The sequence below is a fragment of the Nicotiana tabacum genome, chromosome 10 (genome assembly GCF_000715075.1).
Source record: "Nicotiana tabacum cultivar K326 chromosome 10, ASM71507v2, whole genome shotgun sequence".
NCBI classification, from domain to species: domain Eukaryota; kingdom Viridiplantae; phylum Streptophyta; class Magnoliopsida; order Solanales; family Solanaceae; genus Nicotiana; species Nicotiana tabacum.
This window is the reverse complement of record NC_134089.1, coordinates 173,314,237-173,386,325: the sequence shown is the minus strand read 5'-3', so window position 1 is coordinate 173,386,325 and position 72,089 is coordinate 173,314,237. Positions and strand designations below refer to the sequence as shown.

General features: G+C 38.8%; 1 protein-coding gene, 1 long non-coding RNA gene and 1 pseudogene across 2 annotated transcripts; 2 read left to right on the top strand and 1 right to left on the bottom strand.

Annotated features, from left to right (window-relative positions):
* Positions 1-702: 702 nt before the first annotated feature.
* LOC142164820 (uncharacterized) lies at positions 703-7,019 on the bottom strand. The gene is made up of 2 exons (XR_012695907.1): positions 6,621-7,019; positions 703-958 (listed from the first exon to the last, which is right to left on the bottom strand). It is a non-coding gene; the product is annotated as an uncharacterized LOC142164820 (long non-coding RNA).
* A 20,590-nt stretch (positions 7,020-27,609) lies between these two features.
* LOC107760013 (ATP-dependent Clp protease ATP-binding subunit ClpA homolog CD4B, chloroplastic-like) lies at positions 27,610-36,071 on the top strand (annotated as a pseudogene).
* Positions 36,072-55,291: 19,220 nt separating this feature from the next.
* On the top strand, positions 55,292-57,357 carry LOC107813184 (uncharacterized). The gene has a single exon (XM_070206599.2). The coding sequence runs from the start codon at positions 55,327-55,329 to the stop codon at positions 57,028-57,030; it is 1,704 nt and encodes a 567-aa protein (XP_070062700.1). The 5' UTR covers positions 55,292-55,326; the 3' UTR covers positions 57,031-57,357.
* The last annotated feature ends 14,732 nt before the right edge of the window (positions 57,358-72,089 follow it).

The following is a 72,089-nucleotide window of genomic DNA, read 5'->3' as shown; positions in this document are numbered from 1 at the left end:
TATCTGGAAGGGGTGCGTCCAATTGTATATACCTCTGTTACTATTGAATATAACTCAAAAAACTTATGTTCCTCTGCCTCAATTATAACTGCTGTTAACCTTCATTAACTGGGTACTTCGTACCCTTTTTCACCTTGCTCCTTTTACTTGCTGAAACTTGTACTTATCTTCTTAATCTCTCATTATCCTTCACCATAAAGATGGATAGGCATTCTTACCTTACGACTTCTTATCAGGAAGCTTACACCTTTCAGTACACCCACGATCGGCTAAAGACCTCATATTTACTTATCGTAGGCATCATACAAAAATCCAATTCCTCTTACTCAGCTCTTCCACAACTATCTCTCTTTCCAACCTTCTTTCTGGATGTAGGCATCGTGTTATTATGAATAACATAGAATTTTGGATCTTGAATTCTTATAAGTGAGCTCTACCACACGATCTAGAGTAAGAAGAAAAAGTGTCAATCCTAAATGCCTTGTAGCCTCTTGCTTATAAGTGTGGTGCACGACACACCCATAAATAAGACTCTACTAGACACGGCTTGTAGACTCCCTAGGACAGGACTGCTCTGATACCACTTTTGTCACGACCCAAACCGATGGGCCGCGACGGGCACACGGTACCTTACTCAACCGAGTACCAACGTAGCATATCTTTCTTATTACATTATCATATACACATCACATACGGGCCTAATAGGGCAACATGATCTTTTATAAACTCAAAACATAGGCCGACAAGGCCGTACAATCTTTCACATACACGACATATGTCTACAAGCCTCTAAGAATACATAAATATCATAATGGTCGGGATAGAGTCCCGCCATACCAAACAATACACGTCTAAATCATACTAACCAAACAAGCAACTCCGAAGCAAATGGAGCGCACCAACATCTTCTGCTGAGCTGATAGCCTACTTGGAGGGCTCTCGACCTGTCTATCGGGACCTGCGGGCATGAAACGCAGCGTCCTCAGGCAAAAAGGACGTCAGTACAAATAATGTACCGAGTATGTAAGGCATATAAATAAGTACATAAGAGACATGGAAGAAATATAGAGTACATGACTCATCCTGTAAGTCTGAATAACTTTGTAAATCATAAATTACTTTTAGCGTCATGCATATGCATATGAATGTCATGTCATGCATAGGTACACATTTCATAACATCATCAGCCTCTAAGGGCATCCCATCATATAATATCGGCCACTGTGGGCAAAGTAATAATCGTATACCAGCTGATCAGGTGATGGTGCGTATATAATGCCATAACTATTCCCATATCCCATATACATATATATACATACATATATACGCGTATATAATGCCGTTTGAATACATACATACATATGCGTATATAACGCCATTTGAATACATACCCATATATGCGTATATAACGTCGTTTGAATCATATTTCAGCCACTGTGGGCAACATCATCACCATATACCAGCTGATCAGGTGGTGGTGTGTATATAACGCCATAACCTTTTCCCATATCCCGTATACATATATACGCGTATATAATGCAATCTGGTCATGGGTCAATGCACATGAATACAATGCATAAACAGTACGTCAATAAAATCATTCGGAATGTCATAAGACCATCTTGACTTTGAGTAATATCATAAAGTAAACTCTTTTCAACTTTCGTATTTTTCTGAGACCCATGAACAAATGATAAGATATTATAACACATGAAAATTCAAGAACACAGATGTCTCGAATACTTCTATGAATAGAGTCATTCATGGAATTAGTGCATTTGCACGTTGCCAAAAGAAAGAAGGAATAGTCTTAACATACCTGGCCACAAACTGATTGGCTTTCTATTTGAAGAACCTACATCAATGCATATATAGCTATTCAAAGGGTAACATAAATGCGCACTGTAAGTTTGCAATAGGTCAAGCGTTCTTTCATACAGTAGGTTTCTACCGTTGGTCTCTTTCAGGTAACCCCTTTTCACACAATTTTTGTAAGTGAACCTTCGGCAATTTAAGCTTTTACCTTCATCATAAGAAAACTTCTAATAGGTTAATGAAAGAAGGTTGATGTTGGCAGCAAGGTGGCGTTGCCTGCCAATTTGAAAGTCCATGAAAATCATATTCACTACACATCTGCCAAAATAAAAGAGCTAGCAAGCATGGACACCATATCTATTTCTTGTTTGGGATATTTTTAAGTATTAAAGTAGTCCTACTATCTTTTTCCAAGACTCGTTTATTCTTGACACCTATTTAACTAGATTTATTAGTCATCTAGTTAGTGTTATATGGCTGCCACGTTGTTGGCTTTAAGATTATCAATAACTTAATTAACTTTGTTAACCCCCCACTAATCCAATATTTACTTAATTACCCGACAATTTTCCACATTGTGCCCCAGAGCATTGGAGTGGTATTCACACCTTTTAGATGAGTCAAAGCTTCTCGCACGTCGGTCCACCTGATTTGGAGGAATGGGTGCAATCATGTCATGTTGTTTTAACTTCTCAAATAAGCTTGCATAGGACTCTCCTATTGGTGTAAAACTATCTTTCAACTTTTGTTCCCTTCTATACCCCTGGCTTGGATGTGGGTTACAAGGTAATTGAAAATTTCGCGGAGGCTGGTGGAGATTTTGTGATACTCGTGCTCGCTTTCTTGGGTGATTTGGTGGCGAGTATGGGGGGTTCAGAGGTGGATAGTAATGCTTAGGGGGGTCATGGAAAACCTGATGAGGCTGCACATACCTTCGAGATGTTCTCCTAGGACCTCTTCTCGACCCTGATATCACCATGATTTCTTCATCCCTCTCATTCGTGTTACCAGATTCAATTTGGACAGCTTGAGCTGCAGCTTTGAGAGCTGTTTGACTTATAATTCTGCCTGTCTTAAGACCGTTCTCCACCATTTCTCCCATTTTGACTGCTTCCGGGAAGGATTTACCCACTGCGGACGTCATGTATTGAAAATAATTTGGCTCTTGAGCCTGTAGAAAGACAGTGATTAACTCGTGGTCATCCATGGGTGGCTTAGCTCTAGCTGTCTGCTCTCTCCATTTGATGGCATATTCCCTGAAACTTTCAGTTGGTTTCTTTTTTAGGTTAGAAAGGGAAATGCGGTCTGGGGCGATGTCAATGTTGTATTGAAACTGTTTGACAAAGGCCCGTGCCATGTCATCCCAAACGTACAAGCAAGATGTATCTTGATCCAAAAACCATTCATATGCTACTCCCGAGAGGCTTTCCCCAAAATAAGTTATAAGTAATTCTTCATTTCTTCCCACACCTCTCAATTGGTTGCAATACCTTTTCAGGTGGGCTATGGGGTCTCCATGTCCATTGTACTTTCCCAATTTGGGAACCTTGAAACCAGGCGGCAAGTGGACATCGGGGAACATGCATAGATCTCTGAAGGTAACGCTCTTTTGACCTGCCATTGCTTGCGTGTTTTTCAACCGTTATTCTAACCTTTTCACTCTTTGGGTTATTTCTTCCTGTACTCTCTTTCGGCCAGGATTCTCGATGTTTACAGGAAGCTCAAACGAGTATGAGTGGTACTCGGGATAGTGGTACTGTTCTTGCTGTGTAGCAAATTGTGACTCGTGACAAGGCTGTCCTTGGCCATTGGCCCAGGCTTGGCGCATTTTGGTCATTCGTGGTTTCAGTGTTCTATTTTCCTCAACCACAGTAGACCCTTGTTGAACCCTCTGACCCTGAGTCTCTTGAGCACTCGTAACAGCTTCGATGTCAGTTATCATTTTTCCTCAGATCTTGTGTTTCCAGCTTACCACAACCGACCACCTCAACTTTATTCACAATTCAAAACAAAACATGTTAGAATGGATTGGGTCGGTCCTCATTATTCACAACATCTTTTCCCATTTTTTTTCAATTCTTCTTTTCCATTTTTCATTTTTCATTTTTTTTGGTTGCGGTCGAATCTTATGGAGATTGCCTACGAATCATGACCCCGCATGAATCAGACCGTGCGTAGTTCTTGCAAATAAAAGGTAAACGACAATAATTTTTTTTTTTTTTTGGAATTTTCCATTTTCATAATAACGACAAAACTGACCAACTTAACGATGCAATACAGACTCGAAAATCAAACGACCCATATACTCTAATTAAAAGAAATACAAACCCAAAAACAAAATGACAGATTCCTTCCCATATATGCCAACTTTGACCCAAAAATCCGAACGGTATTCACTTGACCACCGACTCTTTTCTTGTTTTTTTCAAAATTAAAATAAATGACCCGGTATTGCAAACACGGCCTTCCTGCGCCTCGGGGCGAAGATTTTAAGGCTGTGAGGGTCAAAAGTCAAAATACGACTAAAGGTGTTTATGCAAAGTCAGCCTTTCGGTGCCCCGTTTGGAACATTTGGCTATTTTTGACAAAAACGGCATCACCTGGTTTATTTATGACAAAAATTAAAATTTTGATATTTTTTGGTTATTTTTGCAAAGGGGAGGTTGGACCCGATGAGGGTTGCCTACGTATCTCATGCCCTGTGAGAATCAAACCATGCGTAGTTCGGGCGAATTAACCGAACTATTTTAAACATGACTCTTTTCCACTTTTATTTTTGGCATTTCATAAGCAAATAAAAACTATTTTTAGAAACAAGACTCTCTTTTTCTTTTTCTTTTCAACAAATAAAACAGCCTATTTTTCCAAGCTAAAAATAACACTCTTTTTTTTCTTTTTCATTTTCCACAGACAATAAAACAACCTATTTTTCCAAACTAAAAATAAAAGACTCTTTTTCCTTTCCCTTTTCAACAAATAATGAAACAACTTATGTTTTTCAAACTAAAACAAAAACTCTTTTTATCCTTTTCTTTTTCAACAACCAACTTTCCAAAATTAAAAGGCTGTTTTTTTTTCTATTTTTCTTTGCTTTTTTTTAGTAACAAAATAAAATATTTTCCTTTTTTTTTATTTCCTCAATATTTCGGCAGAGTTTCGCCAGTAATTGGTCATTGATTTTTATTTCTAAAATAATCAATTAACTCCCTAACTGATATTTCTCTTCTTTTTTTTTCACCTTTTCTCTTTTTTTCTCAATTTTCCAACATTCCCGAGATCCAGAAACCGGTCAACATGCAGGTTCACAACAAATATATGTACAGAGCAAGTAGGATGCATCAGGATGGTCTTTTCATTTCAGGTTGCTAGTCCTAGACGGACCCAACCCCTGTGTTGAGTCCCCTAAGTCAAATGCAACATGATGCAAATAACCGTTCCTACTAGGGATCCGGCATGAAGTCATGTTATTCTATGTTCAAATCCTGAGTCGGTGTTCTAGACTGTGTACCCGAGCGGACAACTCAAGTCGAGGAGGGGGCAACTTACCGGGAACCAAAAGGCCACCCGGCTTCGTAACTTGTCCGGCCTCTTTCTTATTTCAAGGTATGACACTAACAAAATAGGGAGTCTCAACCCGTAAGCACATCCCCGGAGGTGAAGAGAGAAGGGTGTCGGCACAGTTTATATACAGTTCAAATAATATCAAAGCGGTAACATTTAACATATTCAGCACGAAACATGTAGGAAAATCAGATACAATCAAATACAACAATTTATCTAAGCTCGAATTCTGAACCCTGAACCAGAGATTCTGGGTTCGATCCCCAGGAGAGTCGCTAGAGCTGTCACACCTCCTTTTTTACCTACACCCCGCAAAGGGCATGAAGGAGTTTTTCCATTTAAGGGACAATCGGAACGGGATTTAATTATTAATTATTCAGAGTCGCCACTTGGGAGGTTAATGGTGTCCCAAGTCACCGGTTGAATCCCGAACCGAGGAAATTTATGACTCTGTTAACAGTCCGCGAAGCAGAAATTCGAGTAAGGAATTCTGTTAATCCGGGAGAAGGTGTTAGGCATTTCCGAGCTCCGTGGTTCTAGAACGGCCGCTTAACTATTGTATTTAATTTTATTTGATTTTAATACATGCTAGCTTACGTGCCTTTTCTTTAATTTTGAACCGCTTTTATTATAATTATTTTTAAAAGAATTGCAACGTCGTGAAAATGTGTCTCGAATCATGTCGCAATCAATGCACCCATGGTTGTCAACGCACTTCAACTCCGTTGAGATTTGGATTTGGGTCGTATCAATGCGCACCCTAGTTCAGGAGAGTAGATTATTAAAACAACGCGTCTAAAGCAAGCTACGATGCCCATTAATTATTTTTCTAAAGCTAATTTGAAATTCTTGGGAAGGGTATTAATTATGGATAAGCATTGTAGGAAAGCATGTTTCAGCTACTTGGTATACTCAAGCACAATGAAAGAAAAAAAAGTTGCTGAATTTGTTCAAACTTGGTATGATTCTAAGCCCAAATCACCGTAACTTTTCTTTTCTTTTCTTTCTATTTGTTTGATTAAGGAAATCCACGCCCAATTACTTTCCATTACCATAATTGACATCTTCATACTTATTCAATTAAAACTTAGTTAAGCTAGCTGTAAATGAAATAAACAAGTTAAAATGGAATATTAAATAATTATAGTAAACCATCAAAAGAAAACAAAACAGCTTATGAATAAGGATCAACTTCATTCATTCATGCTTCAATAGTGTAACAGAATGAGGAAAAGAATTAGAACCTGGAATAACAAAGCTCCTTCGATATAAAATAATCCAGTGAGCAAAACTCAGAAATTGGTACGGAGCTTGACGAACCTTGTATATACTCAACTGGGTCTGGACATTTTAATGGCTGAGATTTGACTGTTTCGAATTATATTCAGCTCAGTTTTTAAGTTCTTTCTTCTTCTTTTTTTTGAGTGTTTTCTATGGAAGTTGTGGCTGCAATTTTGGTTAAAAAAGGAAAACTCCCCCGATTGTGTGATGGGTGTATGCTTCTTTTCAGTTGAAAATCCTAAGAAGCTCGAATTAGAGGGTGGTGAGGGAGGTTATGATAGGAAATGACTGAAGCTTTTTGGAAAGATGTCGCGAGGAAGAAGAAGCCAAGGCTGGGGGGGGGGGGGGCTCCGAAGAAAAGCTACGCAACCTTTTAGCTTTTCTTCATCCGTTCTTAATTCTTTAGTCTTAGCTCTCTTTTTATAGTGTAGAGTCTAGATTGTAGGGTTTTAGGTTAAGGGGTATGGGCCTAGGAATTATGGGCTTGACAATTGTGGGCTAGGTCCAAAATTAGGCCTAAAGATGGGTTGCTCGAGCCCAAGCTCTATTCTTTTGCTGCGAATGAGATTAAAAATATGCGCCCATTTGTTAATTATTCCTACTATTCAAATGATTATTAAAATAAAACTAACCATTAAAATAAATCTATTTTTGGTATTTTCAAAATATCATATTAAAATAAAATAGGATAATATTGTTATATATATTTTTAAGATTTTTTTTTAATTAAAAATGACTACAAAACATAAATGAACCTATTTTTGTGATTTTGTTTTCTTGTAATAAAATAGAGTAAAAGAGTCAAAATTACTTAAAATATCTATATTATGCCTACATTAAATATTTTATGCTAATATATAAAAGATCTTGGGGAGGGTCAAAAATCACATGTCTACACGTAGTTCACTTGATTCCTTTGTTTTTCTTGTGACTTTTCTCTTGTTTTATCATTTTTTTTTCATTTTCATTAATGACTCCAAAAGAGGGGTATGAAAGAATAAATAAGGCTCAAAGGGGGAAGCAAAGGTTAAAAGTGTTTGGATAGAAGAAAGAATTGCCTCCGTCATTTCATTATCCAATAGGTACCAAGTACAAACAAACGAACAAATAACTATCATAATCAAAGAAATTACGCATAATATCTCTTGACTGCATCAGAATTGATAGCCATGTCGACGCATCTTCCTTCAACATCTGTCAGACAAAAAGCGCCGTTGGATAATACTCTGGTCACAATATAAGGCCCTTGCCAATTTGGGGCGAACTTGCCTTTTGCTTCGACCTGATGTGGGAGGATCCGTTTCAATACTTGCTGCCTTACTTCGAAATTTCTGAGGCGCACCTTCTTATTGTATGCTCTTGCCATTCTCTTCTAATACAACTGGCCATGACACAGTGCTGCCAATCTTTTTTCATCTATTAAGTTCAACTGTTCCAGTCGAGCTTTGACCCATTCATCATCGTCAATCCCGGCTTCAGCGACAATCCGGAGGGACGGAATTTCGACCTCTGCTGGTATCACTGCTTCAGTTCCATATACCAATAAATAAGGAGTTCCACCTACTGAAGTCCGAACTATAGTGCGATAACCCATCAATGCAAATAGTAATTTCTCATGCCATTGTCTAGACCCTTCTACCATCTTCCTCAGTATCTTCTTGATGTTCTTGTTGGCTGCTTCAACTGCTCCATTTGCCTTGGGACGATATGGGGTGGAATTGCGGTGTGCAATCTTAAACTGTTGACATACCTCTCTCATCAAATTGTTGTTAAGATTTGCACCGTTATCCGTGATGATCACTTTTGGGACCCCAAATCTACAGATGATATAGGAGTGAACAAAATCCACCACTGCCTTCTTGGTTACCGACTTGAAAGTTTTAGCTTCAACCCACTTAGTGAAGTAGTCGATGGTCACCAGAATGAACCTATGGCCGTTGGTCGCCGTCGGCTCAATGGGCCCAATGACATCCATGCCCCATGCAACAAATGGCCATGGCGCTGACATTGTATGCAATTCTGTTGGCAGAGAATGAATCAAATCTCTGTGTATCTGACATCGATGGCATTTCCACACGAAATTGATACAATCACGCTCCATAGTGAGCCAATAATACCCTGCTCGAAGAATCTTCTTCGCCAATACATATCCGCTCATATGTGGCCCACAAACTCCAGCATGCACCTCTGCCATAACTGTCATGGCTTGACCGGCGTCTATACATCTCAGCAATCCCAAATCTGGGTTTCTTTTGTACAACACTCCTCCACTAAGGAAGAATCCATTTGACAATCGCCGAATGGCTCTTTTTTGGTCTCCGGTGGCCTGCTCCGGGTATATCCACATCCTGAGGTACTCCTTTACGTCATAAAACCATGGCTCATCATCCACTTCTTCCTCTACCATGTTGCAATAGGCATGCTGATCACGAACCTAAATGTGCAATGGGTCAACATGAATTTTATCTGGGTGGTGTAACATCGATGCTAAAGTGGCCAATGCATCGGCAACCTCATTATGAACTCTTGGGATGTGTCTTAATTCCACTGATCGAAATCGCTTGCTCAGATCATGCAAACATTGTCGATATGGTATGAGTTTCAAATCCCGTGTTTCCCATTCGCCTTGAATCTGATGCACCAGGAGGTCCGAGTCTCCCAAGACTAAAACGTCCTGGACATCCATGTATGCAGCTAGTCGTAGACCCAAAATGCATGCCTCATACTCAGCCATGTTGTTGGTACAATAGAAACGCAGCTGAGCTGTAACAGGATAATGACGTCCTGTTTCAGAAATAAGTACCGCTCCTATTCCAACTCCCTTCGCGTTTGCGGCTTCATCAAAGAAAAGCTTCCAACCTGGTTCCTCAGGTAATTCCAACTCACCTATATGCATTACTTCCTCGTCAGGAAAATACGTCCTCAATGGCTCGTATTCTTCATCAACAGGATTCTCAGCCAAGTGATCGGCCAGCGCTTGGGCTTTCATGGCCGTCCTCATCACATAGACGATATCAAACTCTGTGAGTAAAATTTGCCATTTTGCTAACCTCCCTGTAGGCATAGGCTTCTGAAAAATATACTTTAGTGGATCCAAGTGGGAAATGAGATAAGTAGTATACGAGGACAAATAATGCTTCAATTTCTGAGCCACCCAAGTTAGGGCGCAACATGTCCTTTCGAGTTGAGTGTACTTGACCTTATATACTGTAAACTTCTTGCTAAGATAATAGATGGCTTGCTCCTTCCTTCCTGTAATGTCGTGTTGCCCCAACACGCATCCAAACGAATTCTCCAGGACCGTTAGATAAAAAATTAATGGTCTCCCCGGCTCAGGTGGGACCAACATAGGTGGATTTGACAGATACCCCTTGATTTGGTCAAATGCTTCTTGACATTCCGCCGTCCATTCTACCGCAACATCTTTCTTCAGCAGCCGAAATATGGGCTCACAAGTCGCCGTGAGTTGAGCGATGAACCTCCTGATATAATTTAGTCTTCCCAACAGACTCATCACCTCCGTTTTGTTCTTCGGCGGTGGCAAATCCTGGATGGATTTGATCTTGGACGGGTCCAACTCAATACCCCCGCCGACTGACGATGAATCCTAATAGCTTTCCTGATGGAACCCCAAAGGCACATTTGGCCGGGTTGAGCTTAATATCATACCTTCGAAGTCTTTGAAAGAACTTCCTTAGGTCTGCTACATGGTCTTCCTGACGCCAAGACTTTATGATCACATCATCTACGTACACTTCAATTTCTTTGTGTATCATGTCATGAAACACAGTAGTCATTACTCTCATGTATGTTGCCCCAGCATTCTTCAATCCGAATGGCATTACCCGGTAGCAGTAAGTTCCCCATGGCGTAATGAAAGCCGTCTTTTCTGCATCTTCTTCGTCCATTAAGATCTGATGATATCCTGCATAGCAGTCCACAAAGGATCCGATCTCATGCCCGGCGCAATTATCGATCAAGATATGGATGTTGGGCAATGGAAAATTATCCTTAGGGCTTGCGTTGTTGAGATTGCGGTAGTCGACACATACCCTGATTTTCCCATCTTTCTTCGGCACTAGTACCACATTGGCCAACCAATCGGGATATCGAGTGACCCGAATAAATTTTGCCTGCAGCTGCTTGGTCACTTCTTCTTTGATCTTCACACTCATATCTATCTTAAACTTCCTCAATTTTTGCTTGACAGGAGGGTATGCCGGGTCAGTGGGCAATTTGTGAACCACTAGATCGGTGCTTAATCTCGGCATATCGTCATATGACCACGCAAAAACATCTTTGAACTCAATGAGGGCTTTGATTAATTCCTCCCTGATGTTTGACTCAATGTGGATGCTGATTTTGGTTTCCTTGACATCGTCTGCATCCCCTAAATTGACAGCTTCGGTGTCATTCAGATTAGGCTTGGGTTTCTCTTCGAACTGGCACAATTCTCTGTTTATTTCTTCGAAGGCTTCATCCTTGTCGTATTCGGACTCATCATCATAATCGATCTCTTGTACAATTAAGTCGGAGTCAGATTGATTTTTTAGACTAGGTCGAAGATCCGTTGTGCATGCCATGTCATTAGAACCAGTAAAAAGAGAACCATTCAGAATGAGAAAAGAATAAAACAAAATTAAAACAAGATAAGAAGAGAAAATTTTCATTTTATTAAAAATGTGGGATAACAGGGTTCACACTTTACAAAATAAAATGAGATTTGGATTATACCCTGGAATAATTCAAAAAAATAGGAAAGAAAAATCAAAGCCTACTACCAGGACTCCCCCGGGTAGGAAGAGGAGTAGCCGTCCAATTGTTGGTATTGGCCTTAGGCCCCACAAACTGTATGTCTGCTCTGCTGGAGCCCTCTCCAACTTCTATCACATTGACATCAGCGAACAACCTTTCGAAGCTCTGATTCAAATCCCCGTCCATCCCAATCAATGGTCCGAGAATTTTTGGGACCGGTGACCCCTTGACACTTGCTCTAACAAAGGATCTGGAGAGACGTGGAATTGGTTTGGGAAGAACCCAAACTCTCTTCTTCATTTTCCGCACTCGCTTTACATCTGTCGTAGTAGGTTTGAACCCCAGTCCAAAGGTCTCTAAATTCTTGGGCAAGGAGATAGGTTGAACAATCCCCTGAAGCTTAGCCCCCAAACCTTTTCCTGGCACAAACCCATTACCTAGCATCTCTGAAACCATCATGACGGTTGCGGGAGCTATCTTGGGGAGTGGGAGGTCTTCGCCTTCAGAAATTTTATCCACTAAAACCCCGTCGAAAACCTGGTACACCCAAGGCCCTTTGTCGTCACCCGTTTCTATGAATGGCACCTCCCATGGTGCACGCAGTGTCTTCCCCATGCAGTACGACATCTTGTCTGTCCCATTCAAACTTGACCATTTGATGCAATGTGGATGGTACTGCTTTGGCTGCGTGGATCCACGGTTGTCCCAACAAAAGGTTATAAGATACCGCGGCATCCAATACCTGGAACTCCATAGTAAACTTGACCGGGCCGATGGTCAACTCGAGTATAATATCCCCCACGGTGTCTGTTCCACTTCCGTCAAATCCTCGGACGCAAACGCTGTTCTTGTGGATTCTATCATGGTCAATCTTCAACTGGTTCAGTATGAATAATAGACAAATATTGGCACTTGAACCGTTATCCACCAACGCCCGAGTAACTGCCGCATCTTCACATTTGACAGTCAAGTAGAGAGCTTTATTATGTTCCGTGCCCTCCAATGGCAAATCGTCATCAGAGAACGTTACCTTGTTTACCTCAAAAATTTTGTTGGCAATCGTTTCAAGGTGGTTCACTGAAATTTCATTGGGCACATGAGCTTCATTTAGTATCTTCATCATGGCCCGGAGATGCTCGTCCGAATGGATCAATAGTAATAACAACGAGATCTAGGCCGGTGTTTTCTTCAATTGTTCGACAACGGAGTAATCCTGCAGTTTCATCTTTTTCAGGAATTCCTCCACCTCTTCTTCTAACACGGGTTTCTTTGTTACTGCTGGGTTGGACCTTCTCAACTCCACTGGAGTAAAACATCGTCCTGATCGAGTCAGTCCCTGCGCCTCACAACTATCCTTCTCCACTTGCTTTCCCTTGTACATTACCACTGCCTTTTCATACTTCCAAGGCACGGCCTTGCTATCAATCACTGGCAATTGGACTACCGGCTTTATGATGATCGGTTCCCTGCAGACCCCTTTAACAACAACTACAGGTGCAGATGATGCTCCCGATACTACCAATTTGGCTGGCTCTGGTTTGTTTGTAGCGGTGGATGGATTCTTCCCTAATATCACCACTGGCTTGACATCTTCCCCCTTCAACTGTACCCCTGCTTCCCCACCGGTCGATTTTTCTTTCGGAGTGGCACGGATCATCATCACTGTCTGTGAGGGTTTCTTTGGCTCCCCTCCTTCGTGCACAAGCTCGATCATGTGAGCTTCATGGTGCACTGGCAATGGGTTCTGGTTGATGTTGAGTGCCTCCGGCGTCTGGACCTCGATCTTGTTGGTGTCAATGAGATCTTGTATTGCACGCTTCAACCACCAACATTTTTCGGTATCATGCCCTAGCATTCCTGAGCAGTACTCGCAGTTTATCGATTGGTCCACATTTTGGGGTGGGGGGTATGGCAACCTAGGCTCGACAGGACTCAACAAACCTAACTGCCTTAATTTGTGGAACAAGGTGGTATAGGTTTCTCCCAACTCAGTAAAGGCTCTCTGTCTCTGTAGCCTTTCATTTCTAGAAGCTTGATTTCCTCGGAAACCTGCCCCTGGAGGGTTCTTGTAAGCCCTTGGTGGAGGATAGGCGTTTTGGGATGGCGGGTATGTGTTCTGTGGAGGTGCATATGCGTTTTGGGGAGCCGGCGCGCTCCATTGCGGGCGAACCGGAGGCTGAGTGTATGTTTGGGCTTGGTGCACGGAGAAGTGTGGTTCTTGAGGTGGATAGTAGTATTGTGGTGGGCTGTATGGGGAATATGGATAATTTGGATTGTGGGGTCTAGGTTGGTTGTAGTATGGTTTGCCGGACCTGGACCAACTGTCTGCCTCAACCGTGGCAACTTCTTCTTTCTTTTTCCTCCCCAGCGCACCTCCCGTTCCGCTCTAAATAGCCTGAGTTGTTGCCTTAAGCGCCAAGTAATTCAGGATTTTATCGGACTTCAGTCCTTCCTCTATCCTAACCCCTATCTTTACTACTTCATTGAAGGATTTTCCAACTGTCGTCACCAAGTGACCAAAGTAAGTTGGATCCAGCGTTTGCAGGAAGTAGTCCACCATTTCCCCCTCTCTCATAGGAGGATCAACCCTGGCTGCCTGTTCTCTCCAGTAGAAACCGCATTCACGAAAGCTCTCCCCAGGCTTCTTTCCGGTCCTCAGTAATGTGAGATGGTCAGGGACTATCTCGAGATTGTATTGGAAGTGACCTGTGAAAGCCTGCGCTAGATCATCCCAAGTATACCACCGGCTGGGATCTTGTCTGGTATACCATTCCAGTGCCGATCCACTTAAGCTTTGGCCAAAGTAAGCTATCGGTAGCTCATCTTTGCCACCCTCTCCTCTCATTTTGCTACAAAAACCCCGTAAATGTGCCATAGGATCACCGTGCCCTTCGTATAAGTCAAACTTGGGCATCTTGAACCCTACTGGGAGTTGGACGTCAGGGAAAGGGCATAGATCCTTGTAGGCCACGCTGACCTAGTTGCCCAATCCGTGCATGCTCCTGAAGGATTGCTCCAGGCTTTTGAACTTCCTCATTACCTCATCCTGCTCTGGAACCTTAGTCGGCTTTTCAATCTCCGCCGGGACCTCCAAGTGGGGATTATAGGTATGGGGTTCTGGTGCATTGAATGTGGGTTCAGGGGGATAGTATTGCGCATCGTGAGCCTGAAACAACGGCTCACTAGTTGCTCTTTGCAGCGTTGCTGGTGTGGGTCCCATAAAAGCGGGAACATTTGGTGGTGGGAAATGTTGATGGGGTGGTGGAGCTTGGGAATCATAGGGGCTTCTCCCCTGATAATAGTGGTGATTTGGGAGGCTTGTTGAAGGGCCAAGGTGAGGGTATTCCGGCATATGCCTTAGTGTAAGAGTAACGGGTGGTTCAGGGCTCTTTTGTACTTTAGCCAAGGCTAACTGCATCGCGTTCATTTCCAATCTGATCCTCTCTATCTTCTCCATTGCCTCTTTCAGCAACTGGCTTACTGGCCTTTCTTCCTCGACACTGTTTTCTGAAGTAGTCATAATTATTGGTATAGGTCCTTTGGATCTGGTTTGATAATGATGTGATGCTAGAATGCTTTAACAACTAACTGTCTGATATTTGGAAAACAACAAACTTGTTAGTGTTAGAGTTTAATAGATTTGGTAATTGCATGTTGGGGATGCAATGTTCCTAAGCAGTTAACTATTTCTAATATGTTTTTGCTCCAACCACATGCGTCATCCCGGCTTGTTTTATTTGTGCCTTTAAAGTGTTTTGGGAACCCTCCGCTTTCCTCTCTATTATTTTTCTGTTCCTAAGCAACAAACTTTTTTTTAGTGGTGGTCGAATCTTATGTGGATTGCCTACGTATCACGTCCCCACGTGAATCAGACCGGGCGTAGTTCTGCCGTGAAGTAAAGACACAAAATTCTTTTGGAATCATTCAATTCATCACCAAAATTTGCTATTACAAGCTACTTATTTTAAACAAAGAACAGCAAAATACATATTCCAAAATACTTAACCTGACTTGATGAAAAAAAACAACATATGGGAAGATAACAGGCCCATAAAGTCAACAAACAAGACTTGAACTAGGGATACATTAAAGCTTTCAATTTAGGTGCCCGCAAGGCATCGTTCGGCCTTTCCGCGGGCTTTGGTGTAAGACCCCTTTGTAAGCTTTTCAACTCATCCATGATCCGATGGACGTAGCCCATGACGGAGGCAAGAAGGATATCACGAGGTATTTGCTCACATGCTAGGCATCTCATGTAGATGTAGTGCCCAATCTCATCAATCCTACCCCGGATGTTATCCCTTTCCCTGAACAGTTTCTCTATTCGCCGATTCTTTAGTCCCAGTACTTGAGCATTGTCGGTGAGTCGATCCTAGAACCTCTCCATTTGTTCTTCCATTCTGGCCATTAAATCATAACAGCGCCTTCTGTCTGCCCGGGCATCTCGGGCTTGTTTAAAGACTCGCTCCTGAAGAGTGGAGTTTGTTTCTCTTAATAGTCCAATGCTTATTTCATAATCCCTTATGACTTGTTGTAGATGCTTTCTCCGTGCCATTGTACCTTTTTCCCATCTGACCCGCATTCTTGCTATGCAATCCTCGGATCTCTCCAAGTCTTCTCGGTTTTTGCTCACTTGATTTCTCAACTCTGCTATCAACCTTTCATCGGAGCGACGTTTCTGTCGGTCGTTGTTACTCTTACTGACTTGGCGAATTCGGGCTTTTAGTGCCTGGTTTTCTTTGGTTAATTTATTCTTTTCACCCTGCTCCGAGGTAACTTGCACGCTGTTCTCAAATTTAAGCCTTTCAACTTGTCGCTTCAGCTTCCCGATTTCAGCCCGGTAACCTTCTTCTCTCGCCAACCAACCCCACTATTCTTGCGAATCATCCGTAAATTGTTGGACATGAGCTCTTTTAGCAGGTCTCTGACGAATCTGTAACCTTTTCCCGAACCAAGCATTGTATTTTGGGTCTACCTCACCCTTAGCCAGTTCTCGAACCATAGTCTTGGGCTCAAGGAATCTACATTCGTGCCACAGCTTTCTAATTTTTCCTTCGGGGAATACGACTCCTGGGCTCAACTCAATGCCGTGCTTGCTTAGATCCTCATCAGTGGGAATTACCTGAAATCTTCCTAGCTGGCGCAATACCCGATGAGGAGCATATGGTTGGATACTGCGTACTCCCATCAAAAGAATATGACATTCCTCGGCTGCCATGTATATTACCTCAGTATCAGGCAACCACCCAAATGCCCATTCAATTTGGTCGGTCGTCATTGACCTTAATCGCGCAAGCCATGCTTCAACACCTTCGGGGAATACAACGCCTGTCATCCATTTCTCAAAACCACTGATATAGTTTTTTTCGGTCAATCCGTGATTCATGTATCCTACTCGGTGACAGAGGTGTTCTTGCATCCACAGCTGGAGTAATAGATTGCATCCCTGGAAGAAATCGCCTCCTTCTCGGCATATAGTTAAGGCTCGGTAGATTTCGGACAAAACCAAAGGGACCACAGTACTGTTAGTTTTTTTGATTGCAACATCAGCCATCCCAACAAGGCCTATCTCTATTTTCTTATCTTTGCATGGACAAACCACGATCCCCAGGAATGCTGTTATGAATGCCAAAGTACGTCTCACCTGCCACTTGTTCATGTTCCCAGCATGAGTTAGTCCGAGGTTCGGCTCTTCAAAACCCTGAGGAGCACCATACCGTTGATACAAGAATTGGAGAGCGCAGCATCCTCTCGACAAATCATCATTTTGCACCTTCCGACTAATGTTTAGCAAATCCAAAAACCCATGCGGAGATACAGGTCTTGGTGAAAGCAAATATTGTCCCCTTAATTTTCCATTCAATCCTGCATATCCTGCGATTTCCTCTAGTGTATGTGAAAGTTCAAAGTCAACAAAACGGAATACATTACGGGTTGGGTCCCAGAACGGTATTAGAGCCTCGATGATATCTGTCCTCGGCTTGATATTTGACAAAACCTCCCAAAATTCTTCCCACTATCTCTTTACTATCGTCTTTCAGATCATTCCACCACATGTGGAGTTGTAGAGGGACCTCGCTAAAGACTGAGAACAGTTCATTTTGATTTGTGCTCATCCTGCACATTTATTAAGGTGATTAAAGAAGGAAAAACTTTTATTCGACTCAAAACAAAACTATCTATATTCCATTTACAATTTTGAAGATGAAGGTCTCGGTTTTCAGATACGGCCTTTCAGCACTTCGGGGACGAAGATTTAAGGCTATGTAGGTCTACCGGTCAAAAAATCACAAAAATGGCCGTTTGTGCAAATTCAGCCTTCCGGCATCCCTTTCGGGAACATTCGGCTATTTATGGCAAAACAGCCTTACTCGATTTATTTTTCTTGCCCTTTTCAGCGTAAAAAACACGGTATTGCCAACACGGCCTTTCAACGCCTCTAGGACGAAGATTTTTAAGGTTGTGTGGGTCAACTTGACCAAATCTAAAAAATGACCCAAAGGTGGCTGTTTATGCAAAGTCAGCCTTCCGGCATCCCTTTCGGAAACATTCGGCTATGTTTTGACAAAATAGCGTCACCCGACTTCTTTATGATGAAATTAACATTTGACATATTTTTGGCTATTTTAGCAAAAGGGGATGTTGGACCCGATTAGGGCTGCCTACGTATCTCACATCCGGTGAGAATCAAACCGGCGTAGTTCGCCAAATTTAAACAAACTATTTTAGAACATGACTCTTTTTTTTTTCTTTTTTTATTTAATTTTTAGCATTTCAAGCAAATTAAATGAAATAAAATAAAAAAACTACTTTTAAAACAACATATTTTCGCTTCCTTTGGCAAATAAACTATTTCAAAACAAAAATCAAGACTCTTTTTCTTTTCCCATAACAGAACAAACTATTTTTTTTCATTTTCCATTTTTGCAGACCAGACAAACTAAAAATGATAGACCCTTTTTTTCTTTTTTGTTTAAATTTCTAACATTCCCGAGATTCAGAAGCCGGTCAACATGCAAGCCCGAGCAAATAAATGCACAGAAAACAAATAGGATGCATCAGGATGGTCTTTTCATTTCAGGTTGCTAGCCCTAGACGGACCCAACCCCTGTGTTGAGTCCCCTGAGTCAACATGCACATGATGCAGATAAGCGTTCCTACTAGGGATCCGGCATGAAGTTGAGTTATTCTAGGTTCAAAACCTGGGTGTTTGTTCTAGACCTGGCTTACCCGAGCGGACAGCTCGAGCCGAGGGGGAGGCAGCAATCCGGGAATACAGAAGCTTCGTCGGCTTTGCAACTTATCCAAACCTTGTTCTAAATTGGGATTTGACACTATACAGAAAAGAATTCGAACGAAGTACACCCTTCTTCATGATTCAGAATACTCAGAGAGAAGGCGGGTTTCGGCACAGTTTATATACAGTTCACATAATATCAAAGCGGTAAAAGGCAATCAATTAGCACATTAGGCACATATCATGTAACAAAATCAAACAAAGCCAAATACAACAATTATTCCAAGCTCGAATTCTGAACCCTGAACAAAACATTCTGGGTTATTCTCCCCAGCGGAGTCGCCAGAGCTGTCACACCTCCTTTTTCCGCCCCCGCGAGGGGTGAAGGAGTTTTTTCCAATTAAAGGACAATCGAAACGGGATTTGTTTATTTATTTCAGAGTCGCCACTTGGGAGATTTAGGGTGTCCCAAGTCACTAGTTTAATCCTGAATCGAGGAAAAGAATGACTCTGTTAACAGTCCGCGAACCAGAAATCCGGATAAGGAATTCTGTTAACCTGGGAGAAGGTGTTAGGCATTCCCAAGTTCCGTGGTTCTAGCACGGTCGCTCAACTGTCATATTCGGCTTATTTATCTAATTTTAATTCATATTGAACCTATGTACAAATTTTAACTTTTTACCGCTTTTTTATTATTATTATTATTATTCAACGAGAATTACAACATCGTGAAAACACATCTCGAACCATGTCACATCAATGCACCCGTGGTTGTTGACACATCTCGACTCCGTTGGGATTTGGATTTGGGTTACATAAATGCACACCCGTATTTAAGAAGGTAAGATTAATTAAGTCGCGTCCTAAAGAGACTAACGTATTGTTATTTTAGAAAAAAGGCCGTGAAAATTCACTAAACGGCCAACTCCAAAGTCTAACCAATGGTTATATGTGTTTATTGAGGGCCCCAGTGATTTGTAATTTATTTGGCGAGGCGCGCCTCATTTTATTTTAAAGGTCGTCCTATAATGGCTATGTTTTCTATTAAGTTCGTCTCTAAAAATGAAAAAAGAAAAGGGTCCAACTTTATTTACATGCTTACGAGTTAGTTATAGTTGGGTTCCGAATATGATTCGCAAAATCCGAAACATGAACGCGTATATGGGCAGCCGTTTGGATATTATGGGCCCAAGTCCAACGCACACAGTATTGACTGGACCTGGGCCACTTCTCTTCCAATAGGGGCCTGGTTAGTTCATTCGACTTAGGCTCGCCATTTATAAGGCTGAAATGTAAACTTGTGCTATCTACTCTAACGGTATTGTTGCAAGTTATAATGAGGCAGCCTGCTAAATGAGGTGAGATTATCTAGCAATGGACAGTTTAGTGCCTAACGTACATTTGGAAGATATGCTACTCAACAGACACAACTGAAATAATCAGGATATTGCTTACTACACCATCATTTCTTTTCTAGCTATCGACATACATAGATAATGAGCCATTAAGTTGCCATATGTGGATGTCTAGTTATACATGATAACTACCTTCATTATCCTAATAGAAGACATGAACTATTATATATACAACTTAATGTTCAATATACAACCAAAGCAAATTCGAAAGAGGCAACTTCAACTCTTCATTTCTATATTCATATTTCAACTTTCAGCTTACATTGACAGTGTATCAGTTGTGTACCTGGTATTGGGAAAGCCAAAAGAAGAAAAGGAATGATCAGTGTAGTAGTAGCATTCAGAGCAACAACAACAACAGAAGCCAGCAGTCAACAGCAACAAAAACCAGTGACAGATTTTTAAAACCAAGCAGCAAACCAAGCAGTAACCCAATGGAACAGTGCTCAACCAATAGAAAACTAGGAAATACCAAGCTGAAATCCCCCAGTACCAAAACACAAACAGATGCAAGAAACAGTAATTTCTGATTTGTCAAACACTCAAAGAACAGACAAGCTGAAGCTCTTTGATGTAAAGTTTAGCCTTAAACACCCTTGTTTTTTCTTTGGCTTTGAGGATCAAAACCAGCCAGTTTTTTCTCTTAGTACTGAACTTTTTAGATAAAAAAAACCTATCTCACACTCGATATACTCTGACTTATGAAGATTAAAAGCCAGCACTGTTTTTTGCCTTTTTAAACTCTGAAATCTTAATGTTCAGCCCCTTTACCTTGTTCTAAATGAGCCTATTTATAGGCCAAAAGGGCAAGCACCAGGCTGCCTTCTTACTCTGCCTATACCCCGTTAAAACTAATCAGAAATGACCATCCTCCTGACAGTCCCCTATCATGTGTTTTGTGCCCAAAAGGTATGGGTAGCCTATAATATTCAATTACCCCCATGCTATCAAGTTTTGTTCTCCACTATTAATAAATAATTGTATTAGTTTAATGACATTTCAGTACTCTACTGTCAGCCCCCTTAAACTAACCAATTTGTGAACATTTCAATCCCCAAACTACCCTGAATCCACTGATTATTACTGTATTACCCTAGGTTTTAGAAATATAAAATTTAAATCTGCAAGAGTTCAAACTCAACAACTGACCAAAACTGATTTCTAACTATCTCCTAATTGTTACAGCTATAACTAATTCACAACTAAATTCGAACAATGGCTCGATCAAAGGTGAAGCGGTATGAATTAACATTCAAACTTGTAAAACTAATCGACGACATTTATCCAATCGACTATACTAGCTATAACATATAACAATCAATGATGAACAAATAAGACTAAACAGGCCACCAAATGATTTTAGCAGTTTTGCACAAAATAGGGAACCTACATGAATTAACCACTCGACGATATTAATCAAATCGAGTACGTATCTTACCACACGTATTTAACAATGGTCAGAAGAAGAGTCGACCAAACAAAAAATCTTATGAAGACAGAAAGAATTGAAAGAAAAATAACAGAATAACCTAACAAATCAACTAGACATGCAGACAAACACAAATAGAACTTAAACCAGGATAGAAAGGAAAGAAAAACTTACCTTGGAAGCTCAAAAACAAAACAACCCAGGCTCGAGCCGGACTCGACCATTTGAGGTTGAACGGACTTTAATCGAAGTGTTCTCAACTGAGGACACCTCGATTAAGGTCTATTAGACCCCAACCCTCCGTTTAAACTGGACGGATCCCCAACTCTTTGAGTTCTAGGGTTTATACGGTCTGATTTGGGGCTTAAGGGTCTCCACCTAGATTCGAACCAAACCAAGCTTGGTTTGGTCACGAGTGAGGCCAGGTAGTGACCGGTGTGAATCTGGGGTCGGTTTGTGTAGATCGGGGTTTTGCTCGAACCTTCAAACGAATATTCGAGACGTTCGGGGAAGATTCGAGGTAAGCTGAGTGTGGATTTGGAGAGAGGGGATCATGGCGGTTCAGGGGTGTTAGTTTCATGGCTAGCAGCGTTGTTGCCGCCGGCTTTCAGGCGACGGGGTGGGGTGGCGGCTAGGGTTTCCATGGGAAACCTGTCTCTGCGTGTGAGAGAGACGAAGGAGTGAGAGAGAGGGGGTTGGTCTGGGGGGCGTGGGGTGAGGGATTGGGGTTTTTATATGGGGGAGGGAATTGATCTTGGGCTGTTCGATCTGATGAGATCAACGGCCCGGATCAATACACTTAAAGGGGACGGTGTTGTTTGGTTTTAGTTGGGGGTCGGTTCGAACCGGGTAATGGGTCGGGTTTGGGAATAGGTAAGGGATACTGAATCTCAGTCGTTGGATCGATTTAATCCAACGGCCTTGCTTAAAGGCGACTAAACGATGTCGTTTGAAGACGTCTCTGGCCAAGCCAACTGGACCGGGTAAACGGGTGAATTGGGCCTGGCTTTCTGAGCAAAAATAGTGGCCTAGTCTGTTTTTGTTCACATATTTTTCACTTTTTCCTTTCTTCTTTTAACTCCCAAAAAAATCTAAAATAAATTGTAAAACTAAAATTATCTTAAAACAAATTAGTTAACCCTTGACAACAATCAACAACAAGAGTCCTACCAGAGTTTTTCACACTTTGTCCAAATGCAACGGCTGCTACAGAGGTTGCTCCGGAAGATATTGAAAAATTGATACGACCTTTGGGAATATATAAGAAGAGAGCACGGATGATTCAAAAGCTCTCTCAAGAATATCTACGAGAAAGTTGGACTCATGTGACACAACTGCATGGTATTGGCAAGTAAGGGAATATATACAATGAGCTTTGCACTGTAGCGCACAACTAATGGATTTTAACTTGTCATCACAAAAGAGAAATTGACTTGACAACTCTTTTGCTTCTCTTAACTTTCCAGGTATGCAGCCAACGCATATGCGATATTTTGTGCGGGCAAGTGGCATCAAGTGCATCCAGGTGATCATATGCTAAACAAATACTGGGAATTCCTCCATGAACTTTAGGATATGGCTCCGTCTCAGGGTATTCGTGGACAATAAGTTAATAGCAGAAAGCCCGATGCATAGTGTTATGGACAGTAGGTCTCAGTAGTAGGTGGCACATTTTGGGGGTCAGTTACATCTTTTGAATTTTTACTACTATATTAGATGGCAAAGGGTGGGACAGGGGCACTGTGGAGATTCTAAATTTTTAGCTGTTGTACAACACGATTTTTGGGACTTTGTTTTGAAGTGACAAAAAAAACCCAGCCTTCATTCTATAGAATGACTTTCTTGTGATTTTTTCTTTCTCTTTCTTTGTTACGTCTTACCAAATCTTCAGTATGAAGTACGATGGACACGTGTTTCTTTTTTTTGTGTGGATATTTTTATGGTTGATTCTGTGCATGCAAGTTAATATTAGGACCTGTTATTTACATGCACATTCAGGAGTAGATTCTTGAAAGCATGTATGTGAATTATTGTTTAAACAAAATTGAATTACTGGGTACTCTAAACCAACACCATTATGAACGCTGCGAGAATTAGAAATGTAATTGAAAAATAGTTTAAGGTGATATTAGTCAAGCGGTAAGCTCCTTCCAGGACCGCAATTCTCAATGGACCCAATGCGCTAAATGCTCTCAATTCTTCGATTATCTGTTTCTTAGCTCCACACATTAGTTTCTATCGGTTGCAATTTTCGGTGTTTTTTTTTTTTTTTGAATTGGTATTACTCTTTTCAGGATGTCTAATTACTAGTTAGTACTCAATTGTATTTCCAGGTTAATAAATAATATTTTTCTTGAATTGGTTGAACATGCACTTTAGTTATTTGGGGATCTGGTTTTTCTGATATTTTTCTGGATTTGGGAGTACAATCCTGTTATTGGGTTTGTGTTAGCTTAACATAAAGTAACATTTGATTATAATTTTATCTGGCTTCTAATGCTGTTGTTTTTCTGGATAATTAGTGAATTCCTATGATTCTATCTATTAGGCATGGTCTCAATTATTAAGTGGGATACTATTGCACTTTAGTTATTTGGGGATCATATTGCAAGTGATACTGCGTTTGCAGTAGATATTTCTAATAGTTGGAAGAACTTCTCGTTCTTCTGAACTGTCAATATAGGTATATATTGGTTCATGAGCCTATTGTTTTTTATGAAATGCATCAACTAACCTACTTGAGTAGATTATTAGATATTTCGTTACGGAGCATATCAACTTTTAAGACGCAGAGTTTCAATAGCCTGGTTGCCTATCTTTTGATAGGGAACCAACTTATTCAGATTTGAAGATTCACTTCTTGTTTTTAGAGCATATGATAGATCTATACGTAGCCGATAATTGGTGTATCTCCGGGCAGTTCTGTGATTTGACTCTACCAATCTCTCTTCCCTCCCATCATGGAATTATATAGTAGGAATATCAAGTTTGTAGAACTTATTATACTTGTAGTCCGAAAGAGCTTGATTTAAGACATTGAAAAATAGTTGTAAGAATGTTAAAAGGAAGAAATCCATGTGCATAGCATATCATATCTTAGTATATACCACAACACCATTCAACTTCTCAGCTGAAAAAAGATATAATAGTCTCTTCCTGATTTTTATGTATTTGGCCAACTATATATAATGAAACTAGGATATCCCTAATTGTGTACTTTTGGAGCTTTTATGTCAAGAAGCAACACATACCTATCACTTTTGGAAGGTTGGGAACCTTTAGGATATTGGTTCCTTAGAGTTTGGATCTTGGTGGTCTTTTGAAGCATCAGGAATGTGCACCTCATATGATCTTTCTTTCTGTTCTATAGGCTTGTACTATATCGTCGAGTTCTAAGGAGCCAGGGACATTCACATTATCCATGCACTAAAGGCTTGTATTTACTTAAATTTGCAAATAAATTCTGGAGATTCTGTATGTTTTTTAAGTAAGTCTTATTAGATTAGGGCGCGCTCATTGACTTCTATAGCAAAAGAATGTGTTTTACTCCTGAACTCAAAATTTTAAATTGTTAGTCATGTTCTGTTTGAGCTTTACTAAATGCTCTTATTTTGATACAATGACTGTGATGCATTTTTGTTGTCTTAGTATGTTTGATTGGGCATTATTTGTGTGAGTTAAAGGCATATAGATATGTTCATACCATCAGATCTTGAAAGGGTACTATGGAGAATTTGAAGCTTACAGAAAAGGTTCCTTTTATTTGCACTTGTCAAGATTATTCTCTTATAGCAATCCTTAACCATCCATATTATCCAACATTCATCTTTTGTTTCCTTGTCGCTATGCACTATATGTGCCATGATGAACAAGTGGAGTTCTCATTGACTTAGAGGTTTAGTTATCTGCTTAATGTTTGCTAGAATGGTTCCATCAGTAAGGACAAAAGAAAGGTAAGGCTTTTCAAAGCACTGTCTGTCTGGTAAATTTCACTCAATTTATCACTTTCATTATTTCTCTGGGGGAGGACTCATTCCTTGACTAGAATTACTATAAGCCAACTCCCATATTGACTGATGCTTGTTCTTACCAATTTTGGTCCTCATTGTTGTGGTAACCTTTGCTAATGAAATACTTTTATCAGTATCATCCCTTTCCTGCTCGAAATTAAGGGAGGGTAATGATATGAAATGTTGTAAATTCTGTCAGCTGAGAGTAACGTATACACGGGTAGATTACTATGTTGGGCCTTTTCTTTCTGTTCTTCTTCGTTTCATTTTGTTGTTCCGTTTCTTTTGGAAGTTTTTGTCCTTTTTTTTTTCATTCTAGGTTGTTATATTCTCTGTTTTTGGCCCTTAATTTGTACTGAACATCCTTTTGGTTAATACCTTTTTTTGCTTCCTGTGAGTTCATAGACACGGGATAACCAGAATGATCACATAAATCATAGCAGTGAAATACATCTTAATGGACAGACTATAAGAAGCCTTCTGAACAATGACCAGTATCCACGAGATAGAGAGTTTAAGTTCTCAAGCCCAAAAACAATCAAAAGAAGAATAAAGGACACACGTCAATAATTGAATTTGCCTAAACTTTATGCTTTCATTAACAGTGGAGAATATCAGAAGAACCCAAATCAAGGTTGAGTTGCTTACTTTTGATTTGCATCAATAATCCACCTCCTTGGTTCCGTCAAAAAAGAATGGTCAGGTTACATTATAAGTAGGAAATGTAAAGAAGGGTCTGGTGAATTTGGAATAGCAGAGAATAAACTACAATGAGGAGGAGGAAAGTGGATAGTGCAAAGATGAATCTGAAGAGGCAAAATTGATTATTAAATTTTCTTCTTGAGAGGTATAAATGATTTCAAGAATGTAAGAAGTGGCAAGGTAAGCCCCATCTGAAAAACTTATGATATCTGTACATAAATATCTCTTTAAATTTATTTTGCCTGTCTTTGATCAGGTGACAAGAAAATGGTAAAGGTATTGAACATTTTCATTGAAGGTAATCATTTTAATAGACTGAAACTGTTTCCTTTATATCTTCAGCACTCTATTCTACTGTCCCTTAGGCGTTGCTAAACTATAACCTTACAAGTTGTTCAGGTTTGCCTGTTGGTGAAAAGGGAAGAGTCATTGTTCCACCATCTTTGGGTTATATATGAGTCCTTGCTGAAAATGCACATCATTTAGACTTCCTCGTTGTGATTCCAACGCTTAAAAAATTTCTTTGTTCATGCCTTTTGTCGATGCAGCTTTGGGAAATAGGCTAGGCCTCCAGTACGCCAGACTCATGGCTCCAGTATGAGATTGAATTGGCTGATATATGTGAATGATAAAGATTACATGCGGTTACTTCAGTCTAATCATTTTTGAGCTACAACTGAAGTGAAGAATTTCAAGGATGAAAGCGATGTTGCCAACCCTTGTAGAGGTACTTATCTGAAGACTTTAATCTATACTGAAGCTGCATTTTAGACGGTAAGCAAAGCAGTTCTCCCCTCCTGTGATGGTATTAGCTTTGATAACTGAAGGTTTTGTTTTTGCCTTTGGGAGATGTGTATATATATACATGTTTGGCGACTTTGCATATTGATCCAAGAGAATTTTGGTGCTGAGTTCATATGATAAAACTTGCTGTTTCTTAGTCAGTGACTGGTTTTTTAGATGTTTATTTATATGAGGTGTAATCAATGGTTCCAGAAGAGTTTGTATCCTCTGAAATGAAGATCGATCCAGCAAGGGACTCAATAACATCTCCAACCACCTATATCGAACTAGAGAGGAAAATGAGTTAACAAACCTCTAATAGAAATCAAATTAGCATATAAAATACTATTAATCTGCACTAATCCTAGGGTTCTCACGGTGTGAAGTCTGGACAATATATATGAAATTAAGCACGATGGAAATGGGAAAGATTTACACGTTGATCGGGGAAAGAGCTTTCAATAGCTTTTGCTTCTGTTTCTTATTTTTGTAGTTTTCTGAAGTGTTTGTCTAAGTTTAAGGCGAGCATGGAATACCTTCGGGGAAGTAGTTTCCAACTCCCATCTGAATGTGGAAGAAGACCCAATTCCTTAAAATTCTGAACAGCGGATCTAGGGAAAGATGAAGAATGTGCTTGTACAGGCCAGCCTTAAAAGCAGATTGAGCGTAGCATTTATTGTTCTGGGGAAGCATGACGAATATGCTATGCTCAATCTGCTGTTGAGGCAAACTTTGGCAGGCAATTTGTTCAAGTGCCTTTTATATTTCAAGCCAAGAATGATAGGCAAGAGTAATGAGGCTGTTGGTGCTAGTGTTTGAGGTGGAACTTCTGGCCAAAACATGCCTATGGCACTAATTTGACAAGGTTAGCTGAAGAGGTACTTAGAAATTTATATTATTCATAATGTGACTCTTAGAAACCAAAGAAGTTCTATATTTCATATCTAGAAGAGAAGATTACAAGGCCTATAAATTTTTTCCCTGACTACCTTGATTTCTCTCATTTGTAGCATGATTACATTTTTAACTTGGCTTTCTGCACGATAAAACAATTGACTTGATTGATGAAATTGGTTCCCTTGTTAGACTTCGCCATGCACATTTTTAGATTACTCTCTTAGTCTACCATGCCATACCCTCTTTCCCTAATGGAATCATTACCCATTTTTCTTTGATAACATCTAGCTCCCCGAGGAAGCAAGAGAGCTCAAGAAAGAGCTTCATCAGATTACAAAGGAGAGATAAAGCTGTGCGCGGTCAAGATATTGAAAAGGTGTTTGGTTTCCTCTAGATTATGTTGAGTTTTTGTTTAAGATGAAATAGTCTTAAAATTAAAGTGAATGGAAAATGTGATTTGGATTTAGATTTGGATTTGGATTCGGATTTGGCCAAATGATCGATCGATTGATTAATTTTTTGGACCAAATTTATTTGTTAATAGTGAATATTAACGTGATATAATCCGTGTTTGTAACGGATGTTTTTCATTCTGTGTATTGTGTTGCAACACTAAACAATAAGCAGCCTAGTGCACATCCCACAATGGTGCAAGTGCTCCTCCCACCAAGCAAGTGTACATTCCACCATGTATGTGCTTCCTCCATGATAGCCTAGTGCTTGTTGCACCATGGAGGGGGCGGATTTCTCTCAAATAACTGCTATAAATAGAGCATAAGTTGGAGAGAAAGAGGAACACATCGGAAAATACACTCGAAACACTCTGTATACACTTAATATACACTCTGTTTACACTGGATATACACTCAGTATATACTGGATATACACTCTGTATACACTGCGTATACACTGGAAAAACGAATTTGCAATCTGATATTCTCTTCAGTAAGAATTCAACATTGGCTATACTTTGCATTCCTTCCTCTCAGAATTTTCATTCGACTTCTGAGTTTTTCTCCCTTGTTCTGCATTGTTTTAAACTACAAACAAAGCATCCGTAAGTGTGATTTGTTGCCGAACTTTGTATTCGCTGAAATACTGGAGTTTGAAGTACCGCTACACCAGTGTGTAATTCGTTCTATCCTGGAAGGAAATAATCCATAACCTTGGGTACTAGGAGGGGATTAAATTCCTTAAGGAAACATTGTGAATTCAGTAGGCTCGAATTAATTTCTGTTTTATTTATATTTACGTTTATAAGCTAACGTTCTAATTTCCAGAATCATTATTTACAAGTACAGAAGGAACAACAATCTTAAGGAATTTAATAATTTTAATTTCTGTATTTGTGTTACTCTGGAAACTATAACCTTTGTGGTTTTTGTGTACTCCCGTTTGGAGAGTAAAGCCTTCGTGACGGTTTGTTGGAGATTAAAATCTACGTGATTTTTACTCCAGTTTTAAAGCCTTCGTGGCGTTTTGTTGGAGATTAAAATCTACGTGATTTTTCACTCCAGTTTTAAACGTTTATTAAACGTTTGTTTGTGTCATTTTTACAGTAAAAATGGCGAATGATGGAAATCAAGCTGTTCCGATGATGACTGCCAACACATCGACAAGTCGAACTCCGGCATTGGCACCGACAGAGAAACCCGAAAAATTTTCCGGGATGGATTTCAAGCGCTGGCAGCAAAAGATGTTCTTCTACTTGACTACGTTATGTCTACAGAAGTTCATCAAGGAAGATGTTCCTGATCTTCCAGATAAAACTCCAGAGAATGATAGCTTTCTCGTGATTGAGGCGTGAAAGCATTCTGGTCCGAAATACAACCCAAGCAAGAAGCGGTTCAGTGGAAACTGCTACAACTGTGGGAAAACCGGACACAAATCTACGGAGTGTCGTGCTCGGAAGAAAGACAAGCAAAGGGGTCAAGCAAACATGGTAGAAAAACATGATGATGTTGATGACTTGTGCGCCATGCTTTCTGAATGCAACCTGGTAGGAAACTCAAAGGAGTGATGGATTGATTCTGGAGCCGCTCGCCATGTTTGTGCTGTGAGGGAAGCATTTTCTACATATGCTTCTGCTGGACCCGAAGAGACGCTCTCTATGGGAAATGCTGCTACAACAAAAATTGAAGGATACGGAAAGATATTTCTCAAGATGACTTCTGGCAAGGTCATGACTTTGAACAACGTCCTTCATGTTCCCGAGATTAGGAAGAACTTAGTCTCTACTGGATTTCTTGTAAAGCATGGTTTCAAGTGCGTTTTTGTATCTAACAAGGTAGTGATTAGTCAGAATGAAATGTTGGTAGGAAAAGGTTACCTTGCTGAGGGCCTTTTCAAGCTGAATGTAATAGTTGTTGAAACTAATAATAAAACTTCAGCTTCTTCTTACTTACTTGAGTCAAATGATTTATGGCATGTACGTTTGGGTCATGTCAATTATAAAACCTTGCGAAAAATGATTAACTTGGAAGTATTGCCTAAGTTTGAATGCGAAAAATCAAAATGTCAAATATGTGTGGAATCTAAGTATGTTAAACATCCTTATAAGTCGGTTGAAAGGAATTCAAATCCTTTAGACTTAATTCACACAGATATTTGTGACATAAAGTCAATACCATCTCGCGGTGGAAAGAAGTATTTCATAACTTTTATTGACGATAGTACTCGATATTGCTATGTTTACTTACTTAATAGTAAAGATGAAGCAATAGACGCATTCAAGCAATACAAAAATGAAGTTGAAACGCAACTTAACAAGAAAATCAAAATGATAAGAAGTGATAGGGGTGGTGAATATGAATCTCCTTTTGAACAAATATGTTTAGAATATGGAATTATTCATCAAACAATAGCTCCTTACACGCCCCAATCCAATGGGATTGCAGAAAGAAAGAATCGTTCATTAAAGGAGATGATGAACGCATTGTTGATAAGTTCTGGTTTGCCACAGAACTTGTGGGGGAAGCCGTTCTTACGGCCAGCCGAATACTAAATCGAGTACCCCATAGTAAAACACAATCCATTCCATATGAAAAATGGAAAGGAAGGAAGCACAACTTGAATTATTTTAAAGTGTGGGAGTGTTTAGCAAAAGTGCAAGTTCTTCAACCCAAAAGGGTAAAAATAGGACCGAAAACAGTTGATTGTGTTTTCATAGGATATGCGACTAATAGTAAAGCATATCGATTTCTGGTTCATAAATCATAAAATCCCGACATTCATAATAATACGGTTATAGAATCAGATAATGCTGAGTTCTTTGAAAATATATATCCGTATAAAAAGGAATGCGAGTCGATTGGTGAAGGATCTAAATGACCTCGGGAAGAAACAAAAGAAAGTACATTTAATCAAGAGGATCCAAGACGTAGTAAACGTCAAAGAACGTCTACTTCGTTTGGACCAGATTTTGTGACTTTCTTATTGGAAAATGAGCCTCGAACATTTAAAGAAGCTATGTCTTCTTCGGAATCATTGTTCTGGAAAGAGGCAGTCAATAGTGAAATAGAATCCATATTGAACAACCATACATGGGAATTGGTTGATCTTCCTCTTGGAAATAAACCTTTGGGTTCTAAATGGATTTTTAAGAGAAAAATGAAAGATGATGGCACTATTGATAAATTTAAGGCAAGACTTGTTGTCAAAGGGTATAGACAACGAGAAGGTCTTGACTACTTTGATACATACTCCCCAATTACAAGGATTACGTCCATACGGATGTTAGTAGCATTAGCTGCAGTGTATGGTCTTGAAATTCATCAAATGGATGTTAAAACGGCCTTCTTAAATGGAGAGTTGGAGGAAAAAATTTACATGGAACAACCTGAAGGGTTTGTGGTTCCAGGTAAAGAAAATAAGGTATGTAGACTTGTTAAGTCCCTTTACGGATTAAAACAAACACCCAAACAATGGCATGCGAAATTTGATCAAACAATGTTGTCAAATGGTTTTAAGATAAATGAATGTGATAAATGTGTGTACATTAAAAATGTTCCAAATCACATAGTCATTGTTTGCTTATATGTGGATGATATGATGATAATGAGTAATAACATTGCCAACATAAATGCTACTAAGCGTATGCTAACTAGCAAGTTTGATATGAAGGACTTGGGAATTGCGGATTTAATTCTGGGGATTAAGATCCAAAAAACTCCTCAAGGTCTGGCATTGTCATAATCTCATTATATTAAGACAGTACTTGAAAAATTCAAGCACTTGGGCTTTAAAGTTGCAAAGACTCCAATTGACATAAATCTTGCACTAGCAAAGAATAAAGGCCAAAGCATATCACAATTGGATTATGCTCGTGTGTTGGGATGCTTAATGTACATCATGAATTGTACACGACCAGATATAGCTTGTGCTATAAGTAAACTAAGTCGATACACGAGCAATCCAGGTCAATCTCATTGGATGGCAATGAAACGAGTTTTGGGATACTTAGAACATACCCAAAATTTTGATTTGCACTACAGTAAATATCCTGCGGTGATTGAAGGATATTGTGATGCAAATTGGATCACCGGTTCAACTGATTCGAAGTCCACAAGTGGATATGTATTCACTATTGGTGGAGGAGCGGTATCTTGGAAGTCGTCTAAACAAACATATATTGCCCGCTCTACAATGGAGGCTGAGTTCATAGCCAAAGATAAAACCAGTGAAGAAGCTGAATGGCTCCGGAATTTCATGGAAGACATTCCATTTTGGCCCAAACCGTTGGCACCAATATGCATACATTGTGATAGCCAAGCGGCAATTGGAAGGGCTGGGAGCGTTATGTATAACGGTAAATCTCGTCATATACGACGAAGACATAAAACCGTTAGGCAACTTCTCTCTAGAGGAATTATCACGATTGAATATGTAAAGTCAAGTGATAATGCGTCGGATCCACTTACAAAAGGCCTAACTAGAGAGGTAGTTGAGAAATCATCGAGGGGAATGGGACTATGGCCGAGAACAAGTCATTGTGGCGGTAACTCTACCTAGAAGACTGGAGATCCCAAGATCTAGGTTCAAGGAGATCAAACAAAGTCATTAATGACGGTTCAACATTGTCAACAAAATTTTTTTTAGTCCATTCTCGTGATGAGACAATGTTCAGTACCAAGGATAAAGCATTAAGGCTTTTTAATGATTTCTAAATTTGATACATGGTATATCAAATAGTGTATCTACGGGATGACACGTTTAGGAATCACCTATGTAAGTGTGAAGTGTTAGTCACTTCAAGGAGAATTTTGCAAGGTCAATTCTCTACGCACTTATGAAACCAGACAATGTTCATGGCTGAAACGAACACAACAATGAGAACCAAAGACAGTTAAGGGATTGATTGTGTGACTTATGGTTTTCTAGGTATACACTAAAGTTCGACGGTTCAAAGATATCAAATCTACCGATTGACCGAGTATATCCGACATAAGTTCACTGCGGAAAGTTCAAAGGGAAACCTACTTATCCAGATGCAATTAATTCTTGCTTGCAAATCACACAAGTTTTTCATGCATACTTCCGTGATATAGCCATTCCCCATTCATGTGGGGGATTGTTGAGTTTTTGTTTAAGATGAAATAGTCTTAAAACTAGAGTGAATGGGAAATGAGATTTGGATTTGGATTTGAATTCGGATTTGGTCAAATGATCGATCGATTGATTAATTTTTTGGACCAAATTTATTTGTTAATAGTGAATATTAACGTGATATAATCCGTGTTTGTAATGGATGTTTTCCAATCTGTGTATTGTGTTGCAATACTAAGCAATAAGCAGCCTAGTGCACCTCCCACAATGGTGCAAGTGCTCCTCCCACCAAGCAAGTGTACATTCCACCATGTAAGTGCTTCCTCCATGATAGCCTAGTGCTTGTTGCACCATGGAGGGGGCAGATTTCTCTCAAATACCTGCTATAAATAGAGCATAAGTTGGAGAGAAAGAGGAACACATCGGAAAATACACTCGAAACACTCTGTATACACTTAGGGGTCGTTTGGTAGGATGCATTAGATAAAATAATGCATGCATTAACTTTGTGTATTAATAATACCTTGTTTGGTAGACATTTTGAACCTATGCATTAGTTATGCAAGCATTAGTTATACATCCTATTTGGTATTATCCTATGCATAACTAATGCATAGAAAATAATGGTATTAGCAATGCAATGAGTTTTAATGCATGCATTAGCTTAGTTAAAGACAAAATTGTCCTTCAACATTTATGCTTGATTAAATTATGCTAGTTATTATATTGATGGAAGTTTAAAATAATCCAAATAGTGAGAAATAAAATTATAGCTCTAGTAAATAAATAAATACTTAGCATATTTCCTTTTTTATATATAAATATTTAGTTCTATTTTACAATATAGGTAGACAAATTAAATAATTTTTTAAAAACTTTTTTTCATATAAAAATATTTCTCAACATATGTTCCATTTAGAAAGTTAAAGTGATGGATTGGTTTTGAGGGCATTTTTGTAAACAAATAATTCTTTTAGAAATTGCATAATGATTTAATACATCAAACCAAACAATGGATAAGAAATATGTCACTATAACTAATACCATCATAACTAATGCAAGAATAACTAATACCAGCATTACTAATATACCCTATTCAACATTATTCTGATGCACCCTACCAAACGACCCCTTAATATACACTCTGTATACACTGGATATACACTCTGTATACACTGCATATACACTGGAAAAACGAATTGCAATCTGATATTCTCTTCAGTAAGAATTCAACATTGGCTATACTTTGCATTCCTTCCTCTCAGAATTTCCATTCAACTTCTGAGTTTTCCTCCCTTGTTCTGCATTGTTTTAAACTACAAACAAAACATCCGTAAGTGTGATTTGCTGCCGAACTTTGTATTCGCTGAAACACTGGAGTTTGAAGTACCGCTACACCAGTGTGTAATTCGTTCTATCCTGGGAGGAAATAATCCATAACCTTAGGTACTAGGAGGGGATTAAATTCCTTAAGGAAACACTGTGAATTCAGTGGGCTCGAATTAATTTCTGTTTTATTTTTATTTACGTTTATAAGCTAACGTTCTAATTTCCAGAATCATTATTTACAACAACAAATTATATTTCCTTATTAAGGCATTGAACTTATTTTCTTGCTAGTTTTAAATAATTCCGTACCTCTCATTGCATCTGGCGGACTGGGGAGTTGCGTGATAGAGAAATGGATACAGCTCTCACCCCGGAAGACAAAAACAAAGAGGCTGGAGATGCAGGTCGTTCATTACAGAGACAGATATTCTGCACATTGTGTCTTCGTGGACTGGCATCCCTGTCAAGAAGGTCTCACGGATGAGTCTGATCGCCTCCAAAAAATGCAAGAAACTCTTCACACGAGAGTAATATATCAGCCAGGATGAAGCTGTAAAAGCCATTAGTCGTGCCATCCAACGTGCTCATGTTGGACTCAAGAATCTCAGTAGTCCTATTGCCAGTTCATCTTTTCTGATCCAACTGGTCTTGGGAAGTGAGAACTGGTCAAGGATTTGGCAGTGTACTAACTCGGTTCTGAAGAAGCACTGATCCGGCTTGATATGAGTGAATTTATTGAGAGACACTGTCTCCAATTGGTTACACTAAAGTTTGTGAATCGTCACTGTTGTGCTCTTTAATGAGATCGAGAAGGATCATCCTGATGCTTCAAATTCTTGAAGATGGAAGATTGACAGACAGCAAGAATTCACTTGTCATCATGACATCAAATGTTGGAAGCAGTATGATAGAGAAAGAAGGCCGTCGTATAGGTTTTGATCTGGAATATGATGAGAAGGACAGCAGTTAAAACCATATCAAGAGCTTGGTGATTGAGGAGTTGAAATAGTACTTCAGGCCAGAGTTCTTGAACAGATTGGATGAGATTATTCTGTCAGCCCACTAAGTTAGAGGTAAAGGAGGTGGCTGATATCATGCTTTAAGGAGGTATTCGAGAGGTTGAAAAATAAAAAAAATAGAACTTCAAGTGACAGAGATGTTTAGCAATTGGGTGGTTGGGGAAGGATACAATCCAAGCTATGGAGCAAGATCGTTGAGGAGAGCTATTTTGAGACTGCTGGAAGAAAGCTAGCATGGCCGAGAAGATGCTTGCAGGTGAGATCAAAGTAATGTGGATTGAGATGACAATGTGACTCTCCACAATGGAACTAGCTATCGCGGACAAATAGAGTTGAATGCACCTGATGATTTTGTTTTCCATTGTATGCCTTAACAAGTAGAAAAGGATTTTAATATAAATGTTACGAGCTGAGTTGTTCCCAAGAGGACTTGCTTTATGTTCATTCATTCTGAACTTCTTTGGGAAGCATGACAGGAACTGATTAAGATTCAGCCAATTAATCAAGTGACTTGGTATTCTCTCCTACAAAATTTTGATCTTTAATGGCAGATAATTAAATAAATATTAATTACTCCTCTCCTTTCAACTCCTGCATCTCTCCTCTCCTTCGTTTGTTGAGTGTCCTTTTCTTTTGTTCACTTAATCATTAGCAATGGCATATAACGAAAGAGCAGCTACCAAGCGGCAAAGAAGCAAAAAGGTTCAATATATCTCTTTCTTTCTCCAAAATAATTAACATCAATCAATACCGTTTGCATTGTTGTACTATTAAACTCTTCATTATTCAGTACCCAGAACCAGAAGATAGACATGCTTATAATTTTCCATGTTTAATTTTACGTGTATGATGAATTCGATTGTATAGATGAAGTTGAAGCGACAAGTATTATTAGCCGTGTATCTCGTAGAAGTCGAGGAATGGCACCAGAATTGAGTGATGGCCTCATTGATAAAATTGAGCAAGGAAATTATCGAAAAAGTCTTCTAGTTGTGAGGAGTTCTCGTGCGTTGGTATGGTTAAAACAATAAGAAGTTTGTGAAGAAATGATCCGCTATTGGATAAAACACTTACTGATCGGCATGTTGATCATATTACATTAGTTTCGGAGAATACCTTCACGCATTTTTGGCCTAAAATGCAAGTAAAAGAGAGCAATTAATAGGTTAAAATCCCTACTTATCACCACACTTAAAACAAGCTCTAGGAGGGCGTGGTTGATGTGGCTGACTTGGGCCAAGTCTGCTAGACTGACCTTTGAAAGCACCCCGCAGGGGGCGCACTAGATACTGGAGGTGCATAATAAGGCTCCTAAAGTCTAGGAGGAGCTGGAATACCACTGATGGCTGGAAGAGCCGAATGAACGGAGTGACTCACATAGACCCTACCATGACGAACTACAGCTGGGGCACGGGCACCAAAACAATGTCCAAACTCTCGGGACCTCTTGGACTCTCTCTCCTCCCTACCCCGAGCAAGCATGCCCTCTACTCTCCTAGCAATACTCACCACCTGCTGATACGAGATATCCATCTCTAACTCCCGGGCCATGCTAGTCCTGATGCGGGGAATGAGTCCCTCAATAAACCAACGGACCCTCTCTCGAACTGTAGAAACCAAGGCCAGTGCATGTCTAGCCAAGTCACTGAAATGGATTGCATACTCTGAAACAATCATAGTACCCCGGCAAAACTACTCAAACTCAACGCGCCATGCGTCCCTGAGGCTCTGAGGGACATACTCTCTCAAAAAGATGTCCGAGAACTGAGTCTATGTAAGAGAAGCTGCCTCAGTCGGGCTGTCTAACTCATAAGTACGCCACCAATGATAGGCTACTACTCGAAGTTGAAAGGCAGTGAAAGAAACCCCACTCGAATATTCTATGCCCATAGTACGGAGGATACGTTGGCACTCCTCCAGAAATCCCTGAGCATCATCTGACGCTAGACCATTGAATGTAGGAGGGTCTTACTTGTACCTCTCGAGTTTATGATCCTCCTCCTCAGAGACTGCTGCCTTACCCTTGGACTAAGCTGGGGCTATAGGCGGTACTGATATAACCTCTGGAATCTAATCAACCTGAACCCACTGCTCGGGGGTGTGGGCGGCGAGAGTCTATGCTTCTCCCCCGACCTAAGATGTAGCTCGAGAAAAGGGAATCAACCCTGTATGAGCTAGAGTGTTTATATATGCTCATGAACTGTGCAAGGGTCTCCCGAAGAGCTGGAGTAGCAGTAGTAGGCGTATCAGGTGCCTTTCCTCCAATTGGAGCTACTGGTGGCTCCTCTATAGCAGCTCGCTCGGGTGCTCTGGCTACACCACGTGTGCATCCTCTGCCTCTACCTCGGTCCCGATCTCGGGCTGCTCTAGCAGGGGGTGCGGGTGCCTGGTCTTCTCTGGCTGCACGTGTCCTCACCAACTGTGAGAGAATAGAAAACAGAAGTTTAGAATTTTGAAGTCAATAATCTCGCACGACAAGGAATCAAATGAAGTGTATTTTTTCCTAACAGTTCCATAGCCTCCCGAAGATAAGTACAGACGTCTCCGTATCGATTTGCGAGACTCTAATAAACCGGCTTGTGACACATGACAACAACAAATAGCCCGTGTACGTACTCGTCACCTCACGTACACGGCGCTCACATATCAAAACAGTACCAAATCCTAAGGGGGGTTCCCCCACATAAGGTTAGGCAAGCCACTTACCTCGAACCAAGCCCAAATCAATCTGTCACGATGTTCTTTCCACGAATATCCTACTCCGAATGGCCCAAATCTATCCAAAACCAATTACATAACATAAAATAGCTACAAGAAACTAATCTAGCTAATGAAATTAGAGCTAAGGCAAGAAATTGGAAAATCGCCCAAAAAGCCCTCCGTGGGTCCACATCTCGGAATCGGATAAAAGTCACAAATTATGAACACCCATTCACTCACGAAATTACTATTACCAAAATTACTCAAATCCGATACCAAAAAATCTCGATCAAACCCCAAATTCGGCCTAAGAACTTTTCTCAAATTTTCCCAAATTTTTGCCCCAAATTCGAAATTAAATGATGAAATCAAGCATAGATTAGTAGGATATACTCATGAAGGAGTTAGGAATCATTACCCAATAACTTCCTCTGAAAATCTCTCGAAATTTTGCCTTCTAACGTGCTCTCAATCCAATTTTGTGATATGAACTCAAAACCCTCGTTTTTGAACTTTAAATTCTGCCAAGGTATTCCCTTCTTCTCGAACGCGGTCAAAGCCCCACATTTGCGAAGCACAAGCTACTTCAGTCCCAAAAAATACTCATCGCAAACGTGATGCACTAGTCGCGAACGCAAAGCTCAACTAGCCTGACCCCTACGCAAATGCGGGACACTCATCGCGAACGCGTAGGCTATCATGCCTAGTACCCATATGACTGTTGATTCTACGCGAATGCGAGATCCTTATCGTGAATGCGTAGCCTTAGTGTTCCATACCTTCGCAAACGTGGGAACGATGCCGCGAACGCGAAGAACAAACCTAGCTGTCCTCTCAGATGACCTACGCGAACGTGAGACCTCCCTCGCGAACGCGATAAAGGAATTGTGTGCAACAAAACACCAGAAAATCTGCCAACTCCCAAAGTCCAAAAATGATCCGTTAAGTACCCGAAACTCACCCGAGGTAACCGGGACCTCAACTAAATATACAAACCAAAATACCATACAAACTTAGTTGAGCTCTCAAATCACATTAAACATCGCTAAAATTACGAATCACCCTCCAATTCAAACTTAAAGAACTTGAAACTTCAAAATTCTACAACTGATGCCGAAACCTATCAAACCACGTCCAAATGACCTCAAATTTTGCACACAAATCATGATCAACATTACGAACCTATTTCAACTTCCAGAATCGGAATCCGACCCCGATATAAAAAATTCCACTACCGATCCAAAAATTCAACTTTCACCATTTCAAGCCTAAATGAGCTACAGACCTCCAAAACACAATCCGGATACGCCTCTAAGCCCAAAATCACTCAACGAAGCTAACGGAATAGACGAAACTCCATTCCGGAGTCGTCTTCACATAGTTCCGACTATGGTCCAAATCCTAAGGCTTAAACCTCCATTTAGGGACTAAGTGTCCCCGACACTTCCAAAAACCAAAATGAAACCTCCCGGCAAGTTAGAATAACAGAAATAGATATGGGGAAAGCAGTTAAAAGGGGATTGGGGCTCTAACTCTCAAAACGACCGGCCGAGCCGTTACACCCATACGACAAGATACCGTATCCATGAAATAATATCATCTAATAATTAGTTTATCTCCTTTTTTTAGAATGATACTGATACTTTTACTATCTGGTAGGTGTCAGGTTGATAATTTGCTATTAAGTCTTAATATTATTTTACACCACTAATAGGTTACTTGTATTGATATTAACAAAACTTATACGGTTTTGTAACTAACAGCAGAGTGATACATTTAGTTGCATTTGTATATACACAATCAATTATTCCCTCCTTATCAATTTAGATGAGGTAGTTTGACTCGGCACAGAGTTTAAGGAAAAAAAAGAAGACTGTTAAAACTTGTGGTCTTAAAAGCTTAAGGGGTAAAAGCTTAAAGAGCCATGATATTTGTGTGATTATAAAAGCTTCTCATTAATGGTAAAATGAGTAAAATGAAGAGTTTAAAGTTGAATTATTTTCAAATTTAGAAATATGTCATTTATTTTCAAACAAACTAAAAAAGAAAATTACATTATAAATATTTTATAACAAACAAACAAGTCACAATATGTTGGACTAAAACAGTTAAAATATACTTTTAACATGATATGATATTATCCGCTTTGGGGGAAGCTTGCATAATTTTTCCCAAAAGGTCTCACACTATTAAGATATCTCTATACCTTATATGTAGGCTCCAAATCTTTTCATCTACTAATGTGGGACTTTGTTCGTATACCCAACAATCTCCCCTTCGAACTAAGTTCTACGTGGCTTACTACCCCGATTCATGGATCTCCCCCTTGAACTAAGTTTCATGTGACCTATTGCCACGATCCACAGGTCAATTTTCAAGATTCATAATGTGCCACCTGTGAGCATGTGATTTTTGCCTCACACGAATTACTCCAAAAGAATTCCCAAAATTAGGTTTCTTCTTTAATTATGTGTTATTCTAGGAAGTACTGTGCAATTTTCCTGATTGTTTGCGTATCTTTATGTGCATATTTAATTTTATTAATGCATTAAAAAATACAAAAAAAAAATATAGCATCTGCACTTAGGATTTGATTTTACATTTTTTTGGTTAAATGTTGTTTTACAAAAAGTGAAAAATTCACAAAAAATAACGTATTATTGCATTTTAGTGTTTAATGTCAAAATTTTGCAATTTTCTTTTAATTTGGTATTAATTATGTGTAATAATTATTATTTAGAATTCATTAGTATTTTTGATAGGATGATTTAGTTTGTAATTTAATTTAGGATTTTAGTCTTAATTTTTTTTTTTGAAAAAAAAAAGAAAAAAAGAAAAGAAAAAGAATTAAAAAAAGGGGAAATCAAAATTGGGCTAATATCTCATTTAAATCCCAAGCCCAAACACAAAACCATCCAAACCCATTCGAACCGGCCCAAATAGCCCAGACCCGTCTCCAGCCTCAACCAAACGCCGCCATTTCGGGCGTTTTAATCTGGACCGTTGAATCAGCCTGAACGATCCAAAGCCTTCCTCACAACCCGACCCGTTCCCACACCTGGACCGCCCCAGCTGAAACCAAAACGACCCCGTTTCCATTTATGATCTAATCAGAGCTGTTGGATTCCAATCATCCAACGGCCCTAATTAAATCAAATGTTTCAATATATCAACCCCCCAAACCCGGCCCTTCCCATCTCATTCCCCCCATCTTATCAGGAACCCAACAGAACGCCACCGTGAACCGCCGCCTTCCGCCCATCGAAAATTGCCTCATGGCGGTTCCGGTGGCCTAAATCACCCTATCTTTACACCATAGAATCCCCTCACCCCCCTCTTTCTGAATCCACAAACCTTATCCCTCAAATATCCCTGGAATCCCTCGAATTTCAGATCAAAGATCGGACCCTAACCCTAGTTTACCCAATCGACCCCAAACTGACACCCCATAGCCTCCACAACCCCCTCATGCCCAATATATCATTAGTTTCCCTCGAATGTATCCAGTACTCCTCAAATATCGAATCTGAGTTCGAGCCTTAGAACCCTAAAATTCTGGCCAAAGCATGAAAGATCATTTAACTGGATTTATGGGCTTATTCAAGCTTGTTTCATCACAAAATAATAACGCTCGTTTGTTCTGCACCAAGAAAAAACGTTTGGTATTATTTTGGGTTGATTCAGAGTGCCAAATCCAAGTTCGAGCCTGTCCAGTGAGTTCTTTCCAAGTTTTTGTTTATTTTCATTAGTATTATTCTGATATTCGTCTTCCTCGTCTCTTTTTCTTTTTCTGGTCAATTTCAATTGAAATTCGATCAGTTCTTTGGTATAAATTATTTTTGTTCACTGTTGTTTCTGTAAGATTTGGTTTTGTGGATTTGTTTCGTATAATTAGGATATCAACTTGTTTTAAGACTGTGAAATTGTATCTCGTTAATCACTTAGTCAGAATAATTAGGGTTAGTTCAATAGTTTGGTTTAACTTCTTTAATTATGTTGATAAGAACTGATTAATATAAGTATAATTCAAGTGTTTACCTACTTAAGAAGCTTCTAATAGTGGTACGGTTGGGATTGCAATAGCTGTTTAAATTAAGAAAGCACTAAGCTAATGGGTAGTTAAAAATAAAAAGGTGAATTGATAATGGAGGATACACTAAAATGAATGCCTATAAAAAGGCTGAACGTGAGAGGTGTTAAGAGACACGGACAGACAGAGAGGAGAAGAACATTCTGATATTCTGAAAGTATTGAAAAATACAGATTTTTTTAGAAATAAGAATCCAATAAATTGGCTGAAAACTCTCTACTGTACCATTGAGCCTCAGTAATTCCTGATTCTTTTAAGTTCTGAAAACAATAATGTTCAGTGATGGGGTTGGAGTTGGTTCGATACTAGTTTTTTGGAAGGTTTTGATCAAATTGTGTTAAAGACTACTGTTCCATTAGATTGTAAATCGATTTTCTGGTTTCATTTGCTGAATTTGGGCTGTGTTGTTGCTGCTGCCGATTTCTGCTGTTTAAAAATTGTTGATCCTTCTTTATTTCTTTGTCCCCTCAATCTCAGGTACCTTCTTATCCCCTGAATAATGATTGATTGTTGAACATGTAAATCAGGTGGAATACTAATTGAATACATGCTGCATTTGAACTTAGTTTCCCCTATTTCTCATACTGCTTTAATATTCTGTAATAGATATGTAGTTTTAGATGTTATCTAAGCTATCATTTACACATTTAATGTTGTGTATGTTCAGTAGTTATATGTATGGGTAATTGGACATGTATGTATGATTCTAATGTGTATGTTCAGTAGTTGTATGTATAGGTAATTGGACATGTACGTATGATTCTTATTTGAGATCAGTATGGTTCGAAGTATTTTGCAAGCATGTTTTGTGTTTACATTTGCTCCTGAATGAGTTTAAAATGTCTAAGGATTATATTGAAAGCTTTAATATAATTTTCTGGAATTCATGAGAGAACCAGATTCTAATGTACTGGTTTGGTGACTATCAGTGTTAGGGGAAATTCAAGTTAGTTTAGTTATGTTGAAAATGATTCACTAGTTATCTACTGTTGTTTGCATGTCAATTGAGCAGATTTGGTTGTTTTAAATTCTACAAGTTTTGTCAACGTGAGGTTTAATTAAGGTTTAAATATCAGCATTTCAAGTTAATTTAGGGCCTTGAAAATTTAGAATCATATGCTGTATAGTTTCTCAAGAATTGGATCCTTAATTGTTTTCTATTTCAAAATCTTGGCATTGTTTGTATGTTGTGACTAGCTATTTAGGTTCATTCTGAACTTTTGTTGCTCAGCCATCACTTGAGCACGATACAGACTCGATATCGAGTCTAATTGGTGTTGGTTCTGAGGCTTTAAAGAATTTGGGCCTTCTGCTTGGGCTCAATTTGGGCCCAGAATTTTAAAATTAATGAGAAATGAAAGTGATAGGCCCTGCTGCATGAGTTTTTTTTATTTGCTTCAAAACAGGGTTCTTCACTGTTAGTCGGGGTTGGTACAATTTCGTTTTAAGACTGGCCCAGTTCCCTAATGTTACAAATGAATTGTGTTTAGTTTCTTTAAAAGGGATTACCATACCAATTGGGCGAATAATTATGGCCCTTTAATTTGATGGCTGCTAATTAGTAGGAAGAAAATATATTTTTGATTCTTGCTCATATCTAAAGTACTACATATTGATGCAAAAATCTTGAGCTTTAGTAATCAAGCTAATGATTTCGTGCACTTAACGATACAGACTTCTCTTGGTCTCAAATCTCAATATGCTGTTAATTCCTCCTAGTCGGTTTCAAAGTAATTTGATCACAAAGAGCTTCTAAATTCAATATCTCGTGATGTGCTTGTTGGAGTGATTATTTGGTTTGTTTTGTGAGCTAATCTGGTAGATATTGGAATAAAGAGAGGTCTATTGGCTAAACTCTAAGAATGAATAAGTTGAGAAAGAACTTGATAGGCATAAAACCTTTTAATAACTTTTTCTGTTCCGTGTGGCATGATTACGGGTTCCAGAATTAAGACCAACATATGCGTTCGCGCAACGTTGGGCGAAACAATCTTAATCTTAATAAAATACTATCGTGGTTGTGTACACGTTCGCGTGACATAATTACGATTCTAAAAGCAAAATCGGAGTATGCGCAACTTCGGCCCAATTTTCTCAACATTAATAAAGCGTTATTAACTGTGGACACGTTCGCGTGACATGGTTTTTGACGCGCCAAACAAATGGGTATACGTGCGCGTAACCCGTTTCAAGATAATTTTCTTGATTAAAAAGCGGTGAAAGGTAAATGCACATAGGTTCTAAAATCAGTAATTAAACAATTTTAATAAGCCAAGTATGATCAAAGCGACCGTGCTAGAACCACGGAACTCTGGAATGCCTAACACCTTCTCCCGGGTTAATAGAATTCCTTACCCGAATTTCTGTATTCGCGGACTGTAATACAGATTCAATCTTTTCCTCGATTCGGGATTTAAACCAGTGACTTGAAACACCATAAATTATCCCAAGTGACGACTCTGAATTTAATAAATAAAAACAATCACGTTTCGATTGTCACTTAAATTGGAAAAACTCCTTATACCCTTTGCAGGTGTGGTAAAAAGGAGGTATGACACCACTTACATTATTAGAATATTATGGCAAGCGAAACCCGCAGCTAACTTCTTTTTGTATGTGCACCGGCCCGCACCATTACTTTGTCATCTCCATACTCGTCACGCTGAACATGTGCTTCATTTTGAAGAAACCCGAATTATTTATTTGATAGATTTGACCTCAAATACATTGATTTTTATAATTATCTTTTATTAAAAATAAAAAATATTAAATTGTGTAATTATAAATGTGCAATCCAGAGAGAGAAACTCTAACTTCTCTCTATTAACCTACAACCCTATCTTCTATTGTTTAGCAAGGAATGAACCCAGAAACAAACTCATCACATAACCCATTCCTCCAAAACCACCTGATCAAGCTACTGATCATCCATCATCACCAACAATTTCCAACTCCAATATTCCCAACAATCCCTCATTTAAGGAGAAATTACTCTCCCATGAAACTATAATAAATACACCTACTAACTCCAACGTCACCTTACTTGACTATGTTGAGCCAATGAGGGAGGATTCCGACTATGAATCGTTGTCCCCACAATTCAGTCATATCTCCCTATCAGATGAAGATAGGCAGCGCATGTACTCACCATGGCAATTTTCTCTCATAATCAAACTCCTTGGTAAAAGAGTGGTCCATCAATACCTAAAGAAAAGGATCCAAGACCTTTGGAAACCAAACAAAACATTTCCATTAATTGACCTGGGATCAGATTTTTATGTAGTTAAATTTACCAAAGAAGAAAACATCGCAAAGGCTCTACAACAAGCCCCATGATTCATCAATGGTCATTACCTCTCCGTCAGAAGATGGGAACCAAATTTTGTAGCTAGTCAAACCAAGGAATTATACTCAGCTGTCTGGGTTCATCTTCCTCAATTACCTACTGAGTTCTACGATGCGATAGTGCTTGAAAAAATTGGTAACTTAATTGGGAAGCTATTGCGTATAGATACTTGTACTAGCTCAACAATTAGAGGGAGGTATGCGAGACTATGTGTGCAGGTCCCATTAGATCAACCTGTCCAAATTGCAATTCAAATTGGCACCCATCTACAGCAGACAGCACCCTCATGCATCTACCCTAGCACAAAGATAGTAAAGTAGACTCAAATGGGACCTTGGGAGATAGCATCTACCTCAACAGCTAAGGGGCAATCCAATGAGGAGCAGTGGCAAACAGTGTCATTCCTAAAAGTCCATAAACATAAACGAAACACTATCACTCCTCCAAGGATCAGAAACACGGGCAATCAAACAAGTATCTGTGTCAATATTTTTGATGCAATATCAGGTAAGTTCCTAAATACTCAAAAATTAGCTTTCAAGCCTAAACATCCATTTAATTCTGAGCAACAAAATTTAGAGGATCTAAGCCTCTCTACTACAGAACAATATAATCCTAATGCTACCCCTATCATTCCTATCCAAACCTCGAATAAATTCTCATCATTGCTGGCTAATAGTAATGATTTAACTAAGTAAGAAGAATCAGCTAACATGGATTTGGATGATATCTCCCCTAGCCAATCCGCTGATAATCCTCACTCTTCTCCCACACAAAACCCCTCCATTACCCCCCCCCCAAATTGTTAGTCCACGTGGCAATGCAGTTGCATGCAATACCACTACAAATAAAACAACGGCCCCAGTCCCTAAACACCTACTTGGAACGCCTCTGATTTCCCATAATGCCCCTAATACACCGATTATCTACTTGTCACACAACCATGGCCACGTGGCCATGCAAACCAATTCCCCAATACGAGATAACCTAGAATTGGAAGCAACTACACAAATCATGCAAACTACAAACCCTATATTACCTGATCAATCATTGCTTCACGAGCCCCAAACTCCTATTGCCTCTACATCTTCCACTCTTAAAAATGAATCTACCATAATCATTCACAAGAAGGAGAATACCACTAAATCAGTTATCCCCCCACCATCGTCCATCCATACTATCCAGAATGGACAACCAAGTATCAAATCCAAATCTTCCAATCTATGTCACGAATACACTACCCCAGGATCACCAACCAATGACATGGTTGGAACAAGGCCTTCAGGGACAAGCTGCCTTCTTCACACAGAACATCCAGAACCAGGAGGTTCTATTTGTCCTCCAGAACCCTCAGATACTAGCCCAGCTAATTTCAGAGGGCATGAGGCTAGCCATGTCAAACTACATCAACCACCTTTGGGTGATGAATGTTCTCAACCCAATAGCCCCAACATTGGCACCTGCTCTACTTCACAACATGCAAGCTCATTGGAATCTTCCACACCACTACAACCTATTGCAGAATATGCAACTCTTTTACCAGCTCCCTTTCTTTGCTCCACAAGATCAAAACAATCCTCCTTTGATCCATGCATGACAACCTGTGCCTCAACACTTTCCACCACCGATGGATATTCACCAAACCCAACCTCATCCCCATCACAATGTACCCGTACAAGAAGAGGAAGGAATAGTGGAACAAGAACAACTCATCCCACCGCTGAACATAACATCGTCCACAGAAATTTCAAACCTGCACGCAATCAAGATCATGCTGTTCCAAGCACTGGAAGACAAGAAGTTTGTGTGTAAGTGCCCACAGGAACTGTACAAATGCTCCCTCGATATCAGACCTCCACTAAACAAGGCAATAGGAAATTTCACAGTAATACTAAGCGCATCAGTGAAGGGCAGTGTTCTACAACATCCCCCCCCGATCCCTCAATGAGTAGACTTCCTAATTTTGTAATTTGGAATATCAGGGGTGGAAATAATTATGAATTTAAGCGTCACTTTAGGGACCTACTAAATACCCACAACCCTTCCCTAGTTGCTCTCCTGGAAACTCGTATGACCAATCACATTGGAACTCGAGATGATTTCCAATTTTCTGACATGGTGAAGATTCCAGGTCAAGGCCAGTCGGGTGGTATTGCTATACTTTGGCATGACTCCCATGTTCAACTTAGTCATATTCTTCTTGATTGTCAGGAAGTCCATGCAATGATCCGCGTACTTCCTAATCACCATCCTTGGTTGTTTAGTATTGTTTATGCTAGCACTCATGTTCATATTAGGTCCCAGTTATGGTTAAATCTGGAAAATATTGCTAACAATTACAAGGGCATGTAGTTCCTAGGTGGGGACTTCAATGAGGTCGTGAGTCAACAAGACAAATGGGGGGGGGGAGACCTATAAATCGTAATAGAGCATCTAGATTTCAATCGTGTATTAATTACTGTCAGTTTATGGACCTTGGTTTTAAGGGGGCTAAGTATACTTGGTCTAATCATACATATAATCGTCCTGACTTAATTTTGGAACGACTTGATAGGTGCTTTATTAACGAACAATGGCTTGAATATTACCCGAATGCTTTTGTTAGTCATCTGCCTAAGACTTACTTTGACCATACACCCCTCTTTATTTCCCTATCTCATTGCACTAGGCTCCACACTAATCGTATCTTTCGACTTGAAACATACTGGTTCCATCACCCTGATTTTACTACAATAGTTAGAGATACTTGGAATAGTCAAGACTTAACCAATGCCACCACTCTTTTCACCAATAAAGTTAAAGATTGAGCTGCCAATAATTTTGGTTATGTTATTAGGAAAAAGAAAACAATTCTTGCTCGACTTAGTGGTATCCAAAAATCCACAAATTATCCTACGAGTATATTCCTAAAAATTCTAGAGCAAACCATCTCTAATGAGTATATCACTCTTTTAAAAGTAGAAGAGGATTATTGGAAGTTTCGTTCCCGTATAAATTGGCTTAGTGAAGGTAATGCTAGTACCAAATTTTTTCACATAAGTATCCTTAATAGGAGAAGGAAAAATCGTATTTCTTTTTTTTAAGGATGCTCATAATAATTGGATAATGATCCGACCAAATCCTCCAACACACCTTTAATTATTTTCAAACAATCTACCAAACAGGCCATGAATCCTAAAATTGGCTAACCACCCAAACTTCCCTAGTTTCATCCAGTACTGCTGATTTATTAGCATTAGACAAACCATTGCATAACCATGAAATTACTAGGGCTATTTTCTCGTTCAAACCTTTTAAAGCCCCGGGTCCGGATGGATTACATCCTTTTTTTTACTAAAAATATTGGCACATTGTCAAAAAAACAATCTATGACTACTGTCACTCTATTTTTGATAACTATAGCATCCCTGAACACATTAACACTACCTTCCTTTGTTTGATACCCAAATTTCATAATGCCAATGAACTGAAAAGTTTCAAGCCTATTGGACTTTGTAATACTTCTTATAAAGTTATTACCAAAATCATTGTCAACCGTCTAAAACCCTTTTTAGTTACCCTCGTAGGCCCCTTTCAATCAAGCTTTCTCAAAGGACGATGTGCGGCTGATAATGCTATTATCATTCAAGAAATTATCCACCACTACACGAAAATAAAAGGTAATAAGGGCAAAATGATCCTTAAAATCGATTTGGAGAAAGATTTTGACCACTTGGAATGGCCTTTTATTCGTAGAGCCCTCCACTATTTCCATTTCCCTCCGAAAATCACCAAACTCATCATGTCTTGCATTACTACCTCTAGTATTGCTGTTCTAGTCAATGGATCTCAAATGGAGTTCTTCAAGCCATCTAGGAGCATTAGACAAGGTGACCCTATGTCACCTTATATATTTATCCTTTATATTGAATTATTATCTACTCTTATCAATCACCAAGTTGATTTAACTTTATGGGATCCTATTAAAATAAGCCCTTAGGGACCACCCCTTTCTCATTTATTCTTCGCGGATTATTTAACTTTAATGGCTGCAGCCAATGAGAAGTCTGCTTCTACAATCAAACGTTGTCTTGACTACTTCAGTAAGTTATTAGGGCAGCAAATAAATCATTCAAAATCAAAACTACTCTTCTCTAATAACTGCTCTATTTCTCAAAATAATTTAATATTTGTCGTTCTAAACCTTAAAATTAGTGACACCTTTGGAAAATACCTAGGTTTTCCAATACTGAGTACCAATCCTAAACCAAAGGACTACAATTTTATCCTGGACAACCTCAATAAAAGACTCAATAGTTGGAAAACTCAATTCCTGTCATTAGCTGGGAGAACCACTCTTATTCAAACCACTCTCAACTTTCTTCCTAATCACATCATGCAATACACCATGCTGCCCCAAAAAAACCCATCGGAAAATTGACAAAATCCAATAAGATTTCCTTTGGGGTAGCAATCTCACATCCAAAAAGATCCATTATATAAAATGGGACACTGTCTCATTTCCTAAAAAAGATAGGGGCCTGGGGATACAAAAATACATGGATAAGAATAAAGTGGCTCTTACAAGCCTCAACTGGCTTTTCTTTAGCCACCCCACCACTATCTGGGCAACCTTACTTCAGTCCAAATACAATGGTCGATATTCTAATACGTCACATTCTTTCATATGGAAAAATATCCTCACAAGATGGAGCGTTTGTAAAGATGCTACTGCATGACATATTGGGGATGGTTCCCACGTAGATTTTTGGCATGCAAATTGGATACCATGCATTAAAAGTCTAAGAAGCATGATCCATGGTCCTTTGCCACATCAAAAGTCAACCATCAAGATTTCTCATATTTTCCACAATGGGACATGGGACCGATCACGACTATCTTTTGAATTTCCTCCCCACATTCTAGCTCAAATATACTCTATCCAACCCAATAGTAATAGGAATCACACTGATACTCCAATCTAGGCACCAACCACTGATGGTATATTCACCACAAGGTCTGTGTACCATTTTATTACTGCTAATGCAATCCACACCCATGGTAAGAATTTTCAATGGCTCTAGAAATTAAAAACTTGGAATAAGCTCAAATATTTCCTTTGGCAATGCTATCATGATAGACTACCTACAAAAACATTCTTGAATCACATTGGAATAGCCACTTCCTTATACTGCCCAATATGCCCTACCATAGAGGAAACATCTCTTCATATTTTCCTAATGTGCCCCATAGCAAAGTAGTTATGGGAAGCCCTAGGTGTGAGCATTCACTTAGTTAACATCGTTTCTATCCACTGGCTTGATAGTTTATACAAACAAAAACCCCATACAATATGCCCTTCTTTGACGTGAGATTGTCTATTTTCCTTTACTCTTTGGCTTCTATGGCTTAATAGAAATAAAAACACCTTCCACAATCTTCGTAACTCAGTGGATAGTAATAATGTTATATCGAGAGCCATGAAATATTTGCATTGCAGTAATATCAGCTGTAACAAACTTGATAGACCATTACCAGTTGCTACCAAATAGGAACCCCCGACTATACATCAACTAAAGCTCAACATAGATGGGGCTTTAAGGGTAGATTTGAGCTAGGTGGAATAGGTGGGGTATTCAGAGACTCGAATGGGGACTGGATTCTGGGCTTCAGCAAAACAACTACTAGCCCCTCTCCTCTTTACATTGAGCTTGAGGCACTATGCCAAGGCCTAGAACTTGCAGTAACTCACCAGTTCAAAAAATTTCAAATCGAGACAGACTCTGCCTCTATACCTTCACTAATTAAATCAAACTACTCACCACTCTATAATTCCCTCCTTTGTAAATGCAGGTACTGGCTGAAGATGTTGAGGAATCCACCCATCCTACACAATTTCAGGGAAGGCAACAACATAGCACATGAGTTGGCGCAACATGGAGTTCAGCAAGCCAACATCTACCATAATAAGATATATCTAGAAGTACCGGACTACCTTAAAGAAGTTGTGCGTGCTGACAAAGAAGGACTCACAGTTATTAGAACTACTACTACTAATACTGTTGTATTAAATAATTTGGCCATGCTGGGCAACCCTATAATGTCGTCCTTTGGTTGTAATGCTACTTCTAATGGTATGCCTTCGTTTGCTCCCAATGGGAGGACCAGGCCGTGTAACTTTGCTACTTAGTATTAAATAAAAATTTATCTTCCTTGCCAAAAAAAAGTGCAATCCAACATGATAGCGAGAATTACATTATAAATATACTATACAAACAAAAAGTAACTATAATTATTATACTTTGCAATTCCAATAATTATTATCTGTAGGAATATATTTTATTAAGTTAACAATTTTTTTTTGTTTCTTCTTGTCACAACTTTAAATCCAGACCCGGTCGTGATGGCGCCTCTCGTGAAGACAATGTCAGCTGACACAACACCCAATTCATTTTAAACAATTATAATAACGCAATTTAAGTCATTAATATGCTAATAATCCCAAAATAAAATTGAACTAGACAATTTGCGGAAACCAACACAGCCCGACATCGAGGTGTCACCAGTCATGACCATCTAAACATGTGTCTAAGAGTCTGAAAGAGTTTATACAGTCTATTATAGAACTAGAAACATAAAATAAGAAAGGAGGGAGAAACACTGGCCTGCGAACGCCGAGTAGCTACCTAGTGGACTCCGAATAGCCTGATGGGAGCAATCAACCCTCACTGGCGGCACCCGAAGCTCCTAAGTCTACACACAGGGTGCAAGGAGTAAAGTGAGTACTCCAACTCTATGAGTAATAAAAATAAATGAAGACTGAGCGATAAGAAAAATACGTAAAACACAGCAAAATGCTACAAAGAGGCAGTGTAAAATCAATACAATGCAATAAAATAGTGAAATCTTATAAAAACACCTTAGTTTAGTATAAGCTTCTTTAAAATACCTTTTAACCATTAAACAAGTAAATAAAAAGCAACGAGAAAAGATAAACACATAAAATCAACCCCCGGGGCACAATATCAACAGAATCAGCCCCTCGGGCAATAACATGGAACAACACCAGCCCCTCGGACTATATCACATATCACACTAGGTACCCGCGCTCACTGGGGGTGTACAGACTCCGGAAGGGGCCCCTTACAGCCCAAGCGCAATATCAATCCATCTCGTGGTATAATCAATAGGCTCTCGGCCTCATATCAAGCCACCTTGTGGCGTACAACTCAGTCCCTCGGCCTCATAATCATAAATCATAATCAATACCGCTGCGACGCGTAGCCCGATCCCATAATAACGTCACAACACAGGCCTTCGCCCTACTCTGTCAAAATCTCTAAAAGCCATTCAGGCACAGTAAAATATGAATGCTCAGCTCAAACTATCATTTAAGATGTCAAAACAGTATAAACATGGTTGATTTATAAAAACAGTAGAATATAGCATGACAGAGTATAAATATAAAGTTAAAACAGTGAGGAAATAGTAGTAAAAATCCCCTAAGGGTCCAAAATAGTTGTCACGAGGCCCAAATATGGCATTCAGTCCAAAATATGATGATAGCAAATAGTTTTCAATCAAATACTCGGTAAAATAGTCATTCGGGGTGGACTAAGTCACAATCCCCAATGGTGCACGACCCACGCTCGTCATCTAGCGTGTATGTCGCCTTAATATAGCACAACGATGTGAAATTCGGGGTTTCATACTCTCATGACAACATTTACAATCATTACTCACCTCTATCCAGTCCAAACTCTTGCCCACGATGCCTTTGCCTCTCTAATCGACCTCCGGATGCTCCAAATCTAACCAAAATCAGTGCAAAACCATCAAAATATGCTAAGGGAACAAAACTCACTCGAAAGAAATCAAATTACAACCCAAATCCCGAAATTGGCCAAATCCGAACCCCGGGTCCACGTCTCGGAATCCGATAAAAATTACATCAATAGACTTCTTATCACTCCCTGAGTTTATTCATATCAAAAGCACCAAAATCCAACCACAAACGGCCCTTCAAATCCAAAATTCTAGGTCTCCAATTACAAGGCCTAATTCTTCAATATTTAGGCATAAATTCTATAAATTTCATGATTATTTAGGTAGAAATCACATTAGGATTGAGTATTAAGTTCATAAATCCTACCTCCAAGTGTTCCCCCATGATTCTCTCTTCAATCCTCTTCAAAAAGCTTCAAAATAGCCCAAAAATAGATGAACTTAGGCAAAAATCGCGGAATAGGCCTTGTAAACATTCTGCCCAGCTATTTTAATTCCTTCTTCGCGAACGCGGTCAATGCCTCGCGTTCGCGAAGCACAAACTTAAGTTGACCAGAAATTCCTCTTACGCGAACGCGACCACCCCTCGCGAACGCGATGCCTCAGTAACTCAACCCGTCGCGGACGCAGCATCACCCTCACGAACACAATGACCAACGAGCTCAACCCTTCGCGAATGTGGGACCTCCCTCGCGAACGTGAAGGCCAAATCTCTAGCCTCTCATCCTAACCCTTCGCGAACGTGAGGGCCCACTCACGAACGCGAGGGCCAAAAGTCTGCAACACTCACAACAGATTTTCTACAACTTTCCCCAACTTGAAATGGTCCGTTTAACCACCCGAAACTCACCCGAGGCCCTCGGGACCTCAACCAAACATGCCAACCTATCCCATAACATCATTCAAACTTGTTCCAATCTTCGGAACGCTCGAAATAACATCAAGACACCAAATTTGCATCGAATTCAATCCTAAGAATTCCAAAATCTTCCAAATTTCGGTTTCGATCAAAACGTCTATCAAACCACGTCCGAATGACCTGAAATTTTGCACATACATCCCAAATGACACAACGGACCTACGACAACTTCTGGAATTCCATTCTGACCCCTATATCAAAATCTCACCTATCAACCGGAAAATGCCAAAATTCCAATTTCACCAATTCAAGCCTAAATCTACTTCGTACCTCCAAAATACATTCCGATCACGCTCCTAAGTCCCAAATCACCTCCCGAAGCTATCCGAACCATCAGAACTCACATCCGAGCCCTTTATCACATAAGTCAACATCCGGTTGACCTTTCCAACTTAAGCTTCCTCAAAAGAGATTAAGTGTCTCAAACCTTACCAAAACCTCTCCGAACTCGAGCCAACCAACCCGATAATACAAAATACAGCTGAACAAGGCAATAAGAAGCAGAAAATAGGGAAAACGGAACGGTAACTCATAAAACGACCGGCCGGGCCGTTACACTTGTTCTTCTTCTACTCTATATTTTTTTAAAATTTTGACGTTAATCATTTTTTTAAGGTGGTAGTAGTAGTATTTTCTTGTGAATGCTGATGTCATCGTTACATTTGCTTCAATAAAGCGGGAATTGAAAGGCATAAAAAGCGCCACAATTCCCCGGAGTCCATTAGTGGGAATGGGGAGCGCCATGGCTGAGCAGCAACTTCTGAGCATGGGCTTTCCGCAAGACTTAGCCGCCGAAGCTCTTACGGCAACCGGCGGCGATATCGTCAAAGCTACCGACTGGATTCTCCAGAAAGATTCTTGCAATTTCAACCCAAAATCTCTGTCTTCTTCTACTACCGATCAACGCTCGTCCCCTCCTCCATTTCAGCCCAAAATCGATCGTTTCTTTCAATTCCAATCCAAACCCCTAACCTCCACGTATATATCAACCCTTAAACCCACTGTTACTACTAAGGGGTTGGCGACCCACGAAGAAGAAGAAGTAGAAGAAGATTATGAACCCCAATTAACAAAGCGTCCAAAATTAGTAGTAGAATCTGAAAAAGAAAAGAAAAAGAAACCCCCTCACGAACCCTTGTCCGAACGAATGCGACCTCGTACCCTAGACGAGGTTGTTGGTCAAGACCATATTTTGGCGCAAAAATCCCTTCTTCGATCAGCCATTGACTGCGGTCGTCTCCCTTCACTACTCTTGTGGGGTCCACCTGGTACCGGCAAAACATCCATTGCTCGAGCCATAGTCAACACTTGGTCTGCTTCTGAAAATAATATATACCGGTTTGTCTCCTTATCGGCAGTCACTTCGGGGGTTAAGGATGTTAGATATGCTGTTGACGAAGCGAGAAGGCTGAAAAAGAAGAGCAACAAGAGGACTATTTTGTTCATTGATGAAGTTCACAGGTTCAACAAGGGCCAACAAGATTCCTTTTTGCCGGTTATTGAGGACGGCAGTGTTATTTTCATTGGAGCAACTACTGAAAACCCATCATTTCATTTGATTACGCCGTTATTGTCCAGGTGCAGAGTTTTGACTCTCAATCCCTTAAAACCCCAACATATTGCTTCCCTCCTCAGGCGTGCTGCGGCTGATTCTAACAAGGGGCTGTGTTGTTCTATGGGTGAGATGTTGAAAATTGAAGTGAATGATGAGTGTGTAGAGTTTCTTTCAGAAAATTGTGATGGAGATGCTAGGGTGGCATTGAATGCCTTGGAAATCTCGGCTACCACTGCTGTTGCACGGTCGCAAATGGCGAGAGGATCAAACGGGGAGTTAGAGTCTGCAGTTATAACTCTGGATGATGTAAAAGAAGCAATGCAGTGTAAGCATTTGGCTTATGACAGAGCAGGGGATGAACATTATAATCTTATCAGTGCGCTTCACAAATCCATGAGAGGAAGTGACGCTGACGCTTCCATTTATTGGCTGGCGAGAATGTTGGAAGGGGGTGAAGAGCCTCTCTACATAGCCCGCAGGCTGGTCAGGTTTGCTAGTGAAGATGTGGGGTTAGCTGATCCATCGGCTCTTTGCCAGACGGTTGCTTGCTACCAAGCTTGCCATTTTATCGGCATGCCCGAGTGCAATGTTATCCTTGCTCAGTGTGTTGCTTATTTGGCCCTGGCTCCCAAGTCTATTTCTGTCTATAGAGCAATAGGGAAAGCTCAAAAAGTGGTAAGAGAATCAGTTGGACAAAATGAAGGGGTTTCCCTTCATCTTAGGAATGCAACAACTAAGCTAATGAAGGATCTTGGTTATGGGAAGGATTATATTTATCCTCCTGACAATCCGAACTCATCATCCCAGACTTATTTGCCACCATCTCTTCAAGGTTATAAGTTTCTCAACTGGCCAAACGTTGCATCAAATTATCGATGATGAGGATAACATGACAATGTTATGGCTTTCTGAAAATAGCTTCTTTTGCGGGTTAGCACTGTTTCTTCTCCCTTTTATCTAGTTTTGGGAATTGTTAGTGATCAGGCAAATCTTTAGGAATTTTGCGCCACTCTATTGTCATTTTTTGGGCAACTTTGACTTTTAGTTTTGAGCAGAGGAGGAGGAAAAAACTTCTGGTTTAGAGGTGTTGAATGATTCCTTTTTTGGTTGTAGTTTTGTCAGATTTTATGTGCATCCCTTCTATTTTGTCCTTGCTTTTGGCTACATCTGGAAACAATATATATTACATGGGAGGTTTACTTTTTCCGCTTTTATCTCTATATTTACAAGAAACTTTTCACTAGCTATCTCAAAAAATTAATTTGAAATTTTGCGTAGATGGAGATGAATAATTTCTCCGTATTCGTTCTATATGTCCAACAGTCAATCTTTGGGTACCTTGCAGAAGAAATAAGTTAGTTGTGACTGGTTTGAATGATGCTCAAACTTAGAGCTATTATTTCATTGATGTCATACGATTTAAGACATTTTGGAAGACTGATTACTTGGTAAGTTATATCCTTCTGAATTGCTCTGTTAACCACAAAATTTGTGTGGGTTAATATCATGTCTTTCAGAGCAAGTAATTTGAATTGCTGTTGCTGAGTGAAGACATAATAAATTCAGATGAACTAAGGCATTCTGATATATTCTGTCATCTGGTAGAAAAAGATATCAACTTTCACATGTCTTAAGCGAACTATATGTGAGTTGATATCTGACTTTGACTATAAATAAGTCAATTGATAATTAACAACTCAATCTAATCTTTTCTAGAGCTGTCTTTTAGGGACTTGTTAGCAGTGCATTCCTTTAACTTTAGGGATCTGTTTCTGATTATTATCAATTCCCTGTAAACCAAGCAGTGATATTATCTCTTGTGGTGTTTCTTCTGAACATGCTAGACCAAGTTGGAAAACAGAAACCAAGCAATCGATTTGTTCACTACATATATTCTTATTTGCATCCCCTTCTGTTATTTCTCCACAAAGAGCAGATCCATCAACAATATCCATTATTTTGATCTGGTAATGCCAGTTTGACGAAATAGTGGAGATTCACATTGTCTTCAAGCAGTTTGTCAATGGGCCTTTTTCCAGTGAAAATCTCCAGCAATAGGATCCCATAACTATTCAGTAGTTAGCGTTATCCCAAGCGAGTTGAACTGGTTAAGGTTGCTTTCCCCAGATAAATATGGGAGGAGCTTGGCCAATCCAAAATCACTTGCACTATCATGTGGAAGAATAGTTCAGCATTATGTAACCTCTTCTAGGCTTCAACACAGAGGAGAAGTACAATTCATTAATAGGCCTCCCATCTATGATGATTTTTCATCGGCATGAAACCTCTCCCTCTCCCTTGCCATTGCAGCTTGTTTTTTTCAATTTGTATAGCACGTTGTCACAGAGTAAAATAACCTGTAGAGTAGCACCAGAAAGAATGTCGATCCATAGGCCTTTTCCCCTAAAGATACGTCAGAAAGCTAATGAAGCAGCTGTAGGAATCCCACAAAGGCAAAATGAAGCAAGATTGAATAGGATCCGATATGCTGCCAACCACATCCCCTAGCAACACCTACAATGTCCATAGGACCACAATTAGTCATACGCCCGTACTTGTCATGTAATTTTAGTGTCGGATACACGAAAAAAAACTTCACATATATACATAATATAATCTCCCGGCAAAGGTGATTCAGTTGAACCCCCTTTGGTAAATGTGGCTTCGGCCGCTGGTATTTGTTACCTTTTCTTGTATGTGGAAAAAGTCTAGCCTAAAAGAGTTCCTTGCAAGCTGTCAGTTATGACCAATAGACACAAAAGAGGAACCATATTTGCAAAATAGTCCACGACTTCCTTCTCGTTGCTGAAAATGTAGCCAAATATGTTTCTACAAGCAAAGACACTTATGCCTAAAACTATTGTCTCTACGGCTGCAATGAGGATTGCAGAAAGCACATATACGCGAGCTCCTTGAGGATTTCCAGCTCCTAATTTGTTAGAAACTTTTGTGCTGAAAGTAAACAGGAGTTCAACATTTGAGAACAAACCACATGAAAGTTGAAGGTTGCATCAAATACCCAGACAGACCTTACCGCGCCAGAGAGACCAAATGGAATTGCATAAAGGGTAGAAACGGTGTTCAGGCTGCATCATGGAATGTCACAAGAAATTACTCCCTCTGTTTGAAAAAAAAAATTGGAGCTATTTCCTTATTAGTTTGTTTCAAAAAAAAATTAGTCTTATTAGTTCGTTTCCTTAATAAGAAGTATTTATAGTCACACAAATGATATGATAGGTTTCAGACCACAAGTTTCAAAAGTTTACAGTCGCACAAATGCTATGGCTTGTTTAACATCACATATCTCGAAAGTCTTCTCTTCTATATTAAAGTTTGTGTCAAGTCACAATCTTTTTGAAACGGAGGAAGTAGCAACTTGTGGATAAAATTAGTAACAAAACCAATCATTCAAGAGCGAGACTCAGAACATACCATACAGATAGAACGGATTAGTGGTGGCAAATGGGCGGGTTGAGTCGGATTTGGGGGGTTAAAAATGCGTTGAGCAAAAATGGGTTGGGTCTCAACTCGCCCATATTTCATGCGGTGGGTTAACCCATATTATATAAGTGTAATAGTTTTTCAAGTGCAATTTATAATTTTTCTTTTGCTTAGATTATTTAGTGACGTAAGTTTAATTGGAATATATACTCTTCTTCAATAAGAGCCTGTTTGGAAAGCCACATTAGAAATGAATTTGGGTGTAATTACACAGTTTGGCATGTTTGTTTGACCAGGTAATTATTTGGTCAGCATGTAATTGGGTGTAATTGGAGGAGTGTAATTACACTCTCCAATTCTCAAGGGGGAGGTGAGAATTGGTTGTAATTACACTGTGTAATTACAAGGTTGCTTTTTAGTTTATTTCCTTTTTATTTTAATTTATTTTCTTTAGCTTTTTATTCTATTATTTTAGTTTTTAATTTTATTTTTACCTTTTAATTTCTTTTGAAATTTTAAAATATATTTTTTTGTACATTATTTATCTTTTATTCTCTTCCTTTACTTCTTGTGATGCCATGTAATTGCTTATATTTTATTTATTATTTATTTTATTATTCTATATTTCGAAACTATACCTCCTAATATTAAAAATAATGAGTCATTAACAAACTTGGCATATAATGAGTGATACAATTAAAGGAAATTTTCATAAAGCACTATCTTTTAGTAGTAATTAGTCATCTATAGATACCATTTGCTATATTACAGATTATAGATACTTTTTCTGTGGTTATAAGATGTATTTGATGTATTTAAGATATTGTATTCATGAATACAGTAGCAAAAATAGGCGTGAATTAGGGAAGTCCAGCTAATCAGTTGTTGTATTCGACTGTATTCATGGAGTGAAACGTGGGATTACAGCTGGACAGATTATTGTATTCGACTGTATTTACGGCGTGAAATAGGGGATTACACTGTTTTTAAAACGGAAAGTGAATCAATTAACATAATATACTCCTAATATAACTCAACAAACTCAATTATAACATATAAATTTTGTATTTTCAGTTATAAAAAAGATTCTCAACCGAAAAATACACCAAAAATATAGCAATCTTCAGAGAAATTATATAATACATCTGAATACATAAATTATATTAATTAAAAAAACATATAAATACATTCATGACATATAGCGAGATAGTGAATGCAATGAAATACATCGAATATAACGGGATACATTGAAATACAATGGAAAAAAAGACAGTGAATACAATAAAATACATGGAATACAACGAAATACATTGAATTACAATGAAAAAAAGACAATGAATACAATGAAATACATGAAAATACATTGAAATATATTAATAGAAAATCAACTTGCTCAGCTTCAAACTCTGTCGTCTTTGTTCAAGAACAAACCCTAATTTCAATGCAGAGCGTTAGAGCGTTGTGCTCGGAATTTTAGTGGTAGAATAAGACATGCGACTAATTGATCATGGTGTCAACAGCCATTCAGGGCAGGCCTATTTGCTCTAATGTGGACAACAGTGGCTGGGTGACTTCTACTAATTCAGCTTTCCATTACTTTCCTCTTGAAATGAATTTTCTCTTTTGATTTCTTATTTCCGGTTTGACGTAGGCGGCCAGAATTGACATTAAGTTGATGAAGAATCAAGTTTACCCCTAATTGTAAGTAGATTTTTAATGTTAGGCATCAAACATTCCGTGATGCACAAAAAAAAAAGAATCTTCCTCTTTAAGCACTGTTACAATGGAGGATATCCATGGAGGAGAAAATCGCAAGCGAACTAGACATAGAAGAGGAAGAGAATCGAAAATTTTAATGGGATGGGGGAAGAGAATGGGACGTATCAAGTAGAGAGAGAAAGAAAATATTGTAACTGTTTAGCGTATTTAGTGGCTTAGGGCTAGGAGGTAACCAAAATTAAATATTTTGCTATGAATCTTAAAAGGTATCTATAGAATATAATTTTTTTAAATGATATTTATTTAAAATAAATAAGGTGTTAACCTTTGCTATAGGAGGTAAAAATTCCTTCAATATTTATGTTGTATGTGGTTATAAACTTATTATGTTTCCTAATATTAAGTTGTAGTGGAACTTACTACAACTTAAATTGTGTTATATTCATGGTTCCAATTGTTAATTTTTTTTAGTAGTATTGGCTCACATTGCATGTTGTTAATTTTTTAGTTAGAATTGATAGTTTAGTTTTGTCAAACATTTGAATAATGTTATAACATTATATTTATAAATATTAATTTATTTCATCAAACATGAATTTCATGATGTTCTTACAAAACGTATATTTTTAGTTTATGTAAGTATCTAAACTAAATATTATTAATTTGAAATGTATATATAAAAATTATTTTTACAATATTAGTTATAAATATATGCTTACTAATTAATGTATATTCGCGAAAAAATATACATCTTAAATACCAAATATAGTCATTTATGCTTATAAAAATTTATATGCATATACTTATTATATTAACTTTAAGTTTTGATAAATACTTCATTTAAAATTTAATCTAATTGTGTAATTACGATTGTGCAACCAAACAATAAACTTGTAATTACACTATGACAAACAAATATGTCATCGTAATTACACAACTGTGTAATTACTAGGCTGTGTAATTACTACTCTAGTAATTACTACTCTAGTAATTACACCAATTCCAATTACATGGCGACTTTCCAAATAGACCCTAAGTTATTCAAATTTGACTATCATATTGTAAACTTACCACAAAATATGAAATTTTAATTTTAGGAAGAAAATATTCTTAATGCACACCAAGCAATATTACTAATAATATATGACTCGGTGCATTTATACTCTAGAAAGAACAAGGACGCTAACAATAGTAAAAAGTACTTACATTGTTTAGAAGGAAAAAAAGAAAAAAGAAAAAAAAAATACTCACACAGTCAACTATAGTGAGAAGAACATACGAAGGAAGAGGAGTTGGAATACCTTTATAGTTGTGAATATTGTCACACCTCTTTTTACCCCCCAAAAGAATATGTGTATGGATTTGTGGGTTAAAGAGTTTTTCCAATTAAAGTGACAATTTTGAAATAGAGATTATTTTGTTTACAGAGTCACCACTTGGAATTGATTTTTGGGTGTTCCAAGTTACCTTTTATTTGAATCCTTATTCAAAGGAAGATTTGACTCTTTTATATCGGTCTGCGAAAACAAGTTTGGGTAAGGTATTCTGTTGACCGAGGAGAAGGTGTAAGGCTTCCCGAGTCTCGTGGTTCTAGCATGGTCGCTTTTATTAACTAAAATTGGCTTGAACTAATTTTGGACAAACTGTAATTTATTGGTTTCTGTGTTTTATTTATCTGCTTTTATTGCTTGATTATTAAGATTATTAAAGAATGATTTGGATGATAAAATGTCCTAACCACACTTATTGCTTGATTATTAAGATTATTAAAGAATGATTTGGATGATAAAATGTCCTAACCACACTACCTTGTGAAGACAGAGGTTCTTATTGATTAAAAAAAAAGAGATGTGATTTTGTAGAGAGAATTTATGAAAAAAAAAGTAATGAATTAATTGTTTAAATAGATGAGTGAAGTTTTGAAGGAGTCAATTGGAGTATAATTGCTTAGCAATTAAACGTAGATTCTTATCTTATAATTACATTTTATGGGTTATTCTTCGTCTCAATCTATGATTTCTTCTTCAATTATGAGTAGCTAAACCCATGAGCTAGGGTTGTGGCTCAACCTTAGTGTGGGTATTTAATGAGTCTCTTATTTTAGAGCTTAGATGTTTATGGGTGATTGATATTTGGCCTGATTTATGATTTCTATGTTGCATTAGAGGTTGCAAATACTAATTTGTGCCTTTTTGACTTAGGCTCTTCTTGAGAAAGAGAGACTAAGTCTAGGAATTTCAGGTCAACAAGGAATTGGGGTGTATTCAAGAGATTGATAGCCCCAATTAAAGGGTTAAACCTAGCGATAGTAATAGCCGACTTGAGCTAATATTGCTTGCACAAACTGAACACCTAATTGGGCTTGAGAAAGCCAATTAGGGCAAGGTCACTCTTATTACCGAGAGGTGTAGAGTGTGTAGCTTCGTGCATTGGCTATATCACGATCCCAACTATAACATTATTGCCCTAAGTTCTAGATCTCGTTAGATACTCACTTAGGAGTAAGTCACTTCCCTAGTGCCTCTTTACCCATTTAGAAAACCCTACAAAAATATCTACTTAGCTTAATTTTGGGCATCATTAGTGTAAAATTAGAAATAGAAAACATACAAAAAAATGATTGGAAGTGCAATCAAGAGCACTACACATTGCTAGATTAGATAGGAATCCAACTCCAAACATTATATTAGCTCCATGTGGATTTGATCCCGACCTTCTCGGGTAAAAGCTGCATCAACCGCTCTTGCCACTCTATTGTGGTGTAGGGTTGGACCCGATCATCGAGCATACTCGGCCTCGGTATAGATCGTGCTTCAGTCTTTGGACATCGCACTCTGTCTTCGAGTTCGGATCTGGTCCCTCGAGCTCGAACTCGAACTTACTTGAACTCGGGCTTTAGGCGACCCCTCGAGCCTAAAGATCGGAGACATACGATTTTGACCGCATACAATGTGAGAGCATGTGACAAGGATAAGGTGTCAAGGTGATATTAATTGTAGAAAAGAGAGAACAAGAAATATATGTACATGTGGAATATCTAGAAGAATGTATTATAGGTGCAAATATACACATTGTAGATTCATAAAATTTAAGTAATAGAATATTACATGGTAGGGAATTCTACATTTAATTATAGGACAATTGCTTACCTTATTTCTAGCAGTTTAAATACCTATATAAGGATTCCTCTTGTATATTGCCCATAACCAATTTAAGGAATTCTCATTTTCTTTTCTTTTTTTCTATTGTCGCATCGCTCAAATGAGATAATCAAGCATATCCATCCTTCTTCCTCTACAAGGAATGAAGGGAAATATGCTGCAACATTTTTGGACCAAATTGGATATGGTATTCAGATAACTTCTGAAGTTAAACGTGTTTGGGCGAGAGTGATATTAGAATGGCCCCCCTTTGGTAGTCCTAGTGTTGCATCTGTCTTTTTTACTCAAGAGATGGATGAAGGATTTTCAGAACCCTTATCCTCTGGATTTTTGTACAGCGTTAACAAGCAACGCATTATATAACTGCAATAGCAGACCTCAGAAATATGACAGACTTTTCAGTCAAAAAGATGTATGTGCGTATGAGAGGAAAATTCCGTGAAGTCCAATGGAGAAAGCTAGTCCGCAATAACCTTGGATCTGCCAAGTGAATTTTTATTCTTAGACTAGCAGCTTATGGAAGAATGGCTACAAAGGATAGCTTGATGCACTGGGGTGTTATTACTGAGCAAGAGTGCCCACTGTGTACAACACAAATGGAAAGCATAGCTTATTCATTCTTTCAGTGAGATTTTTCTGCACAAGTATAGAACAAACTATTACATTGGCAGGGAATTAGCAGAGCGGCTATGTTATGGCCTGAGGAGTTAGATGGGCTTAAGATCATGCTAGAGGATGAAGCTTAACTGCAGCAGTATACAGAATGACACTGGCTGCTTGTTCGTATCATATTTGAATTGAGAGGAACCTAAGAGTATTTCAAGATAAGCAAACAGACCCAATAACAATTTTCAGGAGAATCATTCAGGAAGTTTTTTTACAGACGATCCATGAGGAGCAGGCTAACCAAGAGACTTGACAAGTTAAATTTTGACGCTGGATAATGTAGTTCTGGTAGCTCAGTTGTTTTGGTAGTGCTTGGTGTTATATTAGGTAGTTTCTCGCTGCAGTTGTGGAGATGTCAATCTGCGGTTTCTTTTACTAGTACAGAATGCAATTGGTAATAAAAATCTTTTATTTACACAAAGAAAACTGCAATACCATCCATTAAATACCTGTCTTCTAATTGATCCAGACAAATTAAACGAGCCTGATGACTCATTGTCTGTAGTCAAGGTCAGCATCACCGTACTAGTCAGGCAGTATTGGTCAATTCCTTCCTCTTCTGGTCCCACCTGAACGATTTGACAACAATCTTAAGCCATGCTCACTAGATGAACAAACGAGAGAAGGAAGAGATGACCAAAGAAGTTCTCTTTCTTAAGGTGCTAATACCTCAATAATATGTATGGCATCCCAGGCTCCTTCCTGGAGATACCTCCTTCTACCATGTCCTGACTTGGAGCCATCTACATCCCCCAGAAAAATTGCAAATTAGTAGCAGAAAAGAAACACTTGTTATTGGAAATGCAAACAGAATTTACCTTTCTTATGAAATTAAAGTGGCAGTTAACCTAATTGTATTTTAGAAAAAAACCAGACCAAACGTACAATAACAAAAATTGTTAAAATTGATGGTATCACCTTGTAAAGGTAAAAGGAACTATTGCATTTCCTTGGTTTTGCTTCAGACGTTGTTTTCCACTTCTTCGTTTCCATTTTTTTTCTATTAATGGTAAAATGAAACTAGCTACACAAAATGCTACTCACATATAATAAGTAATATTAAAAAAGAGATATAAAATAATTATTTTAGAAGAATCTAAATACTCCTACTACTTAGTATTAGCTAAAGACGTACAACTTAAAAATTGTACTAAACTAAGCAAAACTATTTTTGTGATACTTTTCTTACTATCTTTTGTAAAACAAAGTGTCAAAATTGTATTAGTATTTTTTTCAATTTCATGAAAAGTAAGATAAATAAATAAAAAACTATATAAAATACCTGTTAGTAAAAATAAGGGAAAATATTTTTATAGCTTTCATTTTAAGAGAAAATAAAGCAAAAAAGTTAAAAATAGTCAAAATAGCAATATTAGACCTAAAAGAAATATATAAGCACTAAGATATGTAAAATTTAGGGGAGGGTCACAAATTACATGTCTACAGTTGCCCCTCTTTGACTGGAAATACGTAGAGTTTTCAAACCAAGAACGACAAGATAATTTTTTTGACCCGACCCATATTTAAAAGAGAACAAAATAAAAATGAAAGAAAGAGAATGTGACAGAGTCTTGATATTAGACAGCCTACATATCCGATTATAAGGGAATCAGGCCACATGTAGTTCCGATGTGAATGAAGTGATGGAGTGTGTGGAGAGGATGAGAGAGTCGAGCGAGATACCATTCCGTCGAGGAACACGGTGCTTGGGACCGAGCCCTGCTAAGTGTAAATGACATGATGCAAATAAGCATGACCTAAAGGCTGACCTAAGTTTGGGGGTGCACTAGACAAGGCAATTCGGGGCGGCACGTGGTCGATGGTGGCTGCTCTAGCTATCCGCCCAATCCACGCTCCCACGCTACCCCTTAAAGACACAGGTGAATCACAAAAAGGCCGTGTACGCTCAAACGTATTCCAGAAGACTTGTTGCAGAAAGAAGACCCATGATTATGCAAATGATGACAGTTATAAAGCTGTAAACATAAGGAAAAGCGATAAACAAATAACCAACAAAATAGAAAATAAGACATACAAACCAAATAAACAAATAAAAAAATACCTCAATCGAATATCTTAAAAAGCCACCTCACTAACCGTCTTATAATAAATAAAAAGATTTGTAAAGCTCAAAAGGGTTCTCAAATTTGAAAGTGACAAAAGATTGTGTTTCGAAGGATTTTTTAGAGTCGCCACCTGACATTTGATTTCGGTGTGCAAGATCACCGTTTTTAAAATAATAATTTCCCTTTAAAACACATCTGACTTTTAAACCAGTTTGCACTAGAGATTCAGGTAAGGGGGTTCATTTGACTCGGGGAGAAGGTGTTAGGTATTCCCCGAGTCCCGTAACTAGTATGGTTGCGTACTCAATCTAGTTGGTTTCACGACCCCGGTTTGCCCTCCGTGAACCATCGTGACGGCACCTAGTCTCTACGACTAGGTAAGCCTAAGATGCGGATAAACCAAATTTGCGGAAGAAAACAATTTAAAACAGAAATAGAGTAATAAAACAACGTTTAAAAGTGCCGCTCGGCATACACAATATTAACTCTTAAAACCAATGCACTTTTCCAAAACCCGAAAATCTATGAATCACAAGCTAAGAGATACATAAGAAGCTCTAACTCTAGAAATGTCTAACAAAAGGAGAATACTGAAGGGCTATACTATTACAGAAAGATAGAAAGAGACTCCTTGGTCTGTGGACGCGGTAGATATACCTCGAAGTCTCTACAGAAGCACCTCGCCTCAAGGATGATAAGATAGAGTGAAAGTACTTGGATCTGCACATGGAAAACATGCGCAGAAAGGGCATGAGTACACCACAGCGGTATTAAGTAAGTGTCAAGCCTAACCTCGGTCGGGTAGTGACGAGGAAGGTCAGGGCCCTACTGAGGTTAAGTAAAATATAAGGATTAACAGTGTGAAATAAAACAGTATAAATAAGTGCAACAGTAAGAAATAACATAGAATTGAAAGAACCACAACAAGTAGAACAGAGACAAAATAAATCACGGGAACGAAATACAGCTCAACACAAAGATAATAACCTGGGCACCTTCCAGGATACCGTCCTGTAGTCCCAATTACAACTATTCAGTAGATCTCTCGGGATACCGTCCCATAGTCCATCATATATATATCCGAAGGATCTTCCGAGATCCTATCTCGTAGTCTAACTATCAGTGCGCGGGGATCTACCAGAATCTCGATCCGTAGTCCCAAATTTAAATACCCAGTACTGGGGGAATCTACCGAGTGCAATCCCGTAGTTCTATATAACTGTGCAGGGGGTCTACCGAAATCCCACATCCGTAGTCCCAATTAAACAGATAAAGGGGATCTACCAGAATCTCACATCTGTAGTCCTAAATAAATTGACAAGGGAGATCTACCGGAATTCCACATCCGTAGTCCCAATATAAATACACAACAACAACAGGAAAATATTCAGCAAATGTCAATTTCATATTAAGGCAAACAAGTAATTCTAGTCTAGCATGCTGCACAGAATTCAGGTAAAGTAGTTTGAGCAAATAAAGAAATTAAATCACTTAGACATGCTTTCCTACGCTAATAATAGGCTTAAAGTGCAAGTAATATAAACAGGGAAGGAAACATACTAGTAATTATCTAATGAAAATCGGATTTTCAACAATTAGAACAAGTACACACTCGTCACCTCATGTACAAGACATTTCAATTAACAATAATACCAAATCCTAAGAAGAAGGTCCCTCACACAAGGTTAGACAAGCCACTTACTTCGAACCGACTCAATAATCAACCCGAGACCACGTTCTTGCCACGAGTACTCGACTCCAAATGACCCAAATCTATTCAATTCAATTGCATAATTTAAATAACACTTCAAGTAACTAATTCTACAAAGAAATTCTAAGCTAAAACGCGAAATTAGGTAAAATGACCAAAATGCCCCTCATGCCCACATCTCAGAATCAGGTAAAGTTTAAATTTCTAGAATCCTCACACTCTCACGAGTTCAGTCATACCATAACTCGAACTCACGACTTTCGATCACCGTCCCGTGAGTTCTTACATGTATAGAACGAATTACCATGAATTCACAACAGAGAAAAATGTATGAAAGATGGCAGTAACTTACCTTACTTGTTGGATAACTCAGCCCTTCCCTTGGTTCTTCAAACTCTAGGTTTTACCTTCAAATAGAACTTGAAAGAGAGGGAAAATCGATTAGGGTTTGTGTGGGATTTTTGGGGAGGAGTTGTAGGGGTTAACTTTGGTTTTGAGGGTATGAAAAATGGATGATATAACTGAGTTCATAACCCCTTAAAATTCCTCTCTTGGCCGACTTAGGGCTTTTAATTTTGTCCTATCATTTTGGCAAGTAGGTGATGCACCTACTTGTCATCTACCAATCTGCGCAGGCTTGCGAAAATATGAATATCTCTATACTCCGAGATCGTATTGACAAATGGTTTAATGCGTTGGAAACTAGACTCGTAGATATTTAATTTGGTGGGTAGGATCACCCCGTAATTCCTTGTAAATTAGGATAAAAGCTTAGAAACATTTAACCTAATGTTTAAGTAAAATTATGAACCTAAGTTGCGACAACGTTTGTCGACTTTTGTTTCATAACTCGTTTGATTTCAAGACTTATGATACGGATATTATATGATTCAAACACCTTAATACATGACCTTGAGTGTATTAAGAACCTCTAGGTTTACCTGAAAATACGAGTTACCACATCCTTGATTCGTTTAACTTCTAATACTTGTTAATCACCCTTATACACCCTTGTATCACTTAAGACCAATATGATTAACTTCTTATCATCTCAAAGGTAATTCCTTCTTGAATTTATGTTAACTAATATATGGCATGAACTAACGCATGTGGATATGGGTTGTAACAAAGGAATTAGGGTTTAACGTTTTGGTCTAGTTTGGTTGAAAGACTTTTGGTTAGGCAATTTCTTGTAAATGAAAGATTTTGTTATTTGATGACAACTTAGCAATGTCTAGTCATTCCTTTATAACAAGCTAGCTGACATGTGGGGATGGGGGTGAGATATTTAATCTTTATCTGCTTATTAGATAATTAGGTAATATCCCGTTACCCGATAATTAACCAATTACCCGTATAATTAAAAATTATCCCAAATTACTTAAAATTCTACTTATTTTAAATATAATTTATACATCATACTACCGTGGTCATATGGTACCTTGCATGGCACTAGTCCATAAGTGTTGGGTATTATTACTCGACCCATAGTTTATCCCAATTAGACAACCTTCAATGAAACTCATTTTCTTTAATTTGTGTACCCTTTCCTTCACGGCACTTACTTATTGCTTGGTAATAATAGCTTAAATATGCTAATATCAAGGTAATCTCATCCCCGAGTGTAAGCACATGATTTTTGCCCTATGAAAGAATTACTCCCAAAAAATTCAAAAAACAAAATGATTTTTCCTTGGTGTGCAACTTTTTTTGAATTTTTGTGGTATTTTTGTGTAATCATTTGTATATTTGTCTGTGCATGTTTATTTGTTAAATTATTAAAAATACAAAAATATGTCGCATTTTGCATGTAGGATTTAATTATACAATTGTTAGTAATTAAGTTTGTTTTACAAAAATTGAAAATTACAAAAAATAGGCATCTTTTGCATTTTTAGCATTTAATGTCCAAATATACAATTTTATGCTTAATTATTACTTAATTGTGCGTTAATTGTTATTGGGAGTTAATTTGCGCTTTTATAACTTAATTTAGTTCTTAATAATAATTTAAGTATTTTTATAATTTAGTTTTAGAAAAATAAAAGAAGAAAAGAGAGCAAAAAATACAAAGAAAATCGGAATAAGGCCTCTTCTTCAATTTCAAGCCACAGGCCCAAAAAAAGGCCCAACCTTCCCCATGACCCGGTCCATTTCAAACCGGGTCGACCCGGTCCATAACCCAAGAGACCCAACACCCCCTATCTTGCATTTGAAAAAAAAACCTAAAAACCTAGACTAACCACCCCCCCTTTTCTTCTTCTTCTTCTTCTCTTTTTCTCCTTCTTCTCCAAAGCTCCCCAACAATGGCTGCCCTCCTTCTCCTTCTCCAACACATATAGCACACACTCACACACGCACAACTCCTTCATCTTCTTTCTTCAATACAAAAACGCAGCCAACCTTCCGTCGAACCCCACGTCGCCATAACTAACCAAACGACCACTCAGTTCACGTCCAAACGAACCCCATTGGACTGCTGCTGCGTTTTCTTTTCCTCCGCCACTGCTGCTGCTGCGTTTTGTTCTTCACCACTGCTGCTCGACGCAGCTGCTCCTTCCATCTCAAAACCACCATCCATGGCAGCCCTCACATCGAACATGCTCAGCAGTAGCAGCTGCTACTGCCTTCACCATTGGTGCCCGTAGTTGCTTCTTATCCTGCTGCTGCGTCTTCTTCTTCTCCAACACTGCTGCTGTTGTGTTCTTCATCCTTCATGTTGCTGCTGCTCCGTCGAGCTCCACCAACAGTGTCACCACTGCATCACGGCTGCCATGGCTACATCTTCTTCGTCGCGTCGCGGATGCTGCCCCATCGCCGCCATGGCAGCTCTTTCGTGGGTTGCTGCTGCGTTCTTCTTCTCCATGCTACTGCTCGTGCTGCTACTGCTTCAGCAGCATGGCAGCAACGTGCTGCTGCTGCTTTAGAACCCCACGTCGCCAAACACCCCTCCGTCGAGCTTCGTCTATTGTTTAAGTTTCCGGGCAGATTCGAGTCGATTTTGGTGCGATAATCGTTTCCGGGCAGATTTGTTTTGTTCAAGTTCATCATCGTTCCGATCCGGTTAGTTGTTTTAAGTTTCGTTCCCATCCGTAATTTGTTTGATATTTTTCGGATATGAAATCATTAAATGTTTGATTCTTGTTCTTGATTTTTATTTAGTTGTTTTGTTTT

Excerpts from the sequence above, each read along its gene's own strand:
- LOC107813184 (XM_070206599.2), top strand. The coding sequence starts at position 55,327 with ATGGGGAGCGCCATGGCTGAGCAGCAACTTCTGAGCATGGGCTTTCCG.